Raw genomic sequence first — 72089 nt, forward strand, 5'->3', positions numbered from 1 at the left:
GGTACCACTCCTTCTGAAACTATTCCAAACAATCCACAAAGAGGGTATCCCTCCCCAACTCATTTTATGAGACTAATATCATCCTGATACCAAAACTGGCAGAGACTCAATAGAGAAAGAAAACTTCAGGCCAATATTCATGATGAACATAGAGGCAAAAATCTTCAATAAAATACTGGCAAACCAATTGCAACAGCACATCAAAAACTTATCCATCATGATCAAGTAGCCTTCATCCTGGGGATGCAAGGCTGATTCAAAATACCCAAGTCTATAACTGTAATCCACCACATGAACAGATCCAAAGACAAAAACCACATGATTATCTCAATAGATGCAGAGAAAGCCTTTGACAAAATTCAACAGCCCTTTATGCTAAAAACTCTCAATAAACTAGGTATCGATGGAACGTATCTCAAAATAATAAAAGCTATTTATGATAAACCCACAGCCAATATCATACTGAATGAGCAAAATCTGGAAGCATTCCCTTTGAAACCTGGCACTAGACAAGGGTGCCCTCTCTCACCATTCCTAGTCAACATAGTATTGGAAGTTCTAGCCAGAGCAATCAGGCAAGAAAAATAAATAAAGGAGGATGTCAAATTGTGTCTATTTGCAGATGACATGATTGTATATTTAGAAGGCCCCATCAGCTCAGCCGAAAATCTCCTTAAACTAATAAGCAACTTCAGCAAAATCTTAGGATACAAAATCAATGTGCAAAAATCACAAGCATTCCTATACACCAATAACAGACTTAAAGAGAGCCAAGTCAAGCATGAACTGCCATTCACAATTGCCACAAAGAGAATAAAATACCTAGGAATACAATAACAAAGGATGTAAAGGACCTCTTCAAGGAGAACTACAAACCACTGCTTAAGGAAATAAGAGAGGACACGAACAGATAAAAAAAAAATCCATGCTCATGGTTAGGAAGGATCAATATCGTTAAAATGGCCATACTGCCCAAAGTAAGTTATAGATTCAATGCTATCCCCATAAAGCTACCATTGACCTTCTTCACAGAACTGGAAAAAACCACCTTAAACTTCATATGTAACATAAAAGAGCCCACATAACCAAGACAATCCTAAGCAAAAAGAACAAAGCTGGAGGCATGACACTACCTGACTTCAAACTATGCTACAATGCTGAAGTAATCAAAACAGCATGGTACTGGTGCCAAAACAGAGATATGGACCAATGAATCAGTACAGAGGCCTCGGAGGCAATGTCACACATCTACAACCATCTGTAGCCATGTGCAGAAAGCAGAAACTGGACCCCTTCCTGACACCTTACACTAAAATTAACTCCAGATGGATTAAAGACTTAAGCATAAGACCTAACACCATAAAAACCCTAGAAGAAAACCTAGGCAAAACCATTCAGGACATAGGCACAGGCAAGGTCTTCATGACTAAACACCAACAGCATTGGCAACAAAAGCCAAAATAGATAAATGGAATCTAATTAACCTCCAGATCTTCTGTACAGCAAAGGAAACAATCATTAGAGTGAACTGGCAACCAAAAGAATGGGAAATTTTTTTTGCAATCTACCCATGTTACAAGGGCTAATATGTAGAATCTACAAAGAACTAAAACAGATTTAGAAGAAAGAGACAAAAAAATTCAAAAGTGGGTGAAGGGCATGAACAGACACTTTTCAAAAAAGACGTATATGATGCCAACAAGCATATGAAAAAGTGCTCATCATCACTGGCCATTAGAGAAATGCAAATCAAAACCACATTGAGATACCATCTCATGCCAGTTAGAATGGCAATCATTGAAAAATCTGGAGACAACAGATGCTGGGGAGGATGTGGAGAAATAGGAACACTTTTACACTGTTGGTGGGAGTGTGAATTAGTTCAGCCATTGTGGAAGACAGTGTGGCAATTCCTCAAGGACCTAGAACTAGAAATATCATTTGACCCAGCAATCCCATTACTGGGTATATATCCAAAGCATTATAAATCGTTCTGTTATAATGACACATGCACCTGTATGTTCATAGCAACACTGTTTACAATAGCAAAGCCCCAGAACTAACCCAAATCCCCATCGATGATAGACTTAACAAGGAAAATGTGGCACATGTACACCATGGAATATTATGCAGCCACAAAAAAGGATGAGCTTGTGTCCTTTTTAGTGACATGGATGAATCTGGAAACCATCATTCTCAGCAAACTGATGCAAGAACAGAAAATCAAACACCTTATGTTCTCTCTCTAGGCTGGTGTTGAACAATGAGAACACATGGACATAGCGAGGGGAGCATCACACACTGGGGTCTGTGGGCGGGGACTAGGGGAGGGACAGCGGGGGGTAGGGAGGTTGGGGAGAGATAACACGGGGAGAAATGCCAGATGTAGGTGACGGGGGGATGGTGGCAGCAAACCACAAAGCACATTGCCATGAATGTACCTATGCAACAATCCTGTATGTTCTGCACATGTACCCCAGAACCTAAAGTGCAGTAAAATATATATATATTAAAAATATTTTTTAGTTTTTGAAAAAGTTATTTTTTTCAAAATATTAAAATTAAGAAAATTACAAAGCAAAATTAATACAACTCTTTCAACCAAAATTATGTAACATTTAAATATTTTACTCAATTTAGAAATGTATAAATTTACTTCTTAAACATTTGTATATTAGATTATCCACAAATATTACTTTGACACACATAAGAGGCCATCACAAAGAACTGATGTTGTATTTTACCCATGTTGTGTCTTGATGGATATATATAAGTTCAAGAATACTAAGAATTGTTCAATAATGTAAAATGTTCCACAGCCAATGTGTGCAATTGCTGGATTTGTGAGTCTCATAAGAACCACAAATTGAAACAGGAAGAGAAGCAAGAAAATGGATGCTGAGCACTGTTTCAAGATGAAACGGTGTCATGTTATGCAAACATCTACTGTACTTGTACCATATGACAATTTGACTAGTTAATCTTTTCTACTACTAAAGTGATTCTGCTACTCAAATCCTTCCCACATTCTAAGGTAGTGTCCATCTCTGACTAAGCAGCAGCACAAACCACAAATCTTCATGGTACATGTTTGGATCCTTCAAGAAGCAGATACCCACAGGATTAGACTTATAAGAGCTTTATTAGGGGAAATACCCATAAAGGACAAAAGGGAGCCATCAGGATTAGGCCATGAGAGTCTTCAGATAGTGGTGCAGGTCACACCCCTGTAGGAGAGTGCCAAAAATGGAGATAAGGGGAAGAGTATTTGATTGCAGTGCAGTTCTAGGAAGGCTTCAGCCAAGTCAGTGGGTATTTCTTGACCCAAGGTTGTCTATTAGAGAAGACCCATGTCCTGGAGGAATAAGTCGGCGATTGTTTCCCTTCCTTACTTACATTTTAGCTAGGAGCAGCATGGAGAGTGTAGCATTAACACAAATGTGATGGCGGACCTACAGATGGGGCTGATGGTCAGCTAAATGCCATGGAGCAGGAGATTTAGGCAGCACATTTCTTGGTCAGAGACCATGGGCAAGAGGACTCGAAATTGTTAATATGTCAATTCTAAAAAAATTGACCTATGGATCCAAGTGTCTGCTTATCAAAATCTCAGGAGGCCTTTTTGGTAGAAATGGGCAAACTGATTATAAAATTCATAGGCAATGCAAAGGACCCAGAGCAGCCAAGACAACTCCTGAGAAGATGAACAAAAGTTGAGAACTAACATTACCTGTTTTTATGACTTATAAAATTATAGTAATAAGGGCAATGTGGTATTGTTATGAAGATACACAAATAGATCAATGGGGAAGAATAAAGAATCCAGAAACAGACCCATCCCTATATGTAAGTGCTGTAATCTGAATGATTGTGTCCCCTCTAAATTTATGTTTTTGTTTCTTTTTCATTTATTTATGTTTTTACACTGATATATAAAAATTATACATCTTTATGGCATACAACAGGTTTTGATGTATGTATATATTGGCTAAATTGGCTACATATGTATACAATGACTTAATTAAACTAATTAACATATCCATTATCTCACATATATATAATTTTTGTGGTGAGAATGCTTAAAATCTATTCTTTTAGAGATTTTCAAGTATACAATACATTGTTATTAACTATAGCTACCATGTTGTATAACAAATCTCAATTTATTCCTCCTATCTAACTAAAATTTTGTGTCCTTTGATCAACATCTCCCTGAAGCACCCGACACCTCTGGTAACCACCATTTTACATTCTGCTTGTATGAGTTCAACTTTCTAAGATTCCACATATGAGTGAAATAACATAGTATTTGTCTTTCTGCTTCTGGCTTCTTTCTCAAGATCCATGTATTGAAACTTAATCACCAATGTGATGGTATGAGGAGGTGGGTTATTTGGAGTAAGTAGATTATGAGGTCAGAGCCTTCAAAAATGGAAGTAGTGGTTCCCTTATAAAAGAGACCTGAAGAAAACCCCTTTTCCCTTCTACATGCGAGTACACAGCAAGAAGGCACTGTCTATGAACCAGAAAGTTATCTCTCACTAGACACTGAATCTATTAGTACCTTGATCTTGGACTTGTCAGCCACCAGAACTGTGAGAAAGAAATTGCAGTTGTTATAAGCCATCTTGTTTATGTTATTGAGACAGTAAAAGTGATTTTCTTTCCTTTTTTTTTTTTTTTGAGACGAAGTTTCGCTCTTTTTGCTCAGGCTGGAGTGCAATGGTGTGATCTCTGTTCACGGCAACCTCCACCTCCTGGGTTCAAGCTATTCTTCTGCCTTGGTCTCCCTAATAGCTGGGATTACAGGCATGTGCCACCATGTCCAGCTTATTTTGTATTTTTAGTAGAGATGGTGTTTCTCCATGTTGGTCAGGTTGGTCTTAACTTCCCGACCTCAGGTGATTCACCCACCTTGGCCTCCCAAAGGGCTGGGATTACAAGTGTGAGCCACCACACCCGGCAGTAAAAGTGATTTTTAACAATGATATAATGACCATTTAGTGGACGAAGTAGAGTCTTTTCAACAAATGGAGCTGGAATATTTGGATATCCATAAGAAAAGATAAACTTCAGTCCATACCTTATCATACAGTTAAAATTTTACTAAAAATGGATCATAGACCTAAACGTAAAGATTTCTTAGATTAAGGGCTGCCAAACTACAATCTTCAGGACACGTATAGTCCACTAGCTGTTTTTACACATACAGATTTATCAGAATACTTCCTTTCTATTCATTATGTATTTGACCACGATTACTTTTGTATCGCAAATGCAGAATTGAATAATTGTGATAGAGACCATGTTGTCCCCAAAGCTTAAGCTATTTACTCTTTGGTAATGTAGAGAATTAGTTTTCTGATCTCTGTATTAGATACAACAAAATCTCAATCCATAAAAGGAAAAAAAATGATATATTGCAGATATAAAAATTATAAATTCATCCATAATTATTTATAAGATCCTGTTAAGAGAATGAAAAGACAAGCCATAGACTAGGAAAAAAAATTGCAAATCATGTATCTGACAAAGAACCCAGAATATATAAATAACTCTTACATATAAAATAACTCAACAATAAAAAGTACTGACAACCCAATAGTAAGATGGACCGAAGACTTGAACAATTACTTCACCAAAGAAGATATATGGATGGAAAATAGGCACATAAAAAATGTTCAACATAATTAGTCATTAGGAAAATCCATATTAAAACCACTATGAGATACAACTGCATACTTATGAGAATGGCTAAATTTAAAAACACTCACCATGTCAAATATTGGCAAGGATGTGAAGGAACTGAAACTTTGTACAGTGTTGCTGAAAATATAAAGTTGTGCAGTCACTTGGGAAAAAAGTTTGCTACTTTCTTATAAGGTAAATGTCCGCCTATCATAGGATTCAGCCATTCTTCCCATAAGTATTTACACAAGAGAAATAAAAGTGTGTAGAATTGTTTTTATATAAATATATATAGCAGTTTTATTTGTAATTTTCAAAACCTTAAACAGCTCAAAGATCCATCAACAGGTGAATGGATGAACAAACTGTGTTACATACACCATTAATGCATTCAACAACATGAATGAATCTCTGATTATGCTCAATGACTAAAGCCAAACGAAAAAGAGTTCATACTGTATGATTCAATTTATATACAATCCTAGAAAATGAAAACCAATTTATAGTGATGGAACACAGACCTGTAGTTGCTTGGAGGGAAGCTTTAGGAAAGGCAGGAGAAAGAGTTACAAAAGGCACAAGTAAACAGTTGAGGAATGTGGATCTATTCATTAGCTTAATTGGAGTGATGATTTCATGCTTGCATAAATAAAATATACCAAATTGTACAGTTTGAACATGCAAAGTTCATTGTATGCCAATTATACTTCAATAAATATATATATTTTGTCTTTTTTTTGTTTGTTATGGAGTCTCGCTCTTGCCCAGGCTGGAGTGCAATGGCGTGATCTCGGCTCACTGCAACCTCCATCTCGTGGGTTCAAGCAATTCTCCTGCCTCAGCCCCCCAAGTAGCTGGGATTACAGTAGCACACCACCACACCCAGCTAATTTTTGCAGTTTTAGTAAAGACAAGGTTTCACCATGTTGGCCAGGCTGGTCTCAAACTTTTGACCTCGTGATTCACCCACCTTGGCCTCCCAAAGTGCTGGGATTACAGGCATGAGCTGCTGCACCTGGCCATAAATCTTTTTTTAAAAGTAAAAAAAAAATAAAAGTGTTCATTGACAAGAGTCTATCCTCTTTGGGGACCAGGATTTCTAACCATTGAGAACCCAGAACTGTGGAGATAGAAAACCCACAGTACTCTTCATTGGAAGTGACTAGGAAAAAAAATTGCAAATCATGTATCTGACAAAGAACCTAGAATATAGAAATAACTCTTACATATAAAATAACTCAACAATAAAAAGTACCAACAACCCACAAAAGGGAACCACTCCTGTTTTGACTTCTTGATACGTGGATTCATGCAGTCTTCCTCTTGGGAAGTGCCAAGTGCCACATAGAAATTTCTAGTTTGATACATGTACTGCTTCTTGGAAGACTGTGTTCTTTCTTTGCAGAATATTGCATCCAAGTTTGGTTTTAGCTGTTCCCTTAAAAGGCTCTTCCAGTGCTCTGTGAAACCAGTTGCCTCTGACTGGTCTGGTATGTGATACCAGCTGTGGATACCATGGTCATGGGGTCATTCTTTACTTCCTTTGTTTTGAAGTGAGTACTCTGGTCAGATGTTGGATGTAACATTGCATAGGATTCCATGCCAATGGATTAGCCCTCCTTTAAGTCCTTGGATAGTGGTGCTGGCAGAGGCTCTTCAAACAGGGAAGGCAAACCCATATATGGAATAAATATATATTCCTGTGAGAATGAATCACTAGTCTTTCTCACACAGATGGAACCCAATGTAGATAAGTTACACAAGCGGCTGGCTGATTTTAAAGAATAGCGCCATTACATGAGCTCAAAAAGTACAAATTTAACCACAAACCTGTGTTACACACCTGTGGTTAGGAATTCTCAGGAGAGATTTTTTTTCTTAAAAAGTTAAGTTGAAACAAGCAAGTATTCTTTTGATCTCTCTTTGCCAGTAGTGGGCGGATTTACTCCAGTGTACCATTTCACTAAAGCCAGTACCATGCTGACTTTAGTGGGAACTTTGAAGTTCCCAGTTTTATGTGGTGTCTTAATTCCAATTCTTCACCCTATACAAAGTTTTGTGTTTTTTTCCTATTTATCTTATTTATTTGCTTTTAAGGGCATGATCTTGTTATGTTGCCCAGGCTAGTCTGGAACTCCTGGACTCAAGCAATCCTCCTATCACAGCCTCTCAAGTAGCTAGAACTAAAGGCACACGTGACTGTGCTTGGCTCCTTAACAACTTATTTATTGATTGATGTTAGTCAATTTCTTCTGAATAACTTCATAATCAGCTTATCCTGCTGATTTCTACCTCTATCTCTCTTTCTCTCTCCCAACTTGCCCTCTTTCCTCTCTGATTCGAAATTTTGCTTACTTTCTTGGGATCTTGTACATGAATATTTTAAACTTTACATTTGATCTGCTATAGTTTAATAGCATGTTTATCATATTTTATATGGAATTTCTTGGAGTTTTAAATTGATTTTTCAAGATGTCCAATAAGCCATATTTCTAGGAAGAGAAGTTGACATGCATGACCTTTTAAAATAAAACAGAAATAAAACTAATTAATAGCATATATACTAACTGAGGATTATGAGATAAGCAAATTTTTCTTGATTCCAATCTAAATAGTAATAACACTAGACAATGGCAGAGGACTTGAAACTTTTTCAAAGCACTTTGATATTTTATTTACTTTGATCATCATAAAACATCTGTAAAGTCAAATATTTGTAGTAACTCTGATTTTACAGAAAAGGAGACTGTGATCTAGAAAGGTGAGGTTACTTTCCCAAGGTCAAGTCATAAGTTAGCAGGAGGTCACACTATTAGACTCTAAGGCCAATGCACTCTTTGCTGTTAATTATTGACAAAAATGTTTGTCTTTCTGCTTCAGAAAATCCTTCTTTCTTTAATGTCAGAAATCCAGAGATCTACAACATAAGTTTCCTTCCCATTAGAAAGCATATTTTAGACCAAAAGCTTATGCTTTTGTATTGAAATACAAAAAGAAAACTACACTAGAAGCTCTATGAGTTATTAAGTCAGAATAATTTGTTTATATTTCTCTCTTGGCATGCATCATGTCATATTTTATGTTAGTGACTGTCTATCTGTCCCTAAGAACTTTTATCACCAAAATCACTAGGGTTTAGCCTTGTGCCCCCTGCAATTCAACATGCAAAGGCAACTTTAAAGCATACCTCTCAGTTACAGTGACATTCTGCATGGCCTGACATGCAGAAGGGTACTTCATTGAATATAATCCAGAAAGAATTATGTTTCTTTTACTTCTGAAAATTTGATTTTGTTGGAAGTTAAACTGATTCAAACATAGCTGAATAAGTTCATTTTTTGTAGGTATACAGTGTGAATAAATCTACCCACTACTAGCAAAGAATAGTGTGAGTTGGTTTCAAGCTAAACAAACCTATGTAGGTGGCCTCTATAAGCTTATTAGTTTGACACTTGTCAGAACTTTCAGGAGATACATAGGAATGGAATCCTTCCTTGAGAAATTGCTTAGGTGTCACCTGAAAGTGAGTGGGAGAGAGAGGTCTTGGATTGTTGTAGGGAACAAAGGTTAAGCTAACATTTTTTAATTTATATTTTAAGTTTACTGGAATGGGAATAGAAGTAAAAGTTTTACAAAGTAAGTTTAGGGGGTCCAAAGTGGCTCCCGCCGGAGGTCGTGGTGCTTGCGAAGGCGAGGTCATGAGTTCAAGGCTAACCTGAGCAACCTCATAAGCTCAAACTGATTGGCAAAAAAACAAACAAACAAAAAAAACAAAGTAAGTTTATTTCCCTTAATTGGGAAGCCACTGAACAAGTAACAATGGCAAATATGGATCACATTCCTATGTGAGTTAGACAATATGTTCTCTGGAACTTGAATATTGAGTTTTGGAACAAGGCTGATATTCCATATTGAATAATACAATAATGTAACAGCAACTAATATTTATTGAGCACTTATTATGTGACAGGCACTGTCCTAAGTCCTTTACATATATTAACTAAATGAATTTTCTGAACAACTAATGGTAATCCATATTTTACAGATGAGAAAACTGAATCTCAGACAGGTTAAACAACCTGTCAAGGATACAAACCTAGTAGATGAAGATAGGATTTAAACTCAGACACCTGGCTTCTGTGCTCTTTGCTATATCCATTTCTCTAGAATTCTTATCTAAACTTTATTCTCATTACCCTTTCAGGAAACCCCTGCTGCCTTTGGGTATAGATTTCCTGTAGAGTCCATATAGTGGGAATTAACATTAAATGTGTCTTTAAGAAACTATTAGAAAGTGCATCTGACAAAAATGGAGTTTCCACATTCCAGGTGATAGCTTCAGGTGCTCATCAAGATGTCTGTCAAAAGGGGATAAAAACGACAGATCCTGGTGTATGACACATGTGCCTAAGAGGCTGATGTAAATTATCTCAGTTGGTTGACTTCTTTTTTGGTACAAGTGTGAATGGTACAAGTGCTGTTTAGTTGTGTGGATATACTGCGTAAGGGTGAAGTCTGGGTTTTTAGTATACCACATAGTGTACATTGCACCCATTAAGTAATTTCTTGTCCCTCATCCTCTTTATTTAAATTTGCTGCCCCAAAGAGGGCCACAAGTAACCTGTACGCTTTCCCAGTACAAGACCCTGAGTTGGGGAGGTGTTTTTTTTTTGTTGTTGTTGTTTGTTTATTTTAATCACGTAGGCTTTCTTTTGGTCCGTCTTTCAGCAAATATTTGTTGACGGCTTACTTTGTGACAGGCACTGTGCTAGGCATTGAGAGTACATTGATGAGCACAAATAGACATGTCACATTCTCTCATAAAGTTTGCAGTCAATCAGGGGAGGGAGACAATCTAACAGTCCCATTAATAAATGTGAATTTACAAACTGAGGCATGAGTTATAAAGGACAGGCACTTAGGACCACGGTGGAGATAGTAGCATGGGTAGAAAATGACCTAATCTGGAGGATTACAAAACATTTCCCTGAGAAAGTGGCATTCTAAGTAGAGGAAACAGTATGAAAAAGCCCTGTGGCTTTTGTTCTTAAGGTCTAGAATGAGAAATAGATTAATTGCTTATTCATGGAAACATGGATCTGCTTATACCTTTGTGTACCAGTCATCACTTTCAAAGAGGTAGATGTACTCAAAAACAAAACAAAATAAAACAACTTTGTTTTGGTAAATGGCCAAGTTGTTTTTGTTTTTGGTAAGATTTTCAGATAAAGGAAACTTTCTCATCCATCTATGAGGCTACCTTCTCAGGCTTTCTGTCTTTCCTCCCTCCCTCCTTTCACCTTTATACAACTTTTGAGATGCCTATTATGTGTTAAGTGGTCAGATTCTTCTCTTGACAGCCAAACTTTGTGTTTAACAAGTCTACACTTGCTGCCTCAGTTTTCTCACATTCTTAATCCATTGCATTCTGCTATTCATCCCTGTTATTTTAATGAAACTACCAAACTCAGTATTCTGTTTCCTATTTTGTCATTGTACTCGATGTCTCTGCAGCATTTAGACCTGGCGTTTACTCCATCTATTATAAAATAAATGAACACACACACACACACACACAACCATACACACACACAATCCTTCTCTTTTGACTTATATGGCACATATGACACAGTCCTTTTCTACTTCTGCTTCTTACATTAGTCTGTCATTTTTGCTGGCTTCTCTTCCTCTACCCAGTACTTTAATGTTGTCGCTTTCTAAATCATCATTCTCATTGTTTTTTGTTTGAATGCATATTCTCCATGGGTAATCCCATCTACTTCTATGGGATTTGTAGAAATCTGTATCTCCAGTACCTCCTTTCTCCTAAGCTCTAAATTTTTATATCCCACCATAAACTCAATAACTCTTTCTGAAAACCTGCAGATACTTCATATTTAACGTGTTTGAAGGTGAAATCATTTTCTTTCCCTTCAATCCAATCTTTAACCAGAAACCACAGTGATTTTTGTAAAGTACAAATTTGATTGTTATCATGCCTCTGCTTGAAAATCTTCAGTGGTTTCACATTGCCATCCTAAGTATCTTATAGTCATGCTAAAATTTCATCTCCACTCCCTATGCTAAACTACCAGCCAATCCCAAGATACCTAGGGCCTTTGCATGTGCTTTTCTCTTTACCTAGAACACTTTCTTATTTTGCTTTTTCTGCTTGTATTTCACCTTTTAAATTAACTTTTACCTTACTAATCTGGAGGAAAAAGTTGGCTTATTTCTCATACATTTGTGCTTTCATGGTATGTTGTTTAATGTTGTTACTGTCTAAATATACGTTTATTGCAGCACTTAGACACATAAGCATATCATATGAATTGAATATGAGGTACTCTTTCAGTAAATTATTTGCAAAAATACAGGAACAGAATCTCACGTTATGCCTCAAATATAGTGGTCTTTATTATGTGTTTGATTCAGACTCCAGGAGATGCCAAAAATAAAGCATTAGTTAATTACCAGCTTCTGACACTTGAGAAATTTGTTTTACTAGATTACTGACTTAGATACTTAACTTGAATTGATGATAGCAAGAATTCACCATAATTACTTGGAGTATGTTTCTATCTTCAAGACCTAGATTATCTATTCTCCCTGATTAATGATTTACAGTCTGTAATTAATAAAAATAAATCATATTCAAAGTGATTTTCTTGAGTTACATGGGTTTTCTTTTTGGCTGGAAGTCTAAAGAGAGGTGATCTACAATAGAGTACAGCTCTACTGATTTTCTCAGACTGACTTTGCCAGTTTATTAAGGTGTTAATAGCCTATGAAACAAGTAAATTCTTTAGGATTCATGGTAAAGAGTAGAGTTCTTTTCTCTAGGCAACTGAAACACGCATATATTATTTTGAATGTAGCTATGAATTGATATAGCAAATATTTCTATCAAAAAAAGAAACAAGTGTTTTAAATAAAAGTATTCAGAGTTTAGCAAGATATGTAATATCTAGAGCACTTTAAAAAATGTAAACTTGTAAGACCAACTTCAAGCCTATTAAATGACAATCTCGGTATGGGGAGGACATCAGCATGCTTGGTATTATTTTAAACACCCTTTCAAGATAAATGATGTACATGCTCAGGTACATCTGAGCACCTACCACCTGTTATGTACAAGGTCAGCCCTGTCCTAAGCTCTGATATATGATATTTGATACATAAAGCCTAAGACACAGCCTCAAACTTTAAAAAAAACTCAACCTATTGGGAGATAGATAGATAAATTTACTGAAAAACTCAATCTATTGAGAGGCTGATTATTTGATTTATTTAAACCTATATACAGATATTATATTAACATTAGAATATTAGAACATTACAAAGTGCTGACTGAAGGCTCTGGAGGAGTCACATGTGAATGGGGACTTTATAAATTAATAGGAATTCTACAAGGTAGAACTATGGGGGGAAAATGCATTGGAACGCTAAGGAATGAACAATTTTACAAAGCTGTGGCATTGTAAAGGGTGAAGAACATTTGAAAGAATGAGGAGAAATTTGATAGAACAGAGAATAGGGTAGTGTTTCTGAAACTGGAGGATGTGAGTCTCCTGGGGACTTGCTCAAAATTAATATTCCTATGCCTCATTCCAGATTTATGAAAGCAGAATCTTAGGGAGACCTCCAAGGAGTTCATTGCTAGTAAGTTCTCCTGGTGGTTCTAACATGCGACAATGTTTGAGAACCACTTGCATGATTGTTTTCACTTTATTTGTGTATTGACCTCTCTGTTAAGAATGAATGAACGTAAAGCAGGATTTAAGCATTCCAAAATCACCGGTGCTTACAAAAGCTCTGTCAAAAGAAAATTACCTTTTATTCCCTCCCAAAGTAACAAGAAGAAAACCCCCAGAAACTCTGTACCAATCCATGGTAGTCTGACTAGCATTTAGACTTATTTTGGCAGAAAATTTCCTAATTTTAGATCTATCTTTGTATTTAAATTAAGCCGTATCAAAATGCTGGTCAAAGGTTTTTAAATTGTCATCACATAGCATAGTTTTTACCAAATATAGTTTAAGATACATACATGGTATAAGAAATATAGCAATATTAAAAATGAAAAAACATATATGAAAAAAAAGCCTTTCCAAACAAAGATAGCCTTAAGATAGGTGTTGGTTATAGCCTTCAACACCAATTTTGTACCAGCTCACTTCAATGTATTTACCATCCATTTTTCTTTCCACTGTGGAGTTTAGACTTTTGGAATTATTAGACATATACCATTTAGTAAAATTTAATACAAATGATGATTTATGTTTCTATACTTTCTGTAAATGTCTGTTTATTATATAAAAATTGAAAAAATATACTTTATTCAAACTAAATCTTCTCTTCAAAGTACATATTAAAAGATTGAAAAAGGTAGTTCATAGATGTGGAAAAATCTTTGCTCAGCCTCCATCTGATAAAGGGATTTTATTCAGAGTATATAAACAGGTCAGAAAACTTAATAAGTTTTCTTATTTGAATGAAAACTTTTCCAAAAATATATGCAGATGGCCAAGAAACACATTAAAAGATGCCTAATATTGTCAGTCATTAGGGAAATGCAACACAAAATCACAAGGTTATACCACTATACATTAATTAGAATGGCTAAAATTCAAAAGACTGATCATGCTAAGTGTTGCTGAGGATGTGGATTCAACTGGGACTTTCTCATGTTGCTGATGGGAATGTGAAATGTAACAATCACTTTGGAAAATAATTTGGCAATTTCTTAAAAAGCTAAGCATACGTTTATAATGATCTAGCCATTCCATTGCTAGGCATTGGCCCAAGAACAAAGATAGAAATATCTATCAATAGAGTTGTATGTAAATGTTCACAGGAGCTTTATCTGTAATAGCCCAAAACTGGAAACAAATCAAATGTCCCTCAAAAAGTGAATGGATAAACAAATTGTAGTATAGTCACAAAATGGAATACTCTTCATCAACAAAGTGAATAAACTATTGATATGTATCATAATATGAATTAACATCAAAATAGTTTTGAGGAGGGCAAGAAGACTGGAAGCTAAGACTATATAATTTATGATTCCAGTTACATAAAGTTCTAAAAAATACAAACTAATCTGTAGTAGCAGAATGAAGATTAGTGGTTACTTGGAGGGGTTGGGAGATATACCTTATAAAGTGCTACAAGTAAAGTTTTAAGGGTCGTGTAGTATGCTCACTATTTTGATGGGTTGTTAATGTATAATATATCACAGATTTATAATATATCAGAACTTATCAAATTGTACTCTTCAAAATGTGAAGTTTATATTTTGTCACTTATACTTCAATTAAGCTGTTAAAATGCACTAGATATTTTTCTTCAAATAAACTCCTACTTGGATGTCCAGTAAATAAAACGGAAAACAGGTTAGCAGCTGTCTACCATCTTATTTATAAAGCCATCTATGGAACTCTCACTGAAAACCTCAGGATAAAACATCTGACTTCCAGATATATATTTATATGTGTAGAGACACAGAATGATATTTTACTTTAATTTGAAATATCTTCTCCAGAAGTCTTTTTGATTGCCATCAGTCTGAGGTATAATTGCAGTAAAATGAGCCATTTAGAAAATCTGTACAAATGAGCTATTCTAGACACCAGAATTTACCTTGAGTGTTGTGCATAGTTCCTTAAAATTTATTATTTGAAATTATTGTTGGCCAATATTTTAATAACATATGACCCAGTTTTTCATCACCTTGAAAATAATAGACCATTTTATTTACTCCATCAGTTTTAATGACTCAGGGCCATCATTACTAACATCAAGCTTGTGTTATACTCGACTGTAGTCATACCCTCTGGACTTCATTAAACGTGCATCCTTGTTTACTCCAGGAATAAGTGGCTTTAGACAAGAGCATTTTTTAATCTTTGTGAAGAGAAATGGTGGTTACATCTGTTGCTTCTATATTCTGACCCCTCCTGTGCTGTCATCTGTCACTTCTTGCAGAGTATGACTACCTAAATGAGCATCCCTTCTCTTATTCTGATATATAGACTCTAACTGGTAAAGCATGTAACCAAGGTTGTTAGAATTTTATAGACATAGGTTTTGAATAGAAAAGACTGGAACATTGTCTTTTGAGAAAAATACATGATTTTTAGTGCATGTTTTCACGAATTAAGCAATTCATTTTTAATACTCTGATTTTCAGCTGTGTAATGGATTAATTTGGTGTACTGCATAACTCAATTCCAAACCGGTTAGCTGTTATTTTATTACATGTACAAAGATCTGCAACAGAGAGGCTATAAAATAACACTTTCACTACAGTCCTTGCTGAAAATATTTATTACTTCAGCTATTAGTGAAAGAAAGCCCCATTTTTGGGGATCTGGAAGAATGAAAGTACCACCCTGAGAAATTTTGTCCAAAGAATTTATTGGTCTCACTAGTTGTCAGACTTGCAGATAGTGTAGCTAGTCACTGTCTTGGTTAGTAATTTTTTTCTGTCTTTCATTCCATATAATTTCTTAGTATGGAAATGAAACCACTAAGAAGTCTAGAGTGGTTGTTTCCCTATAATCAGGTAGAGATATTTCTTAATATGGAATGAAAGACAGAAAAATTCAGATAAATGCATAAATTACTTATGCATAATGGTTATGCATAAGTAAAATCCGATTTACTTGTGCATTGGAAGCATATATACTTCCAGTATATACTTAGGACAGATGAAGGAAATATCGATGATTCTTGTGATTTTAAAAAAATGTATTTCCTCTTCCTCCAATTTTGGTGTTTCTTTTGTTATTATATTTTAAGTTATAGGGTGCATGTGCAGTTGTTGCAGTATTGTTACATATCTATACACATGCCATGGTGGTTTGCTGTCTCCATCTCCCCATCACCTACATTAGGTATTTCTCCCAATGTTATCCCTCCCCAATATCCCCACCCCCCACTATCCTTCCCCTAGCCCACCACCACCAACAGACACACACAACAGTGTGTGATGTTCTTCTCCTTGTTTCCATGTGTTCTCATTGTTCAACACCCGCCTATGAGTGAGAACATGTGGTGTTCGATTTTCTGTTCTTGTGTTAGTTTGCTGAGAAAGATGGTTTCCAGATTCATCCATGTCCCTGCAAAGAACATGAACTCATCTATTTTTATGGCTGCATAGTATTCCATGGTGTATATGTGCCACATTTTCCTTGTCCAGTCTATCATTGATGGGCATTTGGGTTGGTTCCAAGTCTTTGCTATTGTAAACAGTGCCCCAATGAACATATGTGTACATGTGTCTTTATAACAGAATGATCATCATTTGGGTATATACCCAGTAATGGGATTGCTGGGTCAAATAGAATTTCTATTTCTAGATCCCTGCGGAATCACCACACTGTCTTCCACAATGGTTGAACTAATTTACACACCCACCAAGAGTGAAAAGCGTTCCTATTTCTCCACATTCTCTCCAGCATCCATCACCTCCAGATTTTTTAATGATCACTATTCTAATTGGTGTGAGATGGTATCTCAATGTGGTTTTGATTTGCATTTCTCAAATGACCAGTGATGATGAGCATTTTTTCATGTTTGTTGGCTGCATAGACATCTTCTTTTGAAAACTGTCTGTTTATACCCTTTGCCTACTTTTTGATGGGGTTGTTGGGTTTTTTCTTATAAATTTGTTTTAGTTCTTTGTAGATTCTGGATATTAGCCCTTTGTCAGATGGGTAGCTTGCAAAAGTTTTTCCATTCTGTTGATTGTCAGTTCACTTTAATACTTGTTTCTTTTGCTGTGCAGAAGCTCTTAAGTTTAATTAGATCCGATTTGTCTATTTTGGCTTTTGTTGCCATTGCTTTTGGTGTTTTAGTCATGAAGTCCTTGCCTATGCCTATGTCCTGAATGGTATTGCCTATGTTTTCTTCTAGGATTTTTATGGTATTAGGTCTTATGTTTAAATATTTAATCCATCTGGAGTTCATTTTTGTATAAGGTGTAAGGAATGGGTCTAGTTTCAGCTTTCTGTGCATGGCTAACCTGTTTTCCTGACACCCCTTATTAAACAGGGAATCCTTTCTGCATTGCTTGTTTATGTCAGGTTTGTCAAACAAAGATCAGATGGTTGTGGATGTGTGGCATTACTTCTGAGGCCTCTGTTCTTTTCTATTGGTCTATGTCTCTGTTTTGGTACCGGTACCATGCTGTTTTGATTACTGTAGCCTTGTAGTATAGTTTGAAGTCAGGTAGCGTAATGTCTACAGCTTTGTTCTTTTTGCTTAGGATTGTCTTGGCTACATGGGCTCTTTTTCAGTTACACATGAAGTTTAGGGTGTTTTTTTTCCAGTCTGTGAAGAAGGTCAATGGTATCTTGATGAGGATATCATTAAATTTATAAATTACTTTGGGCAGGATGGCCATTTTCATGATATTGATTCTTCCTCCCCAGGATCAAGGAATGTTTTTCCACCTGTTTGTGTCCTCTCTTATTTCCTTGAGCAGTGGTTTGTAGTTCTCCTTGAAGAGGTCCTTCACACCTCTTGTTAGTTGTATTCATAGATACTTTATTCTGTTTGTAGCAATTGCAAATGGGAGTTTGCTCATGATTGGCTCTGTGTTTGTCTGTTATTGGTGCAAAGGAATGCTTGAGATTTTTGCACATTGATTTTGTATTCTGAGACTTTGCTGATGTTGCTTATCAGTTTAAGGAGATTTTGGGCTCAGATGATGGGGTCTTCTAAATATACAATCATGTCACCTGCAAAGAGAGACAGTTTGACTTCCTTTTTTCCTAATTGAATACAATTTATTTATTTTTCTTGCCTGATTGCTCTGGCTAGAACTTCCAATGCTATGTTGACTAGGAGTGGTGAGAGAGGGCACCCTTGTCTAGTGCCAGTTTTCAAATGGAATGCTTCTAGTTCTTGCCCATTCAGTGTGATACTGACTGTGTGTTTGTTGTAAATAGCTTTTATTATTTTGAGACACGTTCCATCAATACCTAGTTTATTGAGAGTTTTTAGTGTAAAAGGCTGTTGAATTTTGTCAAAGGTCTTTTCTGCCTTTATTAAGATAATCATGTGGTTTTTGTCTTTCATTCTGTTTATGTGATGGATTACATTAATAGATTTGTGTATGTTGAACCAGCCATGCATCCCTGAGCTGAAGCCTACTTGATCGTTATGGATAAGCTTTTTGATGTCCTGTTGTATTCAGTTTGCCAGTATTTTATTGAAAATTTTCGCATCAATGTTCATTATGGATGTTGGCCTGAAATTTTCTTTTTTAGTTGTGTCTGTGCCAGGTTTTGGTATCAGGATGATGTTGGTCTCATAAAGTGAGTTAGGGAGTATTCCCTCTTTTTGTATTGTTTGGAATAATTTCAGAAGTATTGGTACCAGCTCCTCTTCGTGTGTCTGGTAGAATTTGGCTGTGAAACCATCTGGATCTGGACTTTTTTTTTTTGGTTGGTAAGCTATTAATTGCTGCCTCAACTTCAGCCCCTTTATTGGTCTACTCAGGGATTCAATTTCTTCCCCCAACAAAGACCAGCACACCGGGATATATCTCAATTTACTGAGGCCTTTACTTTCTTCAAGAAATGTTTTGTATTTTCAGCATGCAATTCCTTGTTTACATTTATTATTTTGTTTTCTTTGCAAAATTATAAATAAATTTTTTTAAATTTACTTTTAATAATTTTTAAAAATTTTACTTTAAGTTCTGGTATATATGTGCAGATCTTGCTGGATTGTTACATAGGTGTACACATGCCTTTGTGGTTTGCTGCCTCCATTCCCCTGTCACCTATGTTAGGTATTTCTCCTAATGTTATCCCTCCCCAATCTCCCCACCCCCCGCTATCCCTCCCCTAGCCCCCACTCCCAAACAGACCCCAGTGTGTGATGTTCTCCTATCTGTGTCCATGAGTTCTCACTCTTCAACATCCACTTATGAGTGAGAACATGTGGTGTTTGATTTTCTGTTTTTGTGTCAGTTTGCTGAGAGTGATGGTTTCCAGATTTAACCATGTCCCTGCAAAGGGACATGAACTCATCTTTTTTATGGCTGCATAGTATTTCACAGTCTATATGTGCCACATTTTCTTTATGCAGTCTATCTTGGTACATAGTGTTTATATTTATGGGGTACATGAGATATTTTGATATAGACATGCAATGCATAATAATCACATTGTATAAAGTGGGGGTATCCATCACTTCAAGTATTTATTCTTTACATTAGAAACAATGCAATTATACTCCTTCAGTTATTTCAATATGTACAATTAAGTTATTATTAACTATAGTCACCTTGTTCTGCTAGTGAATACCAGATCTTATTCTTTCTGTTTTATTGTACATAGTAACCATTCTCACCTCCCCACCACCTTTTCACTACACTTCCCAGCTTCTAGTAACCATCCTTATGTTTCCCATGTCAAAAATGTTTTCTTCCATAGGTTAATGGGGAACAGGTGGTGTTTGGTTACGTGAGTAAGTTCTTTAGTGGTGATCTGTGAGATTTTGGTGCGCTCATCACCCAAGAAGTATACATTGCAGCCTATTTGTACTCTTTCACCTCACCACCTTCCCAGTCTTTCCCCGTAAGTTCCCAACGCCCACTGTGTCATTCTTATGCATTTGCATCCTCATGGTTTAGCTCCTATTTGTGAGTGAGAACATACAATGTTTGGTTTTCCATTCCTGAGTTACTTCATTTAGAATAAGAGTCTCCAATCTCATCCAGGTTGCTGTGAATGCCATTAATTCATTCCTTTTTACAGCTGGGTAGTATTGCATTATACACACACGCACACACACATATACACATATATGTCCATATATATACACACACACGTATATACATATATATGTATATCCAAGTTTCTTTATTGACTCATTGATTGATGGGCATTTGGGTTGCTTCCACATTTTTACAACTGTGAATTGTGCTGCTATAAACATGAGTATGCAAGCATCTTTTTCATATAATGACTTATTTTCCTCTGGGTAGATTCCCACTAGTGGAATTGCTGGATCAAATGGTAGTTCTACTTTTAGTTCTTTAAGGAATCTCCACACTGTTTTCCATAGTGACTGTACTAGTTTACATTCCCACCAGCAGTATAGAAGTGTTTCCTGTTCACTGCATCTATGCCAACATCATCTACTATTTTTTATTTTTTGATTATGGCCATTCTTGCAGGGGTAAGGTGGTATTGCATTTTGATTTTGATTTGCATTTTCAAGATCATTAATGATGTTGAGCATTTGGTTATGTTTGTTGGCCATTTGTACATCATCTTTTGAGAATTGTCTATTCATGTCCTGAGCCCACTTTTTGATGTTTTTTTTTTTTGACGTTGTTGAGTCATTTGAGTTTGTTGTAGATTCTGGATATTAGTCCTTTGTTAGATACATAGATTGTGAAAATTTTTCATTCTGTGGGTTGTCTGTTTACTCTGCTGACTGTTCCTTTTGCCATGCAAAAGCTCTTTAGTTTAATTAAGTCTCAGCAATTTATCTTTGTTTTAATTGAATTTGCTTTTGGATTCTTGGTCATGAAATCCTTGCATAAGCCGGTGTCTACAAAGTCTTTTCTAATGTTATCATCTAGAATTTTTGTAGTTTCAGGTCTTAAATTTGAGTCCTTAATCCATCTCCAGTTGATTTTTGTAGTGAGAGAGGATCCAGTTTTATTCTTCTACATGTGGCTAGCCAATTATCCCAGCATTATTTGTTGATAGGGTGTCCTTTCCCCACTTTATATTTTTGTTTGCTTTGTTGAAGATCCATTGGCTGGAAGTATTTGGATTTATTTCTGGTTTATCTATTCTGTTTCATTAGTCTACATGCCTGTTTTTATACCAGTGCCATGCTGTTTTGGTGACTATGGCCTTATAGTATAGTTTGAAATCAGGTAATGTGATGCCTCCAGATTCGTTCCTTTTGCTTAGTCTTGTTTTGGCTATGTGGGCTCTTTTTTGGTTCCATATGAATTTTAGAATTGTTTTGCCTAATTTTGTGAAGAATGATCATGGTATTTTAATGGGAATTGTGATGAATTTATAGATTGATTTTGGCAGTATGGCCATTTTCACAATATTGATTCTACCCAACCATGAGGACAAAATGTGTTTTAATTTGTTTTTATTGTCTATTATTTCCTTTAGCAGTGTTTTGTAGTTTTCCTTGTAGACATCTTTTACCTTTTTGGTTAGGTATATTCCTAAGTATCTTATTTTATTTTTTGCAGCTATTGTAAAAGGAGTTGAGTTCTTGATTTTATTCTCAGCTTGGTCACTGTTGGGGTATAGAAGAGCTACTGATTTGTGTATGTTAATTTTGTGTCTGAAAACTTTGATAAATCATTTTCTAGGGGCTTTCTGGGGGAGTATTTAGGATTTTCTAGGTAAGCGATCATATCAGCAAGCAGTGACAGTTTGAGTTCTTCTTTACTGATTTGGATGCCCTTTCTTTCTTTTGTCTGATTGATCTGGCTATGACTTCTAGTACTATGTTGAAGAAGAGTTCTGAGAGGGGGTATCCTTGTCTTTTTCCATTTCTCAGAGAGAGTGCTTTCACCTTTCCCTCATTCAGTATTATGTTGGCTGTGGGTTTGTCATAAATGGCTTTTATTATATTGAGGTATGTCCCTTTTATGCCAATTTCTTTAAGAGTCTTAATCATAAAGGGATGCTTGATTTTGTAGAACGCTTTTTGTGCATCTGTTGAGATGATAATGTGATTTTTGTTTTTAGTTCAGTTTTATGGTGTATCATATTTATCGTCTTGCATATCTGAAACCATCTCTGCATACGTGGCATGAAACCCACTTGATCACAGTGGATTATCTTTTTGTTGTGTTGTTGGATTCAGTTAGCTAGTATTTTGTTAAGGATTTTAGCATTTATGTTCATCAGGGATATTGGGCTTTAGTTTTCATTTGTGGATATGTTCTTTCCTGATTTTGTATTAGAGTGATACTGGCTTCATATGAGTACTTAGGGAGGTTTCTCTCTTTCTCTATCTTGTGGAATAGTGTCAATAGGATTGGTACCAATTCTTCTTTGAATGTCTGGTACAATTCTGCTGTGAATTCGTCTGATGGTGGAGTTTTTCTGTTAGTAATTTTAAAATTAGTGTTTCAATCTCACTGCTTGTTATTGGTCTGGTCAGGGTATCTTATTCTTCCTGATTTTAGCTAGGAAGTTTGTATTTTTATAGGAATTTATCCATTCCTTCTAAATTTTCTAGCTTATGTGTGTTAAGGTATTCATAGTAGCCTTGAATGATCTTTTGTATTTCAGTGGTGTCAGTTGTAATATCCCCCATTTCATTTCTTATGGAACTTATTTGGATTTGCCCTTTTCTTTTCTTGGTTAATTTTTGCTAATGGTCTAACAATTTTATTTATCTTTTCAAAGAACCAGCTTTCTGTTTCATTTATCTTTTGTACTGTTTTTATTTCGATTTCATTTAGTTCTGCTCTGATCTTGGTTACAGTCTTTCTTCTCCTGGGTTTGGGTTTGGTTTGTTCTTGTTTCTCTAGTTCCCTGAGGTGTGATCTCAAGATTGTCTGTTTGTGCTCTTTCAGACTTCTTGATGTAGGTGTTCAGAGCTATGAACATTCTTCTTAGCACTGCCTTTGCTGTATCCCAGAAGTTTTGATAGGTTGTGTCACTATTGTCATTCAGTTTGGAGAAGTTTTAAATTTCCATTTTGATTTTATTTTTGAGCTAATGATCATTTAGGAGCTGGTTATTTAATTTCCATGTATTTGCATGTTTTGGAGGTTTCTTTTGGAGTTGATTTTCCGTTTTATTCCACTGTGGTCTGAGAAAGTGCTTAATGTAATTTCAATTTTCTTAAGTTTATTGAGGCTCATTTTGTGGCCTATCATATGGCTTATGTTGGAGAAAGTTTCATGCACTGTTGAATAGAATGTATATTCTTTGATTTTGGGGTGGAATGTTCTGTATATATCTGTAAAGTCCATTTGTTCTGGGGTAGAATTTAAATCCATTTTTTTGTTGTTGTTGACTTTCTGTCTTGATGAGTTGTCTAGTGCTGTCAGTGGAGTACTAAACTCCCCTACCATTATTGTGTTGCTGTCAATCTCATTTCTTAGGTCTGTTAGTAATTGTTTTATAAATTTGAGATCTCCAGTGTAAGGTGCATGTATGTTTAGGATTAATATATTTTCTTGTTGGACAAGGCCATTTCTCATTATATAATGTCCCTCTTTGTCTTTTTTCACTGCTGTTACTTTAAATTTGGTTTGTCTGATATAAGAATAATTACTCCTGCTCTCTTTTGGTATTCATTTACATGAAATGTCTTTTTCTACCCCTTTACCTTAGTTTGTGTAAGTCATTATGTGTTAGGTGAGTCTTTTGAAGGCAGTAGAGAGTTGGTTGGTGAATTCTTATCCATTATGCAATTCTGTATCTTTAAAGTGCAGCATTTAAGCTATTTACATTCAATGTTAGTATTAATATGTGTGGTACCATTCCATTTATTGTGCTGTTTGTTGCCTGTACACCTTAGTTTTTTGTTTTTGTTTTTTTAAATTGTATTTTTGTCCTGTAAATTTATGTTTTAAATTCTGTTTTGATGTGTTTCCAGGATGTGTTTCAAGATTTAGAGCTCCTTTTAGCAGTTCTTGCAGTGGTGGCTTGGTAATGGTGAATTCCCTCAGTGTTTGCTAGTCTGAAAAAGACTGTATCTTTTTTTCATATTTGAATCTTAGTTTCAATAGATACAATATTATTGGCTGATAATTGTTTTGTTTTGGTAGGCTGAAGATAGGGCCCAAATACCTTCTAGCTTGTAGTGTTTCTGCTGAGAAATTTGCTGTTAATCTGACAGGTTTTCCTTTATAGGTTACCTGGTGCTTTTGTCTCACAGCTCTTAGGATTCTTTCCTTCATTTTAACTTTAGATAACCTGATGACAGTGTGCCTAGGTGATTATCTTTTTGTGATGAATATCCCAGGTATTTTTTCTGCTTCTTGTGTTTGGATGTCTAGATCTCTAGCAAGGTCAGGGATGTTTTCCTTGATTATTCCTCCAAATATATTTTCCAAACTTTTAGATTTCCAAGACTACTTGGGGGCTTGGTTTATATTTTTGTCTTTTCTTTGCTTTGTCTTTGTTGAATGGATTAATGTGAAGATCGTATCTTCAAGTTCTGAATTTCTTTCTTCTACTTGTTCAATTCTGTTGCTGAGGCGTTCCAGAGCATTTTGCATTTCTATAAACGTGTCCATTGTTTCCTGGAGATTTGATTGTTTTTTACTTACGCTATCCATTTCCTTGAATATTTCTCTCTTCACTTGTGTCATTTTTTGTATTTCCTTACATTGGGCTTTGCCTTTTTCTAGTGCTTCCCTGATTAGCTTAATATGAATTCTTTGCCTAGGCCAATGTCTGGAAGTCTTTCCTAGGTTTTCTTCTAGAAGTTTTATGGTATCAGGTCTTAGATTTAAGTCTTTGATTTATCTTGAGTTAATTTTCATATAGGGTGAAAATTAGGTGTCAAGTTTGAATCTTCTACCTGTGGCTCTCCAATTTTCCTAGCACTGTTTATCGAATAGGGTGTACTTTTTGCAGTTTATGTTTCTGTATGCTTTGTCAAAGATCAGTTAGTTGTATTTGGCTTTACTTCTGGGTATTCTATTCTGTTCCATTGATCTGTGTATCTACTTTTATACATCATCATGCTGTTTTGGTTACTATAATTTTCTAGTATAATTTGAAGCTGGGTAATGTGATGCTCCTAAATTTGTTCTTTTTGCTTAGGATTGCTTTGACAATGAATACATTGCCCACTTTTTAATTGGGCTGTTTTTACTAATTGAATTAAGTTCCTTATAGATTCAGGATATTGTACCTTTGTCAGATGCATAGTTTGCAAATATTTAATTCTATTCTATAGGTTGTCCATTTACCATAATGATAGTTGCATTTGCTGTGCAGAAGCTCTTTATTAATTAAATCCTACTTGTCAATTTTTGGTTTTGTCACAATTGCTTTTGAGGTCTTAGGCATAAATTCTTTTCCAAAGCTGATGTCTAGAATAATGTTTCCTAGGACATCTTCTAGGATTCTTATAGTTTCAGTTCTTATGTTTTAATCTTTAATCCATATTGAGTTAATTTATGTAAATGGTGAAAGGCAGAGATCCAGCTTCATTCTTCTGCATATGTCTAGCCAGCTATCTCAACACCTTATTGAATACAGAGTCTTTTCCCCATTCAAACTCTAAGTGCTGTTGACTATTGTATAGAATAGTAGTAATATTACTATATTTAGTCAACAGAGAGGGAAAAGTACAAAATGTGCCCAGAAACAACCTAGAAATATACTATTTAGATTTGCTAAAATGGCACTAAAGTCTTCAAGTTACTCAAATGTGGATATTTCCCTGTGCAAATTCTTCCGTATTCTTTTGTATTTTCATAAATCTTATTTCTCCTGTAGAATGTCTAAAAAAAAGTGAAGAAAAATGGATAAATAAAATTTTATTCCACAGGCTGACCTTGTGCCTTTTCGCAATCTAAGTGAAATAGATAAGAAATTTATATTGTTATTATTATTTGCATATAAGGTGTTTGTCACAGCAGTTTCCAGGAGAAATAATGTGATTTGACTGAGGAAAAACCCATTTTGGTCAGTCAGTCTGTATCTTTTAACATATCAGGACTAAGTCTCAGTAAGTATGTAAGAATTCGGTTTCCTATACGTTGCTTTTTGTTCACCAAAGATACATTATCATTTACTATTATCTGAACATTAATGGTCTCTTTTTGCTTCCTTTTTATCATGCTGATAAATAATTCAAATAGAAAGTTATTTACTGCATGTGTGAAGGAAAATATAAATAAAGTGACAGAATGTTTGTAACTTTTACAAACACCACCCTGTAAGAAAATCTTAACCTTAAACCTCAATGGCTCAGTGATTATAAGAGTATTCTCTAGTTTCCTTCAGGTTAGACATACTGAAAATGTTTCATTATTTTTGCTGGAATATTCTTGATGGACTTCACCCTTTCTCTCATCTCTTCTTAAATTCTGTCTTCAGAATACAAGCTTTTGCAAAAATGTGAATATTGTAGGCTGGTGTATGTATTTGTATGTATATATTTTTGTGTTTATTTTTAGGTCTACTAATTACATAAATAAGCAAAGTCTTTTAGTTATATTTTTTTAAGCTGCTCTTCCACAGTCAGAGCTGTTGGCATTGTAGCCATTTGAAAGCTCTATAAAGACCAATGAAAATGTAGTAAATTTAGAGAATAATTTTATATAAATTAGAATAAAGGCAGTGTCTAATCAAATATACCAGATAGTCACCAGGCTGCAGCAGCCAATGAGGGATCTCATTCAAGGAAAATGAGGAATTTAAAAGAAGGGGACAACTAATGACATTATTCATAATTTTTTTCTCTTTCTATGTTTATGACGTGCATTAAAAGCCTAGTTCACAGAAGCCACAGAAACTATCCATTAGGAAAAAGGTGGTTCAGTAGGTGTGCTTTAAAAAAGTTTACTTTTCTTAAAGACTTGGCCCAAAATATCACCTAAATAAACTAAGAATCAGCATCTTCAGGACCCTGGGTTGTGTTAACTTTCTGCTCTAACCTCTGTAACTTATAAATTCTATGATAGGAAAGTTGCTTAATTTCTCGAGCACCAATTTCCTCATTATTTGATGCGATGTCATAGGTTCATATAAGATATTGAATGGGAAAGACTACTAGAGTTGTAAAACAGTGTAAAGTACGGGAGTGAGGGTGAAGTAATGGTATTGAAAAATGATATAGCTGCTTAACTGGGACCAGCTCTGTTGCCAATAAGTCAATTTCCTTAATAGAAAGCAAATCATATGAAGGCATATGTGGCCTAAAACCAGAGTTGAATGGAAAGGAACCAAATTATGAATCTTTTTTATGGTGAACTTGTAAAACATGTCTGTGCTCCCCCAAATCTGGGAGGGGGGCTGGCCAAAGATTGTACATCACAGTTAGGTGCGGCGGCTAAGGCCTGTAACTCCAGCATTTTGGGAGACCAAGTGGGGCCAATCATCTGAGGTCAGGAGTTGGAGACCAGCCTGGCTAACATGGTGAAACCCCATTTCTATTAAAAATACTACTACTACTACTAGTAATAATAGCCGGGCATGGTGGTGCACCTGTAATTCCAGCTACTACTGTAATCCCAGCTAATACTGGAGAATCTTTTGAACCTGGGAGGCAGAGGTTGTGGTGAGCCGAGATCACGCCATTGCTCTCCGGCTTGGGCAACAAGAGTGAGACTCCATCTCAGAAAAAAAAAAATTGTACATCACATCAGATATACCAATTAGTTTGAGATAAAGTCTAGGTGAGTTCACAACCTTTGACATGACTGGCTCAGAGAAGTGTTAGTTGGCTGCACCACCATCGTCAGCTGCCTAAGCTTTTTGTTGTGTTCATTATTTTATGATCTTGTTGTTTGTTTGTTTTTTTCCCTGAGACCGAGTCTCACTCTGTTGCCAGGCTAGAGTGCAGTGGCTGATCTCGGTTTACTGCAACCTCTGCCTCCAGAGTTCAAGCAATTCTCTTGCCTCACCTTCCCGAGTAGCTGGGACTACAGGCATATGCCACCACACCCAGCTAATTTTTGTATTTTTAGTAGAGATGCAGTTTCACCATGTGGGCCAGGATGGTCACGATCTATTGACCTCGTGGCTCACACATGTACTAGGATTACTGGTGTGAGCCACTGCAGCTGGCCTTATGAGCTTGTTTTTTATAGTCTGACTTAAAAAAAAATCATTATTATTTATCCTTGCAATAAACTAAAATAGCATTAATTTATAATGTTTTCTGAACCCATTTCCTCATCTCCTGATGTAGCAGCCCTTAAATTTTTAGAGTATATTCTCCAGAGCTTTCTCTTTTCTTCCTTGCTCTTTTGGCATTTTAATAGCCTTCCTGTGGAAAACACTGCTAATTACTTACTTACTCATTATCCCTTTTTTTTCTTTGTTAGCTACAGAATTCCTACTAAATTCAGGATGGTAACGTCAAAACAACTTGACTTCCTGGGTTCTTTTGCAGTCATGATTGGCTATGCCATCCAATTCTGGTCAAGGAGATATATATGACATTTTATTGGTTGGGGCTCCCAACAAAACTTGTTTTCCTGATTAAATGAGACAAAACTCAACTGGCATGTACTTTCTCCCACTTTCTCTTTTCCCTCTTCCTGCAACCATCGTATGAGCACAAAGAGGGAAGTCTGTATCCCTAATTTTATTGTAAAGCTGCCACAACAGGCCTTAAAAGGTACCTCCAGAATTCTGGTTACATGAGAAAAGGAAATTTAAGTGTTTAAGAATGTTATTTGGATTTTCTGTTACATAAGGCATAGAACGATTAATTGATATAGAAAACTTTTCTCTTTGTGTGGTTTGCAAAGTCCTAGAAACTCCTCAGATGGAAATGACATGTATCTGATCCTTACAGGAAAGATTTCATCACTTCTGCATATTTTACACAAAGACAAATCTATATAGCAAGGCAGGAAAGGGCCGATAGGGAGGCTTGCTGCTTTGAGATCTATGTGAATAATGGCAATTCCTGAAGTTTTATGGCTACATTCTTGGTTCTATGCAAACCTGTGGAAGAAAGGAAGAATGTCCTTTGTGCTTCACTCACTCCATAGTAAAGTTAACCCTCAGGCAATAGTACCAAAAAAAAAAAATGTGATAAGTAAATTCATTCCAAGCTAGTGATGCCTAAGCTTTCCTTTTCTCTTTCTGTGAAAGAATCAAAGAATTTCTAGGAAATATATGACTTAATACATTGACAAGAATTTCTTCTGATAAAAGTGTAGGAGTCTGTAGCACCCGGTGGATGGTGCTCTTCTAGATCAAGGGTTTTTCAGTGAAGGAAGACCTTTTTCTCCTTCCACATGACCAGAGAGTAGTAGGTGTAGGTAGCAGGAGTAGGTGTAGAACCACCAATGCATTTAATCCACCTACACCTACTACTGTGTGGTAATGTGGAAGGAGAAAAAGGTCTTACTTCACTTCTTGTTGGCCTGGTAGTCACATTTATGAAGATTTTAAGAATTAACTTATTCGCCAGTAGTTCTCCTTTTTATTTTTTATCTTTTTTTTTTTTTTTTTTTGGAGATGGTGTCTCACTCTGTCACCCAGGCTGGAGTGCAGTGGCGCCATCTCTGCTCACTGCAACCTCCGCCTCCTGGGTTCAAATAATTCTCCTGCCTCAGCCTCCCGAGTAGCTGAGATTGGAGATATGCACCACCACATCCGGCTAATTTTTGTATTTTTAGTAGAGATGGGGCTTTGCCATGTGGGACAGGCTGTTCTCGAACTTCTGACCTCAGGTGATCCACCCTCCTTGGCCTCCCAAAGTGCTGGAATTACAGGCGTTAGCCACCATGCTTGGCCAGTCTCCTTTTTAGATTTCAGTCTTCAAGACTTCCTGGCCTTCATTTTTGGATAAAAACATTTAAACCCTTCTGCAGATTTATGGTTTCTAGACTCTGTTAGGCCTTCAGCATTGCTTGGGCATCACTGAACTCATACCTAGTCAACCCAATGATACCCTATGTGGCTGTTTCAAACCTCTGTAACTATCTTCCACATTCCTATATCATGTCTTCCTTCTTGCCTCCCAAAGGGGAGGCTATCTTTGAAAGTCTCCAACTTCTCTTTATGATCTTATATTTATTTTCATACTTTCATACATCTGAACGTTTTCCTTCCTGTTCAGAGCAACGATTTCCTTCTTTCTCAAGGCTAATTTCTTTAGTACTGTACCACATAGCCTTCTGTGTTTTCAGGGATCTTTCTTCATTAATTTGCTCCTCAGTCTGGTCAAAACTGTTTCTTCTACAGAATAATTAATGGAAATTCATGTCAATTAATGACATCTCAATCAGTGGCATTTTAATTACTGGCAAATCCATTATTTCAATTGCCTAGGCCAAAAAACTTGGGATCCTACTTGTTTTGTCTCTTTCTCTCACCTCCTCATCTAGTTTATCAGCAAATCCTCTTAGTAAAGAGTGGTTGTATGCAGCACACATTTCAGAGGTAAAATGGATTGGATTTTTGGGTGCACTGTATGGGAAATGTGAGAGAAAGAGACAAGGAAAAGTTCTTGCCAAGGATTTTGGTACAAGCAACTGAGAATGGTGGTCCCATATAGTAATATGAGAACTACTATAGCAGTTACAAATTGTGGATGTGGTTCAAATATTCTGTTTTGTACTATTATATTTATGTTCCTATTAGACAATCAGCTGGAGACGTATGTTAAGCAGTTAGATATATGAATCTGGTATGCAGAGGTAAGATTAGAGTTATTGATACATGCTTGGCAGATACAGCAAAAGCTATTCAGTATCTATATATCCTTCTCTCTTTCCATTAAGGTACTTGCTAGACTGAGATTGGTGTGTATTTTTTCTCTGAATTCTTGTTTCAAATTTTACAATATGGCTATATCAATATATAGTATTACTTTCTATATGCTCAAATTCAAATGACATGTTGTAGAAACAGCTTTTGCAATTTTCTCTTGTAACTTAAGTTTGTTTTTGAGATTTATTTGGTTGATCCAAGTATCTATGGGCCATTAACTTTTACTATTCTCTAGTAATTTACTGTATGACTAAGTATGATTTTAATTATCTGTTCTTTCTCTGAAAGAGTTAGATTTTTATTTTTTTCTTAATGCAATCAAGTGCTGCAATAAATATCCTTGTACATGTTATTTCCGCCCCCCATCCAATTACTAACAAGGCCAGACCCTGCTTAGTTAGCTTCCAAGATCAGATGAGATCGGGCGTGTTCAGGGTGGTATGGCCATAGACTGTACATGTTATTTTCATGTGACCATGGGTGTATGTTTCTCTTGGGAAGAAAAATAGAAACTAATTGCTGGGTAAATTATTCACATATTTAGCTTTACAAGATGTTCTCAAGCTTATCTTTAAAGCTGTGTCAACTGGTCGGGCGCAGTGGCTCACAACTGTAATCCCAGCACTTTGGGAGGCCGAGGTGGGCAGATCACGAGGTCAGGAGTTTGAGACCAGCCTGGTTAATATGGTGAAACCCTATTCTACTAAAGCTGTGTCCCAACTTATATATCCTATGGCAGAACTTCAGAGTTCTCACTCTCCATATTCGAAAAAAGAATGTGTGATTAAGCACAATGTTTACATTATGTTTTGTTAGATACATTTTCTATAGTTAAAAACCTTCACCAGTTTCTAATTTATGTGTACATTTTGTGAAGAATTAATGTTGAATCTAATCAGTTGCATTTCTGCATCTATTGAAATGATCATTTTTTGTTTCTTTAATCTGTTAATAACATAATTTACATTAGTAGATTTTCTAATATTTATCATGCTTGTATTTTGGGACATATTATACTTGGTATCTACCTATATCTATCTATCTATCTAGCTAGCTAGCTATCTAATCTCTATGTGTTTATGTATAGCTAAGCACCCATCTGTTTATTTAATCTGTCTACTTAAATATTTCCAGATCAAGGTTGTGATGCATAGATTTTTCTTCTTTTCTATTATCTGGAACACAGTGATTAATCTAGGGATTATCTATTAGTTTGGTGGATTTTCCTGAAAAAATGTATGGGCCTGTTACATATGTGTGTGTGTTGGGGGTGGGTGTAATATATTTTTGATTTATCATTGAATTTTTAAAAATAATTACATATCTATTCAGGCTTTCTATGGGTCTTTTTTTGTTTTGCAAGTAATATTTATCTAATACATTGTCATTTTCATTTGTTTTCAAATAAATTGATATAAAGTTGTTATTAGAAGTTTTATATGGTTTGTAAACTTTCTGTGGTATAGTCTAATGTTCTTTTCATTTTTAATGAAATGTTTGTTTTTTTCTTTTATTTTTAGTAATTCTTGCTGGAAGTTTGTCTGCATTAATAATTTTTTGTTTGTTTTTGAGATGGAATCTTGCTCTGTCACCCAGGCTGGAGTGCAGCGGCTCTTTGCAACCTGTGCCTCCCAGGTTCAAATGATTCTTGTGCCTCAGGCTTCTGAGTAGCTGGGGTTACAGGCATGCACAACCATGCCAGGCTTATTTTTGTATTTTTAGTAGAGACGAAATTTCACCATGTTGGCCAGGCTGGTCTCAAACACCTGACCTTAAGTGATCCACCTGCCTCGGCCTCCCAAAGTACTAGTATTACAGGCTTGAGCCACTGTGTCTGGACTAATATTTTTTTTAATGAAGCAACTTTTAGTTTTGTTGATGCTTCAGATGATTTCTTTGCTTTTCTATTTCATTAATTTCAGCATTTATTTGTTATTATTTACTTCTCTTATTATTTGTGTTTATTTTTCTTGAAAAAAATATCAAGTTGAATGGTTAGCTCACCAATATAATTTTGTTATATTGGATATATTTATATATACATATTCACATATATATTTTTGAAGAATATATATCATGTATAAGAATATCTGAAATGCATAAGTAAATTATGAATCATCATAATAAAATAAACATCTGTGGATATACTATCCAGACAAATAAATAGAGCATAACTGTTAATATTCAATATAAGTTTTATATATATTTTTTGAGACAGAGTCTCGCTCTGTCACCCAGGCTGGAGTGAAGTGACATGATCTTGGCTCACTGCAGCCTCTGCTTCCTGAGTTCAAATGATTTTTGTACCTCCGTCTCCCGAGTAGCTGGGGTTACAGGCATGCACCACCATGTCTAGCTATTTTATTTTCCGTACTTTTAGTAGAGATGGGGTTTCACCATGTTGGCAGGCTGGTCTTAAACTCCAGACCTCAAGTGGTCCAACCGCCTTGGCCTTCCACAGTGCTGGGATTACAGGTATGAGTCACTGCTCTTGGCCAAAAGTTTTATTCTTTAAAAGAATGTTCCTGGAATTTCGGTTTCACTCAGGTATAATGAAGCCAATAGATCCAGAGACAATTGCCATTGAAACAGTAATTATTCACAGTTCTCAAGAGGAGGGGAAAATGCCATACCATGCAGAGCCACATTAAGGAGAATACTGAGGTCAGTTGCAGGCAGAGTGAGCAAAACTTCTGTAGAGCTTTCATTGTGGTTTTTTCTCAAGCATGAATAGGTAAGGCATATAAGTTGATTGACCACGTTTAGGATTGGTTAGGTTCAACAATTTCAGTGTACTCCAGGATGTAGGGGCTGCCCCTTGTTATCTGATGTCTGGCCCTACAGCTATTAGGGCAGAAGGTTAGTGTATCACGAATGCAAATGTTAGATAAAGCAGGTAGGTGGTACAAGGCTATGGATTGGTTAGTTTGTATATGAAAAGCACACTCACTGGAGAGTTGCTTGTTATCTCTAAGAATTTGCTAACTCTTGGAGGGGCAGTCCCTCTTTAGTCATTAAGGCTCTACAATGTCAAACATCAGGCACAAAAACTAGAAAACGTGGTAAATACACATCCCTAGCATATTCACTTGATTTTTGTTTTTATTATCTTTCTTACTGTACACAGTAAGATACGATTTGTCTATGGCTGAAAACAAAACTAATCAGTATATCATTTAGGTGCATACACATATGCAACAAAACTAAAAAGGCTCATTAATTTTGTAAAATTTTTCTAATATGTAAATTTAAAGCTGTATAATTCTTTGTCATTTGTATCAGCGATACATCCCCATTTTTCAACATCTTGTTTGTAATGAAATTCGGTGACAAATATTTTTATATTTTTATCATTTCTTCCTTGACATGTGAGTAATTTGGAAGTTTTATTTTGCTGAAGGTAATAGGTTGATTCGGTTATGTTTTTATTTTTAATAATTTAAGGAACTTAATCTTTATTCCATAGATTCTTTGGTATTTATCAAAAGTTTTTGGTCGCCTAATATATGTTCAGGAGTACATACTTTTAGTACTGTATCCTACGCTCTTGTAAGTTCAATAACATTTTTTGCGAAAGCATATTTGTTAATAGCTATTTCTGCAAGGATTTATATGTGATAAACTAAGTATTTTTAAAAAATAACTTTGTTTCACTCCACTTTTGAATGATAGCTCAGGTGGGTGTGACATTGTAGATTGACAGTTATTTACCCTCAGAATTCTGAAGATATAATTCCACTATCTTCTGGCCTCTATTATTGCTGCCAAAAGGTCTTCTGTCATTCTAATTACTTCACAGATAATCTGTTCTTCCTCCCCTTTATATGGTTTGATTTTTACTTTTATTTCATTTACTGTTTTAAAGCTTCACTAAATTTATTTAACAATAATAATAATTACTGTTATTATTAAAGTTGTCCTTGCTCATTATTTAAATCCTGCTTGGGATGTGGCATACTTCAATTGGATCATTCTTTTTTTAAAATCATTTCTGGAAATTTCTAGCCATTGCCATTTTGAATGTCAGTTGGCACTCAAACCACATGATGCAGTTATTCCCACTCTTCCCTCCACTTTCCAAAGGCAAAGGAGCCTCACCCTGTAGCCACTGCCATCCCAGACCACCAGTAGTACTGTCAGACTACTGCAGATGTTTCCTTAGAGCCCAAGGAATCTTTATGTCAGCTTGTAGTGAATGCTGCCTGGCCTGGGACTTACCATTCAGGGCAGTGGGCTTCTTTGTGGCCCAGGGCAGGTTCAGAAATGCTTTCCAAAGGTCAAGTCCTGGAATCGAGGACCCCAAGAGCCCTCTTGGCACTCTACCCCTTATGGCCATTCTGGTACCTAAGGTTCAAGACAAATTCTCCTTTACTTTTCCTTCTGCAAAGTTATACTATATGTATGCTGGTACAAATTGGTTTTGCTTAATATTATATTTTTGATTTTTGTCTGTATTCATATCTGTAGTTCTAATATATTTATTTTTACTGCTACATAGCATTATGTTGTATGAATACGTCACTATGGTTGACTGAAGTGCACTTAGTTCTTTGTTGTTTTTAACATATCATGATGTGTTTCAGTTTACACATGTGTCAAGTTAAGTGAATTTATGAATAATATAATCTAATTTTAAAGAAATTTAATGTCACAAATTAGAAAAGTGCCTGCATTTCTGGAGAAAATATTAGATTTAAGACAATACTAATAATGCAAGCTTAAATTAATAAGCAGAACATGGCAGAGGTTACAATTCTACTTACTATTAGTACAAACTTAGTCATATAAAACAATCAACAAAAACATTGGAAATATGTATATTAACAATATTAAGCATATAGACACTAATAATTAAATCAAATCAGAAAAGTCATCTAAAAATTTTTAGTACAATCAGGAAAAATATTTGAAATATGGACTTGCATTGGTTTTTAGAAACAACTTGACTTCAATGTATATTGTGCCTTGACATAGCACCTTATAATTACGAAGACAGTTAAAAACTAAGCATCTAGGCGAGGCACAGTAGATCATGCCTGTAATCCCAGCACTTTGGGAGGTCAAAGCAGGAGGACTGATTGAGGACAGGAGTTCAAGACCAGACCAGGCAATATACCAATAACCTGACTCTACAAAAAATAAAAAATATTAGCAGGGCATAGTGGCACACACCTGTAGTCTCAGCTACTTGGGAGGTTAAGGTGGGAGGATCCCTTGAATCCGGAAGTTCAAGGCTACAGTGAGTTGTGATTGTGCCACCACACTCCAGCCTGAACAACAGAGTGAGACCCTGTCTTTAATCTCCCTGCCACCTAAAACTCCTCAACCCCCCCAAAAAACTAAGCATCTAGAATATTTAAAATGGTAATAATAATTGTATTAATAACATCAACATTGATATCATTACATTATTTTACTTTTTCTCATTCTTTTAAATTATATTTTATGAAATTTAATGTACATAATGTTTAGTAGAGTAAAACATATGAGTAAGTTAGAAATAAATAATATATACATGTTTATTGAGGGTATGTGTTCAAAATATTTTTCAAATGGTATAATGGTTAATTTTATGGGTCATCTTGACTAAGTAATACCTAGATAGCTGATAAAACATTATTTCTGGATGTGTCAGAGTGTTTCTGAAATATATTAGCGTTTGAATCAATTGACTGAGTAGAGAAGATCCAGCCTTACCAATGTAGATGGCCATTATCCAATCTGTTAAGGGCTCAGATAAGACAAAATGGTGGAAGGAGGGAGAATTTGCTCACTTTCTCTGGAGCTGGGACATCTATATTCTCCTACCATCAGACATCAGAACCTCAGGTTCTCAGACCATCAGACTTGGGGACTTACACCAGTGCCCCCCACTCTACCCTGCCCCTGTTCTCAGGTCTTTGGCCTTGGACTGAGAGTTACACCATTGGTTCCCCTCAGACTGAGTTACAACACTAACTCTCCTGTTTCTCCAGCCTGCAGGTGGCAGATTGTGGGACTCCTTGGCCTCCCTAGTTGTGTAAGCCAATTCCCATAGTAAATCCTGTCATAAACACACACATATGTGTATGATAGGATTTATATACATCCTAGTGGATCTATTTCTCTGAAGAAACTTGACTGATAGAAGTCATAATAAAAAATCGCCTAGAGCCTTTTTTTCTGGTGGATAAATATGAAACTCATTAGTATTAACAAAGTCTTCATTTTTAGTCCTTGACCTTATATCTTTATCTTGACTCATATCCTAACCCATGTTCTCTTCCCTCAACCCTTGTCCCTGAGTATCATAGACTCACTTTAATAACTATCTTTAAATATACTGTATCCTTTCACAGATTTCTCTTTAATCCAACTTTTTATATTTTAGATGAACACACACTTTTCCTTTAAGCCTCAGCTCAAATTCTACCTTCTCTTTGAAGGCGTTGACTTACTTAGAGTTAAGTTAGATATTACTTAGTATTATTGTTTTCATGTTGCAAGCACTTAGTGGAAGACATTTAAGGTATTCCTTTTTTGTTTCTACTACTGATTTGGAATTTATATATTTGTAGTTTATTTCTTTTAACTAATTAACATTAAGCATGCACATTTCACTCAACACAGTGAAATGTTAACTAGTATTTCTACTCTCTTGAACATTACAAGGTCTTTAGACTGCTTTAACTTAGATCAATTGTTTCACATATTTTGTGTCATTGTCAATATTCTAGTTCCGTTTTGCATTTATATCTCCTCAAATTAGTCATTATTTTTCTTCTCTTTTAGACTGACATTGTTTCTTTAGATTTATCTACATTTGCTTATTCTTTACTCACTGTTTATTGTTTTCATTTGTCTGAATATGTCTTTTCTAACCCCTCATCCTTAAATATGGACTTAGCCAAATATAAAATTGTAGGTTAGTATTTATTTACTCTTAGCACTTAAAGTCATTATACTCCTGTCTTCTGGATTCTGTTCTTGCTACTCAAAAGTCTGCTATTAGTCCTATTGACATTCCTCTGAAGTTAATATGCCCTTTCTTATTAGCTGCTTTTAAGATACCTTTGTCTCTAATTTTATTTTGCTTTACTTATGATGCCTCTCTCTCTTTCTCTTGCTCTCTCTCTCTTTCTCTCTCTCAATGTAAATTCTCATTGAAACTTGGTATTCACTTCAATCTGAAGATAACATGTCTTTAACAAATTCTGTGAAGTTGTCTTTGCTATATTTTATATACCAAATTCAGGTGTTTTCTCGAGGGACAGATTTAAAGTCATATAATTTGCTTTGTCACCAGAAATGAAACTGGTCTGTATTACCTATACTGTTGTACTGAAAATTTTGTTTAAATATTTCTTTTCTGCTAGAGAAGGAGAGGATTGGGTATCCCTTTTTGTATTCCTGGCACCTGTCATAGTACCAGGGACATAGTGAGATTCAATTATTGTTACTTGAAGTAATGCTTATTGGAGAAATTTAAAGCAAACTACAGATGATCTCTGACTGACAATGGTTTGACTTACAATTTTTTGACTTTACAATGATATCAAAGTGATACATATACAGCACAAAGTTGTGTGGTACTCTATTGCAATGCTGGACAGTAGCATCAAGTCACAGCTCCCACTTGACCCTGGGTTCATGAGAGTAAACAGCCAAAGCTCTACAGACACTGTGTTGCCAGATGATTTTTCCTAACTATAGGTTAATAAAGGTGTTCTGATGATGTTTAATGTAGGCCAGGCTAAGCTATGATGCTATGATGTTCGGTAGACCAGAAGTATTCTGTGCTGTTACAACTTAGGACATTTTCAACTTACAATGAGTTTATCAGGTTGTAATGCCATTGTAAGCTAAGGAGCATCTGTAATACCTTTTCTGAATTGTCTGAACTATTTTAAAATCAAAACAGGTTTGCTTTGTTTTCTGCTAGTTGGGTCACTTAACTAAATATACATTTTATTTTGGGTATATTTATTTGAATTTCTTTTCCCCCCATTTTTATTTAAGTATAGCAAAGTTGTTACAAGATTTTAAGTAGAATTGATAATTTCATCTCCTTTTGACAATGTATTTTAAGCTGATAGAGCAATAGAGATTTGTTATAAAAGTTGGCACATGGTATCTTCATTCATTTTAGAGAGCCAAAAGAATGCAAGTTTATCTTTAAAATAAACAAAAGAAGATAGATTATAGAAGCTAATTTTATATACTTTGGAAGTTATTATTGTGCACTAGCCTCTCTTTAAGGCTGTCATGCTCCATACATATACACAGATATTTTTGATAACTAGAAAAACATATATTAGTAGTTACTAGAAACAATAGTTCTCCATGCCAATGTGTTCAGAAGTCTATTATATCAAATGACATTTGCTGAAAACATCATTTGTGAAATTAGGAAAATATGACATGGTCTATATGCTAGATAACAGCACAAATATCAAAACTTTGTAAGTGTAAATTTGGTCAAATTAATCTGCCACCTGTTTTCCAAAAAACAAGAATGGCAGTGTCATAGCTGTAGAAGTTATACAATGGCAATAGAACACTAGTTCAATCCAAAAGGCATTTCCTAAACTCTTTCTACATGTCCAGCATATCATTGGCAGCATGGGGGAATTAAGGTGGTAATTTCTCTCAAAGAGATTAAAGTATCATTACAGGGAGAGAAAAAATGTTAAGATAGGCCATATGCGTATCAACCTAAGAGGAAATGTTAGCAATATTCGCTATGAAATTTTAGTGGACTACTAGATCAAGGAGAGCTGGAACAGCTGAGAAAGGCTGCTTGGAGGTGGTAATGTTAAGATGGAATGAGGTATATAGAGTGAGCATTCATTCTTCTTTCTGTCCCATCCTTTACTCCCATTTTCACTTTTCTTCTTCCCTCTTTCTTTCACTCTTCATTATCTGTTTTCTTCTACTGCTTGCTATTCACTCCTGCAGTAATTTAGACATTTCTCTTAACTCACATAGGTAAAGGGGAAAATGCATAATCCCAAGAGTGCAAGTCGAAACCCTGTTTCTGGAGAGCAAAAGCATTACTATAAATTTACTGTGAATAGTGCCACACAAAGAAAAACAATTGTTTGCCATTGTCCCAAAGTACGGCCAGTTTAATATTCATTATGTAAACAGATTGCTCAAAAATCATCTTTAGTCTGCTTTTGCAAATTACCAAAAAGTCAGCTGACTAATTCTTACTTCTACCTTTTTACTAAATTATATGTCCTCTTTGTTCTAGCCAGGTAAGCCACAGACACTAATGCATTGGACTTAATTCTATTCTTCTAGCTTCTGAGAGTGACATTGATTTTGTGAAACATCCCAAATGGGTAGAAATTATACTAAGTGCCATTTTTGCTTGATATGGTCTTTGGCTACTTTTTCCATCCCTAATTTGATAGAATGTAGCTATTATATTAAACAGCTGGTTTTCCTAGTGCCTAAAAAATAAAATCATAAAGCTTTGGGGAAATTTTGTTATATGAGGGAAGTAGTAAAGTAGGTGGCAAACTTTCCAGGCATATTCATCCAGAATAAAATGTATACAGCCAGATTTATGAAAATTCAGAAATTGGTAGATAAAGACTCCAGCTGTGATTAGAATTTATTTTTCACATTGTGGAGGGATGTCAATCACAGTGATATTCTTCCCCAAAGCACTTGACAATACACTCTTTGTCTGTATCAAAGTTGGAAAGAGTTTTATAAATGCTTAAAAGTGTTTCTGAAGTGGAAAACAAAAAAGTCCTTTCTTGCATCCTAAAATCTGACATAAAAACTCATAGGGGTTTTTGTGTAAATTATGTGAAACAGAATTTACATGAATAGACAGTAAACAGTGTTTTTCCCAAACCTCACTGATTCTGATATAGTTAGAAATCTTGAGTTCATGTATTGAATAAGTACCCAGAAAACAACCCTAATATTCTTTTAATTAAAAAAATAGGCTAATCATCCTTTTTCCTAACTTTGGCTATTCTAGGAAAGCATTTACTCCTGTGCAGGAAAATAAAGTTAGCAAAGTGCCGCACCTGCTTTCCTTGCTCTACCCTCTCAGCTTTGCTCAATGCCTCTAAAAACCTATCTGAAAATATTCCTCGGAGTATGTCTTGAAATTTTACAGGGTTTAGCTGAAATGATTATTCTGCACAACATGTGTGGTGCTTTATGGGACATTAGATGTTAAATGAATTTCATTCTCGACTGTGAACTTTCCTCTTGAGCCCTTTTATCTTTGTGTTTCAAGGCACTGCAGAAACTGCCTAGGTAAAAAATATACACCCATGCTACCACTAATCACATGTAACAGTGTTGCTTGGTCACAAATCTGTCTCTCTGAGCAACCAACTCATAATTATGTGTGCAAGGTTATTGTTCATCAGGAATTCTTATTGGGTGAATGAGCAGTAAGATTCACACAGGGCTGTTTCTGGGAAATAATGTGATTCTACCATTCGTTCAGTTGTTCATTCAGCACCTCCCATGTGCTAAGCACTGTGCTAGGCATTGGGGATATGGCAATAAACAAGACATTTACAGTGTTTGACTTCATAGAGCTTATAATTATTGGTAGAGGCAATAAACAAATACATTTCAGTAATATATCAGGAGCAGAATGCTAGGGGAATGACAGGGTGCTAGGGGAGCACACAGCCAGGGGCCTTAGCCTAGTGCAGAGTACATTAATGTATCCTTGAGAAAGGGATGCTTAAGGTGAAACCTAAAAGATACAAAGAAGCTAGCTAGATGAAGAAGGGTCAGAGAGAGCATTTCAGGTAGTATAAAGAATGTGTGTAGAGATCTGTAGTCAAGAGGGAATATAATATGTTTTAAGAATTAAAAGGTGCCAGATTTGGCTTTAGGGTAGATTGTGATGTAAAAAAAAAATGGCAAGAGAATGGCTATTATCAAAAAGACAAGCAATAACAAGTACTGGCAAGGGTGTGGAGAAAAGGGAGCTCTTGTACACTGTTAGTGGGAATGTTGCTTATACAGCCACTATAGAAAACAGTATAGAGGTTCTTCAGAAAATGAAAACTAACACAGAAGACAAAATAAAAATGTGGCCAGACTGCTTTGTTACGTGGGACCCTGATACCATTTCTCAACACTAGGTGGGACTTCTCAACCAGGGTCACCAACTACTCCTGCCAGTGTTCTCCTACTGACAGTGGTTTCATAGCTCCCTGGGACAGAGCTCCCAGAGGAAGGGGCGGGCTGCCATCTTTGCTGTTTGGGTGACTTAACCATTCCAGAATTCAGGCTTTGGAGTGTCTGAAGAGATTGGAGGGCTAAGCAGACCGCAGCACAGCACAGCTGCTCTACGAGAATTTGGCCACACTGGTTTTTAAAGTAGGTCCTTGATTTTGTTCTTCCTCACTGGGTGAGACTGCCCAACTGGAGTCTCCAGCCACCTCCTACAGGTGCATTTAGGCCAGCAACAGGTCCATCCCTTCTTAGGATGGAGATCCCGAGGGGAGGAGCCGGCTACCATCTTCACTGTTTCCCAACATTCACTGGTGATATCTCCAGGTACTGGAAAATCTGAGACAACTAGGGACTGGAGTCAGCAGCCCTACATAAAAGTGGCTGGACTGTTAAACTGGTGTCCATTCCTAAATCTCCTCACTGAGCAGGTGCTCCAGGCCTGGGCCTCCAACCACCCCTCAGCAGACCAATCAAGCCAGAAGCAACTTGAGAACTCCTGGGACAGAGAATCCAGGGGCAAGTGAATGCCTCTACCACTGCTTCTGCAGTGGAACTGCCCTTGATACCCTTGGACTAATGAAAGAGCAAAGACCCTAAGTGCCTTATCTATACGTCCAACAAGCTGCAGTCAACCAAAGGAGAGGAGGCCAGTTCATTTCCTAGGGGTCCCACACACGCTCTACTGATCATCACCAGACAGGGAATTCCTTTCTTGGGCCCACAGCACAGACCCTCCATCCTGGACTGACTGCACTTAGTAATTGCTGACCTGCATCTCTCTGGAGTGGAACATCCAGAAGACAAGCAAAAGACCCTTGGCTATAGCCACTACTAAAGTCCCTTCCTTGGCTGCCTCCAAGTTAGGGAAGAAACATGAACACTGAGGTCACCCTGGTGCTTCAGTGGACAGTCCAGGAGTGCCAAGCCATGATATATACTCAGCACTCCAGGGGTAGAGGAGCCACTTTCTGAGCATTGGAAGGGAGCATGGCTTCAATTGTGAGGAAACATAGGGGAGCCACATAACCAAGTAAGAGTCTACCAGCTGACCAATACACCTAAGTGTCACCTACTGGATCACACCCCACAGCTTTCAACACCAAAAAGACCTCACTATCATACCCCTCTCTGACACCAGAGACAAGAAGTCAGCTTCAAATAAGTACCCTGCACAAAGCCTTGACCTGGTGAAATCATTCAGAATAGAAGTCTATTGACTGTACTCAGTCTACACTGCAGTAAAAGGAACACTCACAGGTAGAGAGGGAAAACAGTCAATGCACGAACTTGGGTAATTCAAATGGCCAGAGTGTTGTATGTCCTGCAAATGACCACATCACTTCTCCAACAAGAGGCAGGAGAAGTGATGAGGTTGAATTGTGCCTGCACCTCCCAGCCTCAATTTATATGGTAAAATCCTAAGCCCCATACCTCAGATTGTGTCCTTATTTGGAGATACGGTCATTATAGACATCATTAATTAAGATACAGTCATACTGAAGAAAGATGGGCACCTAATCAATATGACTGGTGTTCTTATATATATAAAAAAACAAACAGGTGAAAAAGACAGATAAGTACAGAAGGAAGACAGTGTGAAGAAACAGGGAGTACACCATCTATAAGCTGAAAGTTTCCTAAGGGTACGAGAAGTTAGAAAAGAGGCATGAAACTGATTGTTCTTCACAGCCCTCAGAAGAAACCAACCTTACTGACACCTTGCTTTCAGACTCAGCCTCCAAAGCTGTGATACAATAAACTTCTCCTGTTTAAACTGAAAAATTTGTGGACACTGTTATGCAGACCTAGAAAATTAATACAGATGATATTAGGCCATGAGTCCTAGGAATACTTGTCATCCCCTGAAAATTGCATCCTCTCCAATCTTTACTTACCCATATGAGATTCCCAAAGAAGACTTATGTATGAACAGCAGTATCACCTTAAGATTAAAGTTATACCCAGGCCAGTTACCCCAATTCTGAGATTTCTTTTAAATACATGCTGAATTGTGTAACTTAACAAAAGGTTAAGCAAAATAGTCGCACATCTCAAATGCAGAATCCAAGTTGTTGCATCTTGCCATCCTTTGGCCAGCTGCATAGATACAGAAGGTATTTAAAAAGCTGAGAGAACTGAATAAAGGTATACTTGAATTTCCCAGCCTTCAAAACTGTGAGGAAATTAACATTTATTGTTTATAAATTACTCAGTCTCAGGTATTCAGTAATAGCAGCACAGAAAAAGACAAAAGATGATACCAGGAGAGGGGCCTCAGGAAAATCAATTCTGCTGGCACCTTGATCCTGGCCTCCCAGCTTCCATAACTGTGAAAAGGTAAATTTACATTGTTTTTTTTTTCTTTTTTAATTTTTTATTGGATTATAGGTTTTGGGGTACATGAGCAGAGCATGCAAGACAGTTGCGTAGGTACACACATGGCAGTGTGCTTTGCTTTTCTTCTCCCCTTCACCCACATTTGGCATTTCTCCCCAGGCTATCCCTCCCCACCTCCCCCTCCCACTGGCCCTCCCCTTTTCCCCCCAATAGACCCCAGTGTTTAGTACTCCCTTTTCTGTGTCCATGTGTTCTCATTTTTCATCACCCACCTATGAGTGAGAATATGCGGTGTTTCATTTTCTGTTCTTGTGTCAGTTTGCTGAAGATGATGTTTTCCAGATTCATCCATGTCCCTACAAACGACACGAACTCATCATTTCTGATTGCTGCATAATATTCCATGGTGTATATGTGCCACATTTTTCCAATCCAGTCTATTATCAATGGGCATTTGGGTTGATTCCAGGTCTTTGCTATTGTAAACAGTGCTGCAATGAACATTCGTGTACATGTGTCCTTATAGTAGAACGATTTATAGTCTTTTGGATATATACCCAGTAATGGGATTGCTGGGTCAAATGGAATTTCTATTTCTAAGGCCTTGAGGAATAGCCACACTGTCTTCCACAATGGTTGAACTAATTTACACTCCCACCAACAGTGTAAAAGTGTTCCTTTTTCTCCACATCCTCTCCAGCATCTGTTGTCTCCAGATTTTTTAATGATCGCCATTCTAACTGGCGTGAGATGGTATCTCAATGTGGTTTTGATTTGCATCTCTCTGATGACCAGTGACGATGAGCATTTTTTCATATGATTGTTGGCCTCATATATGTCTTCTTTCGTAAAGTATCTGTTCATATCCTTTGCCCACTTTTGAATGGGCTTGTTTGTTTTTTTCCTGTAAATCTGCTTGAGTTGTTTGTAAATTCTGGATATCAGCCCTTTGTCAGATGGGTAGACTGAGAAAATTTTTTCCCATTCTATTGGTTGCCGATCCACTCTAGTGACTGTTTCTTTTGCCGTGCAGAAGCTGTGGAGTTTCATTAGGTCCCATTTGTCTATTTTGGCTTTTGTTGCCAATGCTCTTGGTGTTTTGTTCATGAAGTCCTTGCCTACTCCTATGTCCTGGATAGTTTTGCCTAGATTTCCTTCTAGGGTTTTTATGGTGCCAGGTCTTATGTTTAAGTCTTTAATCCATCTGGAGTTAATTTTAGTGTAAGGTGTCAGGAAGGGGTCCAGTTTCTGCTTTCTGCACATGTCTAGCCAGTTTTCCCAACACCATTTGTTAAACATGGAATCCTTTCCCCATTGCTTGTTTTTGTCAGGTTTATCAAAGATTGTATAGTTGTATGTATGTTGTGTTGCCTCCGGTGCCTCTGTTTTGTTCCATTGGTCTATATCTCTGTTTTGGTACCAGTACCATGCTGTTTTGATTACTGTAGCCTTGTAGTATAGTTTGAAATCCGGTAGTGTGATGCCCCCCGCTGTGTTCTTTTTGCTTAGAATTGACTTGGCTATGCGTGCTCTCTTTTGGTTCCATATGAAGTTCATGGTGGTTTTTTCCAGTTCTGTGAAGAAAGTCAATGGTAGCTTGATGGGGATAGCGTTGATTCTGTAAATTACTTTGGGCAGTATAGCCATTTTCACGATATTAATTCTTCCTAACCATGAACATGGAATGTTTTTCCATCTGTTTGTGTCCTCTCTGATTTCGTTGAGCAGTGGTTTGTAGTTCTCCTTGAAGAGGTCCCTTACGTTCCTTGTGAGTTGTATTCCAAGGTATTTTATTCTTTTTGTAGCAATTGCGAATGGCAGTTCGCTCTTGATTTGGCTTTCTTTAAGTCTGTTATTGGTGTAGACGAATGCTTGTGATTTTTGCACATTGATTTTATATCCTGAGACTTTGCTGAAGTTGTTTATCAGTTTCAGGAGTTTTTGGGCTGAGGCGATGGGGTCTTCTAGGTATACTATCATGTCGTCTGCAAATAGAGACAATTGGGCTTCCACCTTTCCTATTTGAATACCCTTTATTTCTTTTTCTTGCCTGATTGCTCTGGCTAGAACTTCCAGTGCTATATTGAATAGGAGTGGTGAGAGAGGGCATCCTTGTCTAGTACCAGATTTCAAAGGGAATGCTTCCAGTTTTTGCCCATTCAGTATGATATTGGCTGTTGGTTTGTCATAAATAGCTTTTATTACTTTGAGATATGTTCCATCGATACCGAGTTTATTGAGGGTTTTTAGCATAAAGGGCTGTTGAATTTTGTCAAATGCCTTCTCTGCGTCAATTGAGATAATCATGTGGTTTTTGTTTTTGGTTCTGTTTATGTGGTGAATTACGTTGATAGACTTGCGTATGTTGAACCAGCCTTGCATCCCTGGGATGAATCCTACTTGATCATGATGAATAAGTTTTTTGATTTGCTGTTGCAATCGGCTTGCCAATATTTTATTGAAGATTTTTGCATCTATGTTCATCATGGATATTGGCCTGAAGTTTTCTTTTCTCGTTGGGTCTCTGCCGGGTTTTGGTATCAGGATGATGTTGGTCTCATAAAATGATTTGGGAAGGATTCCCTCTTTTTGGATTGTTTGAAATAGTTTTAGAAGGAATGGTACCAGCTCCTCCTTGTGTGTCTGGTAGAATTCGGCTGTGAACCCATCTGGACCTGGGCTTTTTTTGTGAGGTAGGCTCTTAATTGCTGCCTCAACTTCATACCTTGGTATTGGTCTATTCATAGTTTCAGCTTCCTCCTGGTTTAGGCTTGGGAGGACACAGGAGTCCAGGAATTTATCCATTTCTTCCAGGTTTACTAGTTTATGTGCATAGAGTTGTTTGTAATATTCTCTGACGATGGTTTGAATTTCTGTGGAATCTGTGGTGATTTCCCCTTTATCATTTTTTATTGCATCTATTTGGTTGTTCTCTCTTTTCTTTTTAATCAATCTGGCTAGTGGTCTGTCTATTTTGTTGATCTTTTCAAAAAACCAGCTCTTGGATTTATTGAGTTTTTGAAGGGTTTTTCGTGTCTCAATCTCCTTCAGCTCAGCTCTGATCTTAGTAATTTCTTGTCTTCTGCTGGGTTTTGAGTTTTTTTGATCTTGCTCCTCTAGCTCTTTCAATTTTGACGATAGGGTGTCAATTTTGGATCTCTCCATTCTCCTCATATGGGCACTTATTGCTATATACTTTCCTCTAGAGACTGCTTTAAATGTGTCCCAGAGGTCTGGCACGTTGTGTCTTCATTCTCATTGGTTTCGAAGAACTTCTTTATTTCTGCCTTCATTTCGTTGTTTACCCAGTCAACATTCAAGAACCAGTTGTTCAGTTTCCATGAAGCTGTGCGGTTCTGGGTCGGTTTCTGAATTCTGAGTTCTAACTTGATTGCACTATGGTCTGAGAGGCTGTTTGTTATGATTTCAGTTGTTTTGCATTTGTTGAGCAGTGCTTTACTTCCAATTATGTGGTCAATTTTAGAGTAGGTGTGATGTGGTGCTGAGAAGAATGTATATTCTGTGGATTTGGGGTGGAGAGTTCTGTAAATGTCCACCAGGTTTGCTTGCTCCAGGTCTGAGTTCAAGCCCTGGGTATCCTTGTTGATTTTCTGTCTGGTTGATCTGTCTAGTATTGACAGTGGAGTGTTAAAGTCTCCCACTATTATTGTGTGGGAGTTTAAGTCCTTCTGTAAGTCATTAAGAACTTGCCTTATGTATCTGGGTGCTCCTGTGTTGGGTCCATATATGTTTAGGATCGTTAGCTCTTCTTGTTGTATCGATCCTTTTACCATTATGTAATGGCCTTCTTTGTCTCTTTTGATCTTTGTTGCTTTAAAGTCTATTTTATCAGAGATGAGAATTGCAACTCCTGCTTTTTTTTGCTTTCCATTAGCTTGGTAAATCTTCCTCCATCCCTTTATTTTGAGCCTTTGTGTATCCTTGCATGTGAGATGGGTTTCCTGGATACAGCACACTGATGGGTTTTGGATTTTTATCCAATTTGCCAGTCTGTGTCTTTTGATTGGTGCATTTAGTCCATTTACATTTAGGGTTAATATTGTTATGTGTGAATTTGATACTGCCATTTTGATGCTAAGTGGCTGTTTTGCCTGTTAGTTTTTGTAGATTCTTCATTATGTTGAAGCTCTTTAGCATTCAGTGTGATTTTGGAATGGCTGGTACTGATTGATCCTTTCTATGTGTAGTGCCTCTTTTAGGAGCTCTTGTAAAGCAGGCCTGGTGGTGACAAAATCTCTGAGTACTTGCTTGTTCGCAAAGGATTTTATTCTTCCTTCACTTCTGAAGCTCAGTTTGGCTGGATATGAAATTCTGGGTTGAAAGTTCTTTTCTTTAAGAATGTTGAATATTGGCCCCCACTCTCTTCTGGCTTGTAGTGTTTCTGCCGAGAGATCTGCTGTGAGTCTGATGGGCTTCCCTTTGTGGGTGACCCGACCTTTCTCTCTGGCTGCCCTTAGTATTCTCTCCTTTATTTCAACCCTGTTGAATCTGACGATTATGTGCTTTGGGGTTGCTCTTCTTGCGGAATATCTTTGTGGTGTTCTCTGTATTTCCTGCAATTGAGTGTTGGCTTGTCTTGCTAGGTGGGGGAAATTTTCCTGGGTGATGTCTTGAAGAGTATTTTCCAGCTGGGATTCATTCTCTTCGTCCCCTTCTGGTACACCTATCAAACGTAGGTTAGGTCTTTTCACATAGTCCCACATTTCTTGGAGACTTTGTTCATTCCTTTTTGCGCTTTTTTCTCTGATCTTGGTTTCTCGTTTTATTTCATTGAGTTGGTCTTCGACTTCAGATATTCTTTCTTCTGCTTGGTCAATTCGGCTATTGAAACTTGCGTTTGCTTCGCGAAGTTCTCGTATTGTGTTTTTCAGCTCCTTTAATTCATTCATATTCCTCTCTAAGGTATCCATTCTTGTTATCATTTCCTCGAATCTTTTTTCAAATCTTTTTTCAAGGTTCTTAGTTTCTTTGTATTGATTTAATACATGATCTTTTAGCTCACAAAAGTTTCTCATTATCCATCTTCTGAAGTCTAATTCCGTCATTTCCTCACAGTCATTCTCCGTCCAGCTTTGTTCCCTTGCTGGTGAGGAGTCTTGGTCCTTTCTAGGAGGCGATGTGTTCTGGTTTCGGGTGTTTTCCTCCTTTTTGCTCTGGTTTCTTCCCATCTTTGTGGATTTGTCCGCTGGTCGTCTGCGTAGTTGCTGACTTTTCGTTTGGGTCTCTGAGTGGACACCCAGAATGTTGATGATGAAGTATTTCTGTTGCTTCGTTTTCCTTCTACCAGTCTAGCCCCTTCGCTGTACAACTGTTGAGGTCCGCTCCAGACCCTGCTTGTCTGGGGTGCACCTCTAGTAGCCGTGGCACAGCGAGGGATGCTACCAGTTTCTTTTTCTGCTCTCTTTGTCCCAGGATGATGCCTGCCTAATGACAGTCTTTTGGATATAGAGGGGTCAGGGAGCTGCTTGAGGAGACAGTTTGTACTTTATAGGGGTTTAATTGCTGAGCTGTGCACTCTGTTGTTCATTCAGGGCTGTTAGGCTGCTATGTTTGATTCTGCTGCAACACAGCTCATTAAACAACCCCTTTTTTTTTTCTCAAATGCTCTGTGTTGAGGGGTTTGGGCTTTATTTTTGGATGTCCGATCAGGTGTCCTGCCCAGCTCAAAGGCAGACTAGCCACTGTTTGGCTGCCGAGGCTCCGCCCAGCTGTTGTGTGATTCGCGCTGTTCCTGCCGGCTCTGCTGTGGTCTCCGCCACGCCCTGCGGCGGAGTCTCTTCGTTGTAGCGTGTTGCCTCAGCAACGGCAGGCTGCGTCAGCAGTGGGCGTGTATCTCAGTAGGGACGGGTTGCCTCGGCAACGGCTGGCTGCGTCAGCAGTGGGCGTGTATCTCAGTTGGGGCGGGTTGCCTCGGCAACGGCTGGCTGCCTCAGCAGTGGGCGTGTATATCAGTTGGGGCATGTTGCCTCCGTAGTGGTGGACGCCCCTCCCCCACAGAGCGTCTCGGACCGTCTGCCCGGGATAGTTTGAAATCGCGGTTTTGTTCGTCCCACTGGGTATCCCAAACGATCTGTCCCTGCAATCCCCTGGGCTGGGCTACTGTGCAAGTCTCGTTCAGTCTCAAGTCCAGCCCTCTCAAGTCTCAGGTTGCCGGTTCAACAAGGCACCCGGACAAGCGCGCCCTGTGGGGATTGCTGGGTAGGGCCGGCCGCCGCCGCCCCGGCTGCCGGCTTCGCCAGGCAGACCTACTGCCTGGCGTCCCGTGTCTTTTTATATTTGGGAGTTTCCCCGTTCTGTGGGCAACAAAGATCAGTCTGGAAATGCAGCACTGACTCACCGTTTGCGAATTCAACGCGGGCTCCAATCCTGGGTTGTTCTCACAGCGCCATCTTGAGTCCCCTCCTATCCAATACTCCAAAATTTACATTGTTTAGGCCACCCAACCTCTGGTATTTTGTTATGTCAGCCATAATAAACTAATACAAGCCCCTCTATTACATTTTTTGTTGCCATTATTATACTTTTAGATTCCAGAATTGCTTTGTCTTTTTAAAAAATAACATATAACCTTGTTGGCATTCTGTATATAGTGAGTCATAATTTTCATACTTTGCCTTAGTTATTTATACACAATTTCCTTTAGCTCTTTAGCTTTTTGAGCATATCAACCTCATTTAAAGTTTTTGCCTAGTAAGTCCAACTTCTAGGCTTCCTCAGAAACAGTTTCTATTGGCTGTTTCCTCTCTTTCTCCATGTATAGAACTTACTTCCTTGATGCTTCCGTAGCTCATACTTTTTATTGAAAACTATGCATTCAAATAATATAATGTGACAATTCTCAATATAGATGTCAGTGGACATATCTGTATAGATGTCAGTCAGTCTACACTCCAGCAGGCCTTATTGTTATTGCAGTTTGTGTTGTTACTATTGTTGCTTTTCTGTTGTTTAGAAACTTTACTAGACTAATTTGGTAAAGTTAATATGTGTTCATTTTTAAGTGTGGCCAGTTTCTCTTTGGTGCTTGGATAGTTTAATGGACTATATATCTGGACAGAGACTTCCTTAAGTCTTGGGAGCCAATAATTCTACCAGTCTTTGCCTAGAGTCTATGTGTGTGTTCAAGGACACCTTCAGTGCTCAGGCAGGCAGTTTATAGCTCCATCCTTTCCCTTTAGTTCCTAATTGTTCATGGCCTCAGTGTCAGTGTGAGAGCTTGGGGCCTTCTCAGGTTTTTCCTGAGCTTATACACAGCCCTGCAAATACACTTGGCCTTCTAGAGTCCCAGGAATTTGTTAAAGCTTTTCAGTGTCTTTTATTTAAATGGCCTAGCAAAATTTTTACCAACGTCTTTATAAACATCTCCTTCTCCAACTTTTCTTTTGAAGGTTTTTGTATTAGCTCAATGCCCCAACTGTTATCACCAAGTTAGGCAGCTGCAAAACTAAACAATCACCATGGATATTTTGATTGCTTTTCATAAACACCTGCAGGGAAAAGGCTATTCCCACAGAGTGACCTCTGGGGAAAATTAAAGAAAGCAAAGCCTTGTGAGTGGGATTTTCATTTTCCAGGGATCTGCCAAATAGGTCTATGTCAACTGACTGGAAATTGAGCGTTGGTGGAAGTCCTATTACGATCCCTCCAGGGGTTTCTAGACTGCTGATTTTCACCATAATTTTGGGCTATTAGTTTTCAAGACTACCACAGGGCAGAGGAGAGGAGGATAGAATTTGGGCAAGTTAAAACAGCACAAGGATTACTTTACTTATTGAATTTCAGCTGTTTCTCTTAAATAAACACTTCCAGAATTTTTGTAAGTTCGTAATTTCCAAAATTTTGAAAATGTTGATTCTGACAATTTTTGCTTGTGATCTTGTTACTTTTATAAGGAGAGGATTTTCAGTGTTTCTTACTCTGGCATGCCTTCCGACATCATTTCTATCTATTCATTTTTAATTTAATGTGTTTGCGGTCATAGAGATTACTTTTTATGTTTTCAATCTTTCTAAAATTATAGATAATTTATAGCTTACCATATGATCCATTTTGGTCAACATACTATAGATACTTTAAAAATTGAGCATTTTGCCTTGGATCTAATGCCCTATTGATACCAATTAGATCGTGTTTGTTAATATTATTTGTTTAATTTAATTTAATTTTACATTCCAGGATACATGTACAGGATGTGTAGGTCTGTAACACAGGTAAATGTGTGCCTTGGTGGTTTGCTGCAGCTATCAACCTGCCATCTAGGTATTAAGCCCCACATGCATTAGCTATATATCCTGATGTTCTCCCTCCCACTGCCCCTCCCCGACAGGCCCCAGTGTGTGATGTTCCCCTCCCTGTGTCCATGTGTTCTCATTGTTCCGCTCCCACTTACAAGTGAGAACTTGCAGTGTTTGGTTTTCTGTTCCTGCGTTAGTTTGCTGAGGATAATGGTTTCTAGCTCCATCCATGCCTCTGCAAAGGACAGGATCTCATTTCTTTTTATAGCTGCATAGTATTCCGTGGTGTATATGTACCACATTTTCTAGATCCAGTCTATTATTGTTGGGCACTTGGGTTGATTCCATGTCTTTGCTATTGTGAACAGTGCTGCAATCAACATGCATGTGCATGTGTCTTTATAATAGAATGATTTGTATTCCTTTGGGTATATACCCAGTAATGGGTTGGCTGGGTCAAATGTTATCTCTGCCTCTACATCTTTGAGGAATCACCACACTGCCTTCCACAATGGTCGAACTAATTTACATTCCCACGAACAGTGTAAAAGCATTCCTATTTCTCTACATACTCTCCAGCCTCTGTTGTTTCTTGACTTCTTAACAATCACCATTCTGTTTGGCTTGAGATGGCATCTCATTGTGGTTTTGATTTTCTTTTCTCTAATAATGAGTGATATTGAGCTTTTTTTCATGTTTGTTGGCCACAGAAATGTCTTCTTTTAAGAAGTGTCTGTTCAGGTCCTTTGCCCACTTTTTAATGGGGTTGATTTTTTTCTTGTAAAGTTGTTTAAGTTCCTTCTAGTTTCTGGATATTAAATCTTTGTCAGATGGATAGATTACAAAATTTTTCTCCCATTCTGTAGATTGTTAACTCTGATGATAGTTTATTTTGCTGTGCATAAGCTCTTTAATTAGATCCCATTTCTCAATTTTTGCTTTTGTTGCAATTGCTTTTGATGCTTTCATCATGAAATCTTTCCCATGCTTATGTCCTGAATGGTATTGCCTAGATTTTCTTCTACAGTGCTTATAGTTTTGGTTTTACATTTAAGTCCTTAACCCATCTTGAGTAGTTAATTTTTGTGTAAGGTGTAATGAAGGGATCCAGTTTCAATTTTCTGCATATGGCTAGCCAGTCTCCCAGTACCATTTATTAAATAGAGAATCTTTTGCCCATTACCTGTTTTTGTCAGGTTTGTCAAAAATCAGGTGGTTGTATATGTGCAGTCTTATTTCTGAGATCTCTGTTCTGTTCCACTGGTCTATACGTCTGTTTTTGTACTAGAACCATGCTGTTTTGGTTACTATACTCTTGTAGGATAGTTTGAAGTCAAGTAGTGTGATGCCTCCAGCTTTGTTCTTTTGCTTAGGACTGTCTTGAATATATGGACTCTTTTTTGGTTTCATATGAATTTTAAAGTAGTTTTTTTCTAATTCTATGAAGAATGTTAATGGCAGTTTAATGGAAATAGCATGGAATCTATAAATTACTTTGGTCAGTATGGCCATTTTCACAATATTGATTGTTTCTGTTTTTTTTTCTTTTTTCTCTCTTTTTAAAAAAATTTTATTTTATTAACTCTTCATGAATGCTAAGATATTGATTGTTTCTATCTATGAGCATGGAAGGTTTCTCCATTTGCTTGTGTCCTCTCTGATTTCCTCAAGCAGTAGTTGGTAGTTCTCCTTAAAGAGCTCCTTCACGGCCAGGCACAGTGGCTCACGCCTGTAATCCCAACACTTTGGAAGGCCAAGGCAGGTGGATCACGAGGTCAGGAGTTCAAGACCAGCCCAGCCAAGATGGTGAAACACTATCTCTACTAAAAATACAAAAATTAGCCAGGCCTGGTGGTATGCGCCTGTAATCTCAGCTACTCAGGAGGCTGAGGCAGGGAATTGCTTGAACCCGGGAGGTGGAGGTTGCAGTGAGCCAAGATCATGCCACTGCACTCCAGCCTGGGCTACAGAGGGAGACTCTGTCTCAAAAAAACAAGCAGGCAAACAAACAAACAAACAAAAAAGAGCTCCTTTACTTCCCTTGTTAGCTCATTCCTAGGTATTTTGTTCTCCTTGTAGCAATTCTGAATGGGAGTTCCTACATGATTTGGCTCTCTGCTTGTCTATTGTTGGTGTATGTAAATGCTTGTGATTTTTGCATGTTGATTTTGTATCTTGAGAGTTTGCTCAACTTGCTTATCAAATTAAGAAGCTTTAGGGGTGAAACAATGGGGTTTTCTAGATAGAAGATCATGTCATCTGCAAACAGAGACAGTTTGACTTCTTCTGTTCCTATGTGAATACCCTTTATTTCTTTCTGTTGCCTGATTGCCCTGGCCAGAATTTTCAATACTATGTGGAATAGGAGTGGTGAGAGAGGACACTCTTTTCTTATGTCAGTTTTCAAAGGGAATGCTTCCAGCTTTTACCCATTCAGTATGATATTGGTTGTGAGTTTGTCATAAATGGCTCTTAATATTTTGAGTTATGTTCCATTAATACCTACTTTATTGAGAGCTTTTAACATGAAGGGATGTTGAATTTTATTGAAGGCATTTTCTGTGTCTTTTGAGATAATCATGTGGTTTTTGTCTTTAGACCTGTTTATGTGATGAATTACATTTATTGATCTGTGTATGTTGAACCAGCCTTTCATCCTGGGATGAAACCAATTTGATGTGGTGAATAAGCTTTTTGATGTGCTTGCTGGATTCAGGTTGCCAGTATTTTACTGAGGATTTTTGCATCTATGTTTATCAAGGACATTGGCCTGAAATTTTATTTTTTTGTTGTATCTCTGCAGGTTTTGGTATCAGGAAAATGCTGGTTTCATAAAGTGAGTTAGGGAGAAGTCCTTTTTTTTTTCAGTCATTTGGAATAGTTTCAGAAAGAATGATACCAGCTCCTCTTTGTACCTTTGGTGGAATTCAGCTGTAAATTTATCTGGGCCTGGGCTTTTTTTTTGGTTGCTAGGCTATTTATTACTGCCGCAATTTCAGATCTTGTTATTGTTCTATTCAGGGATTCCACTTCTTCCTGCTTCAGTTGTAAGAGTGTGTATGTGTTTAGGAATTTATCAATTTCTTCTAGAATTTCTACTTTATTTACAAGAGGTATTTATAGTAGTCTCTGATGGTTGTTTGTATTTCTGTGGGTTCAGTGGTGAAATCCCCTTTATCATTTTTTATTGTGTCTATTTGATTCTTCTCTCTCTTCTTCTTTATTAGCTCACTATTGGTGTATCTATTTTATTAATTTTTTCAGAAAACCAGATGCTGTGTTCACTGATTTTTTTTCAAGGGTTTTTTTGTGTCTCTGTCTCCTTCAGTTTCATTCTGATCTTGGTTATTGCTTTTCTTCTGCTAGCTTTGGGATTTGTTTGCTCTAGATTCTCTAGTTCTTTTAGTTATGATGTTTGGATGTTGAGTTGAGATCTTCTTAGCTTTTTGATGTGAGCATTTAGCTCTATAAATTTCTTTCTTAACACTTTTTTTTTGTAGATGGAGTCTTGCTCTGTCACTAGGCTAGAGGAGTGCAGTGGCACGATCTTGGCTCATTGCAACCTCCGGCTCCTGGCTTCAAGCAATTCTGCCTTAGCCTCCCAAGTAGCTGGGACTACAGGTGCACGCCACCACACCCAGCTAATTTTTGTATTTTTAGCAGACACCCCTGTGTCTACTATGTTTCACCATGTTGGTCAGGATGGTTTTGATCTCTTGACCTCATGATTCTCCCACCTCAACCTCCCAAAGTGGTGGGATTATAGGCGTGAGCCACTGTGCCCGGCCTTTTAACACTTCTTTAGCTGCGTGTCAGAGATTCTGGTACATTGCCTCTTTGTTCTCATTGATTTCAAAGAAATTATTGATTTCTGTCTTTTAATTTGATTATTTACTGGAATCATTCAGAAGTAGGTTGTGAATTTCCAGATAGTTGCGTGGTTTTGAGTGAATTTCTTAATCTTGAGCTCGAATTTGATTATACTGTGGTCTGAGAAACTATTTGTCTCTCAAACTGTGGGTCTCACCCAGTCAAGAGGCATGGGATCTGTGTCCCCCTTAACAATACACTCTGACTGCCTCTTGTTAGAAGGGGTGTGCTGTACTGGGGGGAATCCCACTCATCTGGACGGCCAAGATTCCTCAGAGCCAGCAGGGGGAAAGACTAATTCTGGTGATCTGTGGAGACGGAGGCCACCCCTCCCCCGAGAGGCTCAGTCCCAGGGAGATCAGAGTTCTGTCCCTAAACCCCTGGCTAGAGTTGCTGAAATTTCTGCAGGAAGGCCCAGCTTGGTAAAGAGGGATGGGTCAGGGTTTGGCCTTTAGAGGCAGTCTCACTGTGGTCAGCCACAGCCGCTGTACTGGCCCGTGGGGAAATCCTCCTGGGCCCAAACCCTCCAGTCTCCCCACCACCAGCAGGGGGAAAGTGGCAAACTGGAGCTGCAATTTTGGCCGCTGCCTCCCCTGCCCCCGGGAGCTGTCAACTTAGGCAGCAGGCAGCTGCAGTGATGGCTGCTGCCACTTTCCTGGGGGAGCTCAGTCATCTTAAGCAGCAGACAGCCACGTTGATGATGGCTGCCGACCCTCCACTCCCACCCTCTGAACTCAGTAGTCTCAGGCAGGTTCCAGCCGAGTGGCCACTGAGAATCTACACAGCTCTGTTCTTGGGACCCAAGGTCATGGTGGCATGGACCCATGAGGGGGATCTCCTGATCCATGGGTTGCACAGATCTGTGGAAAAAGTGTGGTTTTTTGAGCAGGGTAGCATGGTCACTGACTGCCTTCCTTGGCTAGGGGTGAGAGTTTCCCTTGTCCCATTTAGCTCCCCGGTGGGCTGTTGCACCACTCTACTTTTCCTCACTCTACATGGATCATGGCAACCATCTAGTTAGTCCCAATGAGAGAACCCAGATTCCTCAGTTGCTGGTACAGGATTCACCCGTCATTTTTATTCTTCTTGGTGGGAGCCTCTGACCACAGCTGTTTCTAGTTGGCCATATCAATGTTGTTATTTGAATATTTTATATCATTACTAAGTATTATCTAATTAGTATATCGGTTTACCAAAAAAAGCAAAAATCCTTATGATTCTTGATTTACCTAGTTTTTTCTTTAGTTTTGTACCTTTTTTGCTATATATATTATATACACAGAGACTCTAGATTCTTATATAGTGAGCTAATATATGTTAGCTATATAATATATATACATTAGAAAATCTATCTATCCATCTATCCAGAAAGAGAGATAGGGTCTCACTCTGCTGCCCAGGTTGAAGAGTGCAGTGATGTGATCATAGCTCACCATATCCTTGAACTCTTAGGCTTAAGCAATCCTTCCACTTCAGCCTCCCAAATAACTAGGACTATAGGCATGCACCACCATGCCTGGCTAATTTTTAATTTTTTAATTTCTTTTTGTAGAGTCAAGTTATTGCTGTGTTGTCTGGGCTGGTCTTGAACTCCTGAACTTTTGCCTTGGCATCCCAAAGCTCTGGGATTATAAGCATGAACCATCATGCCTACTTCTTATATTTTGAAGCCCTATGATTAGATATGTTCCTGTTTAGAATTTTTATATGTTCTTGATACTTTGACTTTTGTATCATTATAAAATGTTTCCTTTTATCAATGGCAGAGCTATTTCTCTTGAAGTCTACTTTGTCTGATATTTACTTAGCACACTAGCTTTCTTATGCTTAGTGTTTTTATACTGTCAAGTTTTTCACCCTTTGGTTTTCATCCTGTCTTTATATTTCAAGGATCTTTCTGTAAACTCTATGTAATTGGGATCTACTATTTTTTTCCTTTTGAAATGGAATTTTGCTTTTATTGCTCAGGCTGAAGTGCAATGGCATGATCTTAGCTCATAGCAACCTCTGCCTCCCAGGTTCAAGCAGTTCTCCTGCCTCAGCCTCCTGAGTAGCTGGGATCACATGCCCAGCTAACTTTTGTATTTTTAGTAGAGACAAGGTTTTGCCATGTCAGTCAGGCTGATCTTGAACTCCTGACCTTAGGTAATCCACTTGCCTCTGCCTCCCAAAGTGCTGGGATTATAAGAGTGAGCCACTGCACTTGACCAAGATCTATTCCTTTACTCAATTTGACTATCTCTGATTTTAATTACAGTGTTTAATTCATTTACTCTTAATCATGTGTTTATTGTTTCACTTTACCATCTTGGTATTTATTTTTTATTTGATCCATCTGTCTTTGTTTCTTTGTACTTTTCTTACTTCCTTCTTTGATATTTTTCAAGTGTTTAAATAATATTTCATTTTACTTCCTCTATTGGCTTAATTTTATTATCTTTATATTTTTTGTGGTTGCTAGAAACATTCCAGTATGCATCTTTAACTTATTACAAGATACTTTCAAATAATTTTATACTATTCTTAAAAGATGTAAGCACCTTACAATAGGATAATCCCATTTAGCTCCTCCTTCTCTTTTTGTCCTCAAAGTCATGTATTTTTCTAATTTATGTATAGATATATTTTTGTAAGCCCCAATACACAGTTACATTTTTCCTTCTAGTCTTTTAAAGAAATGTAATATACACATATGTAATACAGAAAAAAAAATCAAAATATCTTGTGTAATTAGCCAGATATTTACCATTTCTACTCCTTTTTTATTCCTTCCTACAGATCTGAATTTCCATCAGATTTCATTTCCATTTAGCCTGAAGTACATCTTTTATCATTTCTTGTGTTGTATGTCTGGTAAAGATAAATTATCTCAGTTTTGTCTGTCTGAAAATGAATTTATTTTGCTGGCCTTTTGTGAACGACATTTTTTGCTGATTATAAAATTCTTGGTTGGCAGCTTTTTTCTCCTGGACATTTTACAAATATGTTGCTCCATTTTGTTTTTCGCTTCATCATTTTAATTAGGAAGTAAGCCAGCATTCTTGTCATTGTATCATTGTGTACACTGTGTCTTTTTCGCTACTCTGATAATTATAAAGAATTTCTCCTTATGTTTGGTCTTAAGCAGTGTGACTATGTGTGCTTAACTGTGGACTTTTAAAAAAATTTATCCTTCACTGGCTTAATTTAGTTTTTAGTTCTGTGGCTTGATATCGTTCATCATTTAAAAAACCTTTATAGCTGATTTCTCTTCAAATATTTCTTCTGTCACACACTTTCTCTACTTCCCATGGGGAGTCTTACACATATACTGTATTATAATATTATCCCACACATTTAATTTGCTTGTTTCCCTTTTGTTTTACTTTTATTAAAATTCATATTTTCCTCTGCTGTATCTAGCCTGCTATTAAGCTCACCCAATTTCCTCTTCCTTTCTGTTATTGTAGTTTTCACTATAGCATTTTCATTTGTATATATCTTCTTATTTTTTTATACTTTCCATTTACCTCATGAGATATCTCCTTTGTTAATACATGTGTCTACATTTTCCAGTAGATCCTTTAACATAATACTTATTTAGAAGCATTTTGTGTCAGTTTCAACACCTTGGACATCTTTTAATGTGTTGCCCTTAAGTATTTACCCTTTTGTCCATGTGTCAACTTGTTTTTTTGAGTGTCTTTTAATTTTTATTAGTTGAACATTATATGTTCAAGAAAAATAGTAATTGAAGTAAATAATGTTCACATGCAGGAAAAAGGTATATTCATTTTCTGCTGGACTATGAGTTTGGGAGGCTGGTTTTGGCTTTATTGCAGTTTTATTTAGATTCAGTTTGCCACTGCATTTCATTGTTTTCAGGGTGAGGTATGTCTGTCTCCTGGGAATTGCTGATAACCAGAGCAGCACTGCTGTGACTCTGGAGTTCTCTTAATGCTTTGCTGACAGTCTTTTGGGTTTATGGTAAGTTCTCTTTGTTTTACAATCCTCTTCTTCATGTTCAGCTTTATAAGGGATCTTTATCTGGCTGATGTGCTGCTAGCCTTCTGAGAGCCATTGTACTACACTCAGTGAAGGCCAGAGTGCACTGGAGGAGTTTTCGACTCCCTGGGCTTGTCCTGGCCTTTGGCATACCTCCTCTGGATTATCAATGAAAGCCCATGGAAAAGAGTTGGTAGGTAGGGCATGATTGCAAGTTTTTCCCTCTGTTGTTGTTGCTTGCAAGAGATGATGATCTATTATATCTGCTTGTATTCTGTGTTCAGAAGTTTTTTAAAAATTATTTTGGTTTCTTCTTTACACAGTTTATCTCTCATTCTATCTGCCTCCTCCTGACTGTTAAGGATAAAAGTAGTTATGCTTTTCTTCTTTCCTTAAAAGTACTTGTCACTTTCCAGAAATTATTTAGTTCCACTTGTGCCCTCAGCTCACTGATGAATTTTAAAAGTATGATTTCACAGTGTGTTTGGATTATTCTCGTTGTTAGTAAAAGAGTATGGCTTTTGCAATTTTCTACATTTTAAGTATACATCTAATGTATTATATTTTAATAAAGGATTTAGACTTGATTCTCTAAATTGTGATATGTATGGCATCTATAAAAACCATATATGGAGTAAACCCAGAGATTACACTAAGGTAGACCTACTTTTGAGACTAGCCCTATACATCATAACTTATTTCTTATATCCTGGATAAAGAAAGTGCAGTATGCTAAGTGAATTATTCATAATCTTATCATAGCTCCAAAATTATGATTAAATACAATGAAAAGTTTATATTCAACTTCAAACTTTTAAATTTGGTGTCAGAACTTTACCATTAAAATTAATTTTGAATAAGATTCAGCTCACAATTACCCTCAAGAATTTAGTCACAGATACCAGCTGTGTCATCTAAGGCCAGTGTTTTGTGATGTGAGTTGAAGCACTTTCCTCACTAGTGAAACATCAAAATGTCAGGGCTTGAATTAGACTCCTTTACAAAGAGAAAACAATGAAAAAGATTGCTTTTTGTTGGTGCTGGTGCTTTAAAGGATCCTTACAGCTATGAGAAGTGTTTGTGAAACAAATCTGTTAATATTTTCTTTTCAATTTAACATTTTAAAACAAGTACACACCTGTCTTTTGGTTTTAGTTCCATTTGACTGTCTGCAAATATTAGGAAATCACTAGCCCAGAGATGTTGTTTTCCACCAAACATACAGTGCTTATGTCTGCCTCTCTTATGTAGGTCTTATCTGGCCCTTAAGATTCAATTAACCCTAGAACACATGGATTTCTACATCACTAGTGTGCTACTCAGTTAGATATGTATCACTGACTCTTTCGTGCAGGCATATTTTCACACTGAAAAAATATTTCTTTTTTGAAAATGGAAACCTTGTCTTCTTTTGATCTGACCCAGACACACATCTTTCTACACATGCCCACATGTGCATATGCATGTACTTACATATAAACACCTAACTAAAACACTTATTTTACCTGTCAGAGTCACATATTTAGTGTATAAGAATTTATGAGAGTTCATGAATTTATGATGTATTCATTAGAGTTTTATAATATGACATTCTTTAAACCTATCATTTTCATTAACTAGGCATAAACTTAATAGTAAAATATCAAGCTTAGGTTAAAAATTTTATCTGTTTTCTCTATAAATTTTTCAAAGCTACAATTTTTATGGTTTAAATACCATCATGTAGATTTTCAGTAAAAATTTTAAAATGGGTTTGTCTTTTATTAACTTGAACATAAAAATAAGTTTCTGTGTTGCATTTTTAATATTTTAAACAAAGACAAATAAAATATGTGGTCATCGTCTTGTTTTAGTCATTTTCAGAATTAATGTTTGTTTTCTCACGTCCTTTATACATTTTTCTAATCTTGACATTACGATCTTTTATGGTTTGTGTTTTTTTAGGTTGCTACGGAAGTAGAATTTACTCAAATTCATGTGTTTATTTTTGCATTTGGCTCAATAGACAAGGGCCAAAAGCAGATCTTCTGGATATGTTAGGACAAGACACTGGTTTGCACATTACCATCCACAGTTGTCACGGGCCAGGAACCAGTCCCAGTGCATAGTAGCCCCATGCACCATTCCCATCTTCCTTCTCCTTCAGCAGAGCTTCTGTGTTCTTTCCTCTGTCCACATTCAGTGCCTTCTTTCTAAAGATCTTTTAGGAGAGCACCAGTCATCCTTGCCACTCAGTGGCAGCTGTTCCACATGGCTGCATCTAGTCAGCCATCTTGCCCAGCTCCCCAGCAAGCTTTTTCTGTAAAAGTCCAAATAGCTAATATTAAAATATTAATATTCTCCAGACATACAGACCATGACTCCACAGTCAACTCTCCTGTTGTGGCATGGAAGCAGCCACAGATAATACATAAACAAATAGATGTGGTTGTGGGAGTTACAATTCAAGATGAGATTTGGGTGGTTACACAGCCAAACCATATCAAAGATGAAGTCTGGAGGACTCAGCCAGTCTAGTCCTTCCACATACCTCTGGCTGCTTTTATTCTGGCAGCTGATTAGATAATGTCCACCCAGATAGGGTAGGTCTGCCTCTCCCATATCACTGACTCAAATGTTAATCTCCTTTGGCAAAAACCCTCACAGACACACCCAGGAACAATATTTTACATCCTTTAATCCAATCAAGTTGACAATATTAACCATCACAAATTGTGTTACCTTAAAGTCTTTTCTAGGGTAATCCAATTAAATAAACAATGAAGGATACACTGTCTGCTGGAAAAGCAAACTTAAGCCTACATAGGTGACTCAGAGTGGCATTCTACCCGGCATCAACTGAGCTTCAGGGGCCCTCATCAGGCTCTGCAAAGTGATGCAAAGAGACATCTGAATGCCATTATTTCAACTTAACCTGTCCTGAATTTCCTACTCCAGGCTCAGCTGACCTTGAAATGGGATATAGCAAGAAAAGCATGAGTATGCTTTTCAGCTCTAAAATGTAGTAAATGTATGACTTGGTTACTTACCCTGCAAGGTGTCTGTGCCCCCAGTTCCGTCATCTGTAAAGTAGGAATGATCATAGCTATTTCACAAGATTGTTGTGAGGATTAGATAATATAAAACATATAAAGCATGTACAGCTCACTGTTTGGAAATTACACATATATAATTTATAATACCATATATATTTTATTATAGTTAAGCTAGATACAGTGTAACTATATATACTATATGTATTATATATTTATTAAAATATATATTATATATAATTTCCAAGCATATATATATATATAAAACTGATATATATAAATTAACTTGAAAGTCTGTTATAGTCAGTTCTTATTTATCTCTGATTTCTATACCCATGGCAATGACTTCAAGAACCAAACTCCTGAAATACAGTTGACCCTTAAACAACATGGGTTTGAACTGGGCAGTTCTACTTACATGTGAATTTTAAAAAGAAAAGTTACACCAAGTGTGCCTGTCTCTCTTGCCTCTCCTTCCATCTCCTCCATGTCTTCCATCTCTGCTACTCCTAAGACTGCAAGATTAACCCCTTCTCTCTTCCTCTACCTCAACTTATTCAACATGAAGATGATGAAGATGAAGTCCTTTATGATAATTCACTTCCACTTAATGAATAGTGAATATATTTTCTCTTCCTTATGATTTAATAAGTAATATTTTCTTTTATCTAATTTACTTTATTGTAAGAATACAGTATGTAGTAAATATAACATATAAAATATGTGTTAATCAACTGCTTTTATTATTGGGAAGGCTTGGTCAAGAGTGGGCTATTAGTATTTAAGTTCTTAGAGAGCCGAGAGTTATAGAGAGGTTTTCAACTCTGTGAGGGTTGGCATCCACATCCCTGCATTGTTTAAGAGTCAACTGTATTCACTAAGTTACTGTGTAATGATGTTACTCTTTACTCCTGAATCAGCAGATCAAGATGAACTAGGTTGTCAATATGTTTAAAAAAAACATGAAGATTTAGAAAGTGCACTTGGTGCCTGGTTTGGGGTACAGTTTATGCCTGGCCACATGGAAGGTATGTACCTAAATGAATAGCTTCCTTTAAGAACTTTGAACTATGAGACCTATAAGACTCAAGTGACCTTTCCTGGTCAAGGATACCTCTTAATTATCCCTGAAGTTCGCAGCTGGAGAGAAAAAAAGCATCCATGCAATCCTAACAGAGGAAGGATAAGAAAGTTTGTTTTTAACTTCTCTAGCTTTTGCCTATGGATATGTTTTTCTTGGTGTGATTACACTCTATATTTTGCTGTAATGAATCTTAGCCATGAGTATGGCTTTATATGGAGTTGTGTGAGTCCTTCCAGTAAATCACTGACCTCATGGGTGATCATGGAACCATTGAGATGTGAGCTCTACCTATCTATCTAGTCTATCTACGTACATTACATCTATTTATCAATCAACCAATTACTCATATATTCACCCATACATACATTTACTTATCTGATAATACATATTATGGAATGCTCTGTAGCCATCAAAAACAATGAAGTTTATATATTTATTCATATATATATATATATATATATATTTTTTTTTTCCTCTTTTCAGCCAAGAAAGCCTGTAATCTGGCAATATAGTAGCCAGTTTGCTTCCAGGATCTGCATTGATTGAAACTTCAGAGGGTGCTCAAACAACTATTACTCTGCTTTGCCTAGTGCATTATAGTGACACTAGTAATGGACTAGGAGCTTGGACATCTGGGCTCTAGTATTGTGTAAATCATAGATAGAAACTGGGGAAAAGGTCCAAAATAACCAGCAAAAGAGATGTAGGTCATGTTCAGATACTGCCCTACACTCCATGAAAGTGGTTTTCAGAAAGGTTAGAGAAAAGACAGGTATGGTCTCGTGTTCAGAAACTTTGAAAATATGATTGCTCAAAAGAAAAAACAAATTCTGAAAATTGTACATTATGCAAATACAAGAGAAAGGAGGGAAAATAATGGGTGAGTTTAGATTAACAGAACATGAAAGAAACATGGCGTGAGGTTGTTGGTGGTAACACATAATCAAGGATGTGTTCAATGAATGCATGGATTTTCCATGAGGATTAAAGTCTAAAATAAGTTCAAGCTTATATAAAGTGGCAAATAGAAGAAAGGCAGCTTTTTCACCTATGATCATACATGCAAGATAAAAAGGGCAGATGATTTGATGTTAGCATTTAACACAGAAGGGATCTCTGTCATGTCAGCTTCCTTTTTCACCTTTATTAAGGCAAATGTTCTTCAAACTTTAAAGCATATAGCAGATATCAGAGACAGAGAGTGATTAATTGGTGAGGAAAAACTAATATAAGAGAATCTGGAGCTGGAATTGCTGGCAATATTAGCTATGTCAGGGATTATATATTAGGGAAATGTAAATTGTAATAGTTGTTTGAGCACCCTCTGGACTTTCAATCAATATATGTCCTGGAAGCTAACTGGTTACTATATTGCTACATTATAGGCTTTCTTTGCTGAAAAGTGGAAAAATATACATATGAATAAATAGACAGATAGACTTCATTGCTTTTGATGGCTACAGGGCCTTCCATAGCATGTATTACCAGATAAATAAATGTATGTATAGGTGGACATATGACTAATGGTTTGATTGATAGATAGGTGTACTATATATAGATAGACTAGATAGATAGGTAGAGTTCACATCTCAAGGGTTCCAGATTATATGTTGCTGGACAGAAAGCAACGACAGGGTGTCCCACTTGTCCTCAGCTGATGACTGGCTTCTCTTCAAGTAATATCTGCATCACCCTCCTAACTCCAAACTTACATGTGGCCATCCTAACTTCCATTTCTTCTGTCTTAGATGGCAAGATATTTTTCTTCTTAGTCTATTGATGATATGTTCTTGATTTTCTCAAATACCTGGTTTTATTTAGTTATTCATTTATTCACTAATTCATTTAATAGATGTATTCTCCAGACATTGTTCTAGGTGCTGAGGACACAGTGGCAAATAAGACAAAGATCTGTTTCTCGTGGAACTTACCTTCTAATAGAGGGAAAAAGACAATGAATAAGAAAACAAATATACAGTGTAATTTCAGATCTGGTAAGTATCATGAAGGACATAAAATAAGGAGATACACAATAACATGATATGGTGCTGATAAAATAACCTGTTTTAGATATGCTGGTCTCAAAAGATGTGCTTGAGGAGGTAACATTTGAGCTGAGATTCAAGGAGGTATGTATGTAAAGGGCTGAGAGAATTATAAATACACTGATCAGAGGTAAAAATGAGCTTGACATTAGAGGAACAGAAAGATCAGTGCATTCAAGTCTAGTGAGCACTTGGAAGAGTGATGTAAGGTGAAGTTGAGTTGTCAGTAGAGACCATATCAGATACGGTCCTGCAGAATATATAATATGAATTTTATTGAATGCTTTAGAAAGCCATTCGAGTTACAATATTTTTAAAAGATACTTTTAGTTCCTACATGGAAAATGAATTGTGAAAGAGTGCAAAAGTAAAAACAGGTAGAACTATTTGAAGGATTTTCCAGTCTAGGTCTGAGATGCAAGTAGCCTGGATGAGAGTGAATTGCTATATAAAGTGGTTGGTTTGAAATTTTACTTGGAGATGCAGTGATAGGACTTTTTAATGAATTGCATTTCTTCTAGATTTTTTGACTTGAGCAACTGGAGGGGTGATATTTTGTGAGATGGGAAAGAAACTAACTTAAGAGTGATGTGAGGAAAGAAGAACAGATGAAGGATAAAATAAGTATAAAGTCAGATGTCATTCGTTTTTTTATCTTTTGTACTTTTATAGCTTCCCTTCCTCTGATATCTCTTTTTATTAGTAGCCTGAAAACACACTTATGTCTTTCCCACCCTAATTCTCCTGATATTACCTTAACTCTACTTATCTCTTGGCATATTGCCCACTTATTTTCCTTCCTTTCAGCAGTAAATATCTTGAAAAAGTGATTAACACTCTTACTAATTTTTCTCTCAAAATGTGTTCGCATCTACCATTTACAGTCTGAAGTGTAATACAAAAGTGTAAACAATTGACTTCTTCTTTTTTTCTTTTTTACTAACATAATAATTACTATAGAACTCTATAAGTAAGCACAAGATGCTGATAAGGCCAAGCTCACAGATGTGCTCCACTTAGCTTTTTCTTGGGCTACTGCTATAGATAACACTCTAGACTCCAGCTACGGCTGCTTTGGAGACAACTGTGACTTTCCCAAAGGAGGCTGAACACCTCCTTTTGTATGGCTGGATTGTATGGCTGGAACACCACAGATAAATTTTGTAAAAGACATCCACATGCTCAAAGAATTAATAAGTGACTATCACCAGGGTTTGTTGACCATTTGTGTCCCCCTTAACACTCAGTAGTTCAGTCCTGTTAAACATTTTTGGATGGATTAGCAGTGCTTTTGCTTAAGGTCACTCCCTTCTATTTCTTTTTTTAAATATTACATCTCACCTTCCTTTCTAGGTACCAAGACAATTCTCAAGGATGACATTACAGTCGCTTGCTGTTGCTTTGCTCACAGTCAAGATACATGTCTCTTCAAATGTAAAAATAAAGTTGATTAGAGATGTTTATCATGGTGCAAGAAATTTCATCAGGTAGAACCAGGAAAGTTAGGTTTTTAAAAAGTTAGAAGCTACACAGTTAATTCAGTTCATCAAAAGTTGTACAAAAGTAGTGGAAGTAATAAACTGCTATATTAAAATTCCCATCCACAATTTTTAAACAGTTTTTCCACATTGTTTTCTTTTATATAAACTTGTAATGCTTCTTTGTTCAGTGGCAATATCATATTTCATGACGTTTTTCTGAGGCCCAATTATTGCTGATTGAAATTTTTAGAGTAATGATTTTTCCTGCGTAATGTTAATTATTTCTATAATAAAATTATGCATTTTGATTTAAGGACTTTAACGAATATTTGAAAAAAAGATGTGACTTGGAAGTTCATTTGCTGTCTATTTGAAACTAGGTCTTGTTCAGGGGAGGCAGTCAGAACATATAATTGAAAAAATATTGGTCTGGGGACAGGACATGTGGGCTTTATACCCTAGGATTTATTTTTCCTAGGCTTCCTCCATTCAATCTTGCTAGGCATCCATTTTTTCATCCAACAAATGGAGAAAATAATACCTGTTCTATATTCCTCATGGAATTGAATTTTCAGAGACAGTTACAATTTCAAATATTCGAACTCCTTGACAGGACATTTGTCTCAATTTCTGGCTCACAAAGCCCAGTTACATCAAGTGTATGTTTCATAACTAAGGTCGTAGAGAACTAGGAGCTACAATTCAGCCTGGCTTTTATGTCTCTCATTTTATGTGCAATTATCGTTCTCTTTGTCTTTATGGCTTTTATGTTCAGGATAAGAAGCTCCACAGCAGGAGAATTGAAAGAGCAGCCATTCACATCCCCTACTAACCTTCATTTTGTCATTCCTTTTACAGTTTTTTTTCTTGAGAAGTATGACAGTTTTCAATCCTTACAGAGACTGAAAATATGGTAGGAAAAATCACAGACTTAGGGATCAATTTTAGAGTTGGAAACACCAATCCCTTGCTTTCAATTGAGTGAAACAAGTCCAGACACAATTCGTTCACAGCCATCTATCCTGTGTCTTTTGTGGAGGAGGAAAAGTAAGTAGAAGAAAAGAGTAGGGGATTATTGACAGAGAGGTCCAAAGGATAGGCAAAGTGGGCAGCTGGTCAGTGTTAGAGTTTACACAGTTGCAGTAGAGTTTACACAGTTGAGTTAGAGTTTACACAGTTGCAGTAGAGAAAAACAGAAAATTTGTGTCTCTTACTGATACATAGTGTCTGGAAGCAGAAACCAAGCAAAGAAACTGGAGTTCACACGAAAAAGTGAGAGGAACACTGTCAAAGCCTGTTTGGAGAAGCAATAATGCCACTACGACCTAGTAATTGAAGAAGAAAATTCCTATGAAATATCATACAACAGGCTTGATTTCTAGGAATGCATTTCTGAAACAAAGCCTGACATCATGATAGTGCTTTTTTCAACAATGAAATTTCCTATTTCAGTGGCTGCAAAACTTCGTAAGCATCTATGGCTGCAGGATAACAAATTGTTAGGTTAGAGTGAACTGAAGGAGGACAATCAAAAGTTGGAAATGAGTGGCTTGAATGAGGGCTGAGAGAACTATGTTAAGGATCAGTTTTAGCAGGTGCTATATGGAGGTTAACTACAACTTTCTCATTTGAACAAAGATCCTCCTGACTAGGAAAGTTTCTTGGTGGTGATGAAAACACTATATATTGTTTTAATATTCTTCAGGATACCTAAGGCAGATTTGGACATGGCAGAAGTTTACTAATGACTTGATTAGAGTTTTGGTTTTTAACAGCCTCATGATTATTTATTTATTCAACAAACATATTACATGTTTTGAACTGTATGTTTGATATATAAAAATAAAGATGAAAATGACACAATTACTTGCCCTTGATCTTTTCAGATATGAGCATGCATGAAATTGTAATTCACTTTTATCTTTAGAAACGGACAACACAAAAACCAACAAAAAAGATACCTAAGTTAAAAGAATCAGAAAGTTGTCTCTGACACCTTTTTCAGATAATTATCTCAGAAATTTTATATGGTGTACTTTAAAAACCATATTATTTTTCTTATATTTGTAGAAGATACAGTGCTTTATATGATTTTTGTACCAATTTAATGCTTACTCTGGCTATTTTGCTGCATGAATCTCTTAGGTACAAATACTTTGCTCTTGGTAATAATGCTTGTTTACCTTGCTGTAAGTAGGAGATCTGCTTGAATGTTTTTTCATTGATTTTGTCTTTCTGCATACCTTCAATTTGTGATGAAAAATAAATTACAGTGCTTATGTTGTACCAAAATGGACAGCATTGGCAATCTGATTTATATACACAAGACTATTTCCATTGACAAAACAAATAGGATAATATAACCAGAAGGATAGAAGGAAATTCAGAATGTTATCAATTTACTCTAGCTACAGTCTATAACTATTCAAAAGATGGATGAAACTCTAACCATTTTAAGGTTATTCAATGGAGAATTTCCAGTTCTCTTTTGTTATCTGTGCCTAATATTTGCTTCTGACTTCATCAATTATATGGCTAAGTAAACTGGTCAAACTCAAATGTTTTTTTCTCACATTACAACGATATGTGTTTACATAAATGCAATAAAATAGACTGCTAATAGACAGCAATGTCCCATTGTTAAAGATGGTTTTAGAATTTTCAGCCCTAAAGAGAGCCAACTCTCCCCCTTTTTAATAATAGTACATTCACCCCTACCCAAGCTGGGGTGAATGCACTTTTGACTTTAATAATTATCAGTGTGTTTTGCTGCCTTCCTCCCCTTCACCCACATTTGGCATTTCTCCCCAGGCTATCCATGTGTGTATCTATGCAAATGTCTTGCATGTTCCGCACATGTACCCCAAAACGTAAAATGCAATTAAAAAAAAAGAAAAAAAATAATTATCAGTTAGCTTCAACAGATCATGATGAAATAACAGCTGCTTAGAAAAAGATTATTTTATTGAACCATGTGTTAGGCTGTTGTTGTGTCACTATAAAGAAATATCTGAGACTGGATAATTTATATAGGAAAGCAGTGTAATTGGCACATGGTTCTGCAGGCTGTACAGGGAGCATGGTAGTAGCATCTGCTTAGCTTCTGGGGAGGCCTCAGGGAGATTTTACTCATGGTGAAAGGTGAAGCAAGAGCAGGTATTTCACATGGTGAAAGTGGGAGCAAGAGAGAGCAAGGGGAGAGGTGTTGCACACTTAAAAAAATTTAAGTTTAGGGGTACAAGTGCAGGTTCATTACATAGATAAACTTGTGTCATGAGGGTTTGTTGTACAGATTATTTTATTACCCAGCTATTAAGTTTAGTACCCATTAGTAATTTTTCCTGATTCTCTCCCTTCTCCCATCTTTCATCCTCTGAAAGGCCCCAGTGTGTGTTGTTTTCATCTATGTGTCCATGTGATCTCATCAGTTAGCTCCCCATTATTAGTGAGAAAAGTATTTGGTTTTCTGTTCCTGCATTAGTTTCTTAATGATAATGGCCTCTAGCTCTATCCATGTCTCTGCAAAGAACATGATCTCAATCACTTTTATGGCTGCATAGTATTCCACAGTGTATACATACCACATTTTCTTTATCCAGTCTATCATCGATGGGCATTTAGGTTGATTCCATGTCTTTGCTATTGTGAATAGTGCTGCAATGAAAACATGTGTGC

The sequence above is a fragment of the Callithrix jacchus genome, chromosome X (genome assembly GCF_049354715.1).
Source record: "Callithrix jacchus isolate 240 chromosome X, calJac240_pri, whole genome shotgun sequence".
Classification (NCBI taxonomy): Eukaryota; Metazoa; Chordata; class Mammalia; order Primates; family Cebidae; genus Callithrix; species Callithrix jacchus.